Raw genomic sequence first — 71,184 nt, forward strand, 5'->3', positions numbered from 1 at the left:
CCACACCCACTTTTATCCCCTGGCTTTGTCTTCCATTTTGACCTTTCTCCAGTTGACAGTCATTGACCGAGCCAGGTGTGGGCTGATCTTCCTTCCTGACTTCCCTGGAGTTAGAAATGATCCTGAGCTCCAGCACTCACCTGGAACCTGTGAATGTGACCTTATTTGGAAAAAGCATCTTTGCAAAGGTAATTAAGGATCTCCAGATGAAATCATCCTGGATTAAGGTGGCCCTAATTCCAATGACAGGTGTCTTTAAGACAGAGAGAGGGGGAGAAGACACAGAAAGCCAGTGAAGATGGAAGCAGAGACTCGAGTGACACAGCCACAAGCCAAGGATACCTGGAGCCTCAGGAAGCTGGAAGAGGCCAGGCAACCCCCACCCGCACCCCCCAGCGCCTCTTGGGGAATAGAAACCTGCCCGCACCTCGATTCTGGACTTCTGGCCCTTGGAACTGTAAGGATTGTTTCAAACATCTAGCCTGTGGTGATTTGTTACCACACACATAGGGAACAGATACAGGAACCGTGAGTGGCCACAATTATTATCCTTCCAGCTGCCTGTCATTCAACAAAATGCACATCCCTGGCCCAGGCAGGCAAAGCAGTGTGGGCTGTGGGTAAATTCTCAGGGGCTGTAGCTGCACAGTGATGATTCTTCCTGCACTCATGGGCCTCCTGCTCTGCCTGATGCCTGTCATGGGGTCACAGCCCCGTGGGGGTGGTGCCCTCCTCCCTCCTCCCCTTGCTACATGATTTTTGAGGAAATGTTTCCGACATCCCGCAATCTGACTTAACCAATTTCCTTGCTGAGACCAGACCTCACCACAATCACGGAGGAACCACGGCTGCTGGCTTTGGCTTTCCGGAGGTCGTCCCTGCCCACCTGCTGGGCAGGTTCGGGTGGGGGAGGCGGAGGCTCGGGGCTGTCCTGGAACTAAGTGCTGGGACTTCCCTAGAGACAGCCCCTGTTTTCATAGGTGGGAGGAACTGAGAGTACAAGAGAAAGTTTAGCTTCTTTTGAGGGGAGTTTGGCTACAAGTGAGTGAGTGAGTCCTCAGGGGAGAGGCCGTGTGGGGAAAAGGGGGGAGTGAAGAACTTGCTCTGAGTACAACCGAGCTGGGCACGAATCCTCACCACTGAGACCTGCCGGTCACTGAGGAAGTCCCAGCTCCTTTCTGAGCCTCACTCTACTTGTCTGCAAGGGGGTCCTGATGGAGCTGGCAGGCGGGGTGTTGGGGGGGCAGCTGAGCTAACGCCCACCCACATTCTGTGGACACCGAGCATTTGCACCTTTGTGCTACCTCAGCAGTTGTGGGATCACTGCTCTGGACACGGAGAGGGTTAGGTTCAGGTAAGCGTGCCCCAGCCAGCTTTGGGTGACTGGCTCCATTACAGGGGCCACCGTGCGGCCTAGGACCACCTTTGGAGAAGTTTGGGGGATAATCTCCTGGAAGAATCTGCAGCTTTCTAATCCAGAGAACAAAGTAGCAGAGCCACACTCCCCCTTGCTGCCACCAGAGCCTGCACGGTGTCCTTCGGGTTCTAAAACCTGGGATTTCCGAAGTTGGCCCCCACTGGCTCCGTGTCTCCCCTGCATCCATCACCAAATCCCCTGCTTTGACTTTTGATTGGGTTCTTGCATCCAGGCCAGCCTGGTCTGTGCCTTCCTCCCTGAAGGCTGGACCCTGGTACTGCTGGTCCTCACCTCCAAGGTGGCTCCAGCGTCAGCTGTAATGGGGATCATGTATGGAAGGTCCTTTGCTTGCATGGGGTGGCACTGGGGAAGGTGCTGCTGGTGTGAGGACGTCCCTGCCCCACTGGTCTGCCTTGCTGAACATGGTCCCTGGCCTCAGCGGTTCCTTCTCCTACACCTTCTGCCTGAATGTCCTCCTGGATTTCCCGTCCATCCTTCTCACTCTCCTCGAACCCATTTCAGGATTCACCTTCCGAGACCCAGCCTGGTCCCTGGCAGCGTTTCCCTGCCCGGGGGCATTGATTTGAGCTTGCTTTTGCTTCCCAGGCAACAATAACCAGTCGTTTTAAGCCCTCCAAGAAGCTGCTATGTATATTATCTCATGTAATTCCCACGATGCCCCTGCCAGTTAGTAGCACGAGTGTCACTGTTCTCATGTCACAGGACAAACTGAAGGCTTCACAACTCAGGCCACTGCTCAGAGCCACAGAGCCAGCAGGGGGCGGAAGTGGGTTTCAGGGCAGAGCAGTTGTTTGGGGGCCTGGATGGTTCCACGTGGCCACACAGCCTTTTTAGAGTCCCCTGACCATGGCCGGGGCCAGGTGAGGTAAGGTGAGTAAGGCACTTCCTACAGGCACAGACAAGTCGGTCATCAAGATAAACAGTATTTTTTTTTTTTTTTGCAGTTTTTTTTGGCTGGGGCTGGGTTTGAACCTTCCACCTCCGGCACATGTGGCTGGCACTCTACTCCTTTGAGCCACCGGCACCGCCCAAGATAAACAGTATTTTAAAGAAAGATCTACTCAAAACATCCATTATGCACAAAAGGTTAAAGGCAGGACGCTACTGTGCTTGCAGGACCCCCCTGCCTCCCTTTCCCAGGCCTCCCAGCCCCGGCTCCAACACTGGACCGCCAGCCTGCCGGCCACGTCCAGTGATTTGATTGTTCAAATAGGAAGTTTCAGGTATGCGCTCCTTCTCCCAAGTCACACCCCTAGTTTTTATTATGACAACTTTCAGGTGTGCAGAAAAGGAGAAAGAAGAGTAAAATAAACCCCTGTCTGTACGGGTCCGTCCTCTGTCTCTCCCACCGTGGTCCTAGGCGCCTCAGGTGGACGATGATTACAAGCGCTGGACAGTCTGCTGGGTCTTTCACACACATATTTCACTGAATTCTCGTAGCAACCTCACTGGCTTCTCCATTGGTGATTTTGCTCCCCAGGGGACACTTGGCAACGTCTGGAGAGTTTTGGTCATCAGGGCTGGGAGAGGCTAGGGAGGCAGCTAAATCCCACACGGTACATGGGACAGCCCCACAGCAAAGAGTCATCCTGCCCAAGAGTCAGCGTGCTGAGGCTGAGGAACCCTGCGCCGCCTCCTGAGCTAGGCACTTTTATTATCCCAGCTTTGCAGAGAAGGAAACTGACGCTGAAGGAGGGGGAGGTTGCAGAGCCACCACTACGTGGCCCATCATGACAGCCCCTTTAGCGGGTTACTGTAAGAATCCGACAGGTCCTTCAGTCAACGGATGTTTTATGAAGCACCTGCTCTGTGTTAAATGCCAGGATTACGCAGGCAGGTTCCGGCACCCAGTAGGCCTTCAATAAACACTGGTTGTAACAGACATACATGACACTGTTGAGCACTCAGGAAGTATTTGCGACCGTTACCCATTATCCACTAGGCTCCAATGACCCTGCTCCAGCTCTTGTGCATTCCCATTTTGTGTTTTCATTTGAACACAGGGATGTCCCCATAGACAGCTGGTGGGAGCTTTCCCAATCCCCATAAAAACTTCTGAGTCTTGGTGCCAAGCCAGGCTGCCCTGGCGGCTCCTGGAGCCCTTGGGTTCACCAGGCTGTACCCCCAGCTGGCCTTTCTGCTGCTCCACAGGGATTCGCATCTGAAGTGCTGTTTGCCGACCTCCGCCCTTGAGAGCACAAAATGGGATGGAGGGGGAAGCCCCCTTCCTAGGGTCGGGCCCACATTCCTGAGGCCTGGCTCCCAGTGACACACCTGGCTGGTCCAGCCATATTAGAGACACACTTATACTAAAAAAAATGATTCATTGTTTATCTGAAATTCAAATTAAACTTGGTGCCCTGTATTTTATCAGCAACTCTATTTCCTGGACCACCCTCCCCCATCTCCTTTTCTTTGCCTTCTAAATGCTGTTTACGGAAGTGCAAAATATACAAACAGAAAAGTGCACAACATTTAAGTAACCCGATGACTAAATATTCACACAGTGAACATCCTCCCTGGGTAAGCAGCACCTAGATCAGGAAAGAGAACGTGACCCCAGAAGCCTGGCCGTGCCCTGCCAGTCACCACTCCCCCACTCAAAGGCAACCAGGATCCTTTTTCAACTCCACATGCTGACTCCTGCATTGGCTCGTTTCAAGGCCTGGAGTGTGCAGTGTGTGCTGGTTGGTGCTCTGGCTTCTTGTGCTCTCACTGTGTGTGGAGATGCAGCCCTCCGGCTAGGAGCCTCATCCATTCTCATCGGTCTAGAATATTCCAATATCTGATTTGCAGCCATTTGTTTCTGCAAAGCCTGTGGGTGGGTATTTGGATTATTTCTAGTTTGAGGCTGTTATAAATAAGCTGCTGAGAACATTCTTGCATGATTCTGCTTTAAACCTCATCTCAGCACTTAACATCACCAGTTAACGTATTAGACACTGCTCTGATTTCTGTGTCATTGCCCTATTCAAGTGTGCCCCCTAAGGACACTCCCCTCCCACCCAACCCCCTCTCTCGCCTGCACACACAGTAGGAGCACACGTTTGTCTAGGGAATGAAAGAACATCAACCCCCTTTCTCCTAGGGCCATCTCTGTTTGGGGCTAGCCAAGACAGTGCCTCTCAAGAGTTAAGCCAGGGGCACAGAACTTGAATTTGCATGCATTTTGACTAAGGACCCCCGGCAAAGGCCAGGCAAATATTAGGAAAATGGGCCCCGTAGGCTCTGGGAGAGGAGCAGCTCAGACCAGGGTTTGGAGGGGGGACCCTGTCCCTGCAGGCTGCCTGCTTACTGGTTCCCACCTGTCGATGTCCTATTTATAGCTGACCATGGGATGCCCTGGCTCTCCCCAGACAGTCGCCAGTGGGAGCATTCCTGGGGCTTCTCCGATGCCTGCACTCCCTCGGGCCCAGGCTGAGGGCTGGGTGGTGAAGGATGATAAAGGATTCCAGTCCCTGCACCACCGACTTAGCCCAGCCGCCCCTCAGCCCTCACTATTGGAGTCCTATAAAAATAGCTGACTTCTGGTTATCTGGGGTCGTGGAGAGCCACAGGGAAACATGCTATTCTGAGGACAAGAAGGGACCCAGAGCAGCTAACCCAGAGGGAAGTGGAGGCCACAAGCAGATCCAGCAGCAAACGGCTGTCCCAGCAAAAGGAATGTTTCTCAAAATCGCAAATTAGCCACATATAAGAGTGCTGATGCTGGTCCCACCACCCCCTCCTGTGCCCCACTGGGGCCACCTACCTGTGCCCTTGCCCATCTGGCCCTGAGGTCATTTGAGGGGCTCCCTGCAGGGCTGGGCTTTTTGAAGAGGGTCTTGGGGGTGACTGAAGGGCAGCTGGATTTCAGTGTAAAAGCAGGTCTGAGGTTGGCAAAAGGCCCTGTCTCATCTAAGTGACAGGCCCTTCCTTGGAATTTAACTCCGTCTCTCAAGACCTCTCTTTGCTAGAAGTTAAAGCTTTTTAGTAAACAGAGGGTGCTAGAATCTCACTGCCTAGCCCAACGGTGTTTGTTTCATATTCCCTTCTGTTCCACCTGCTGCCACACCCCTCCAGTCTGTCCTTGTCCTGTTGAGAGTCCTACAAGCGCCAGGAAGAGAAATCAGCGTTGTCAGCCTATGTGCCCATTTGGCTGCCACCACCGTCGGATGAGCAGCAGGTGTTTCAGGGAGTGCGGAGGTGGAGGTGATGGGCATCCTGGGGTCACAGGCTGCTTCCTTGGCTGGTGAGCCTGTTATCTCATCTGTAAAGTGGGCTGGGTCCTGCCTCACAGGTGGTTGTGTGGATTTGACCACACGATGCCCAGAAGCGATGGGTACTGGGATAAAGGAGCCCATCCTCCAGGTAACATCTCTAGAGTTAACTAGGTCACTTTAAGTGTTATTTTGTTACCCAGAAGAGCTCTGCAATTCTACACACACAACCTCTCTCCCCTGCTCCCGTTCATCCTCTCTCTCTCCTGTGAGTGCCCGGAATGTGTGTGTTGCTGGCCTTGCTGGCTTGGCTCTGAGGTCTGGCAGCCAGCCTCAATCAGGGACAGGATAAGTCTGAGGACAAACAGCTCAATGAAGGCTGTGATTTCCATGGCAGGGGTGGAGGCTGAAGACCTGTGCACTCCCCCCAACATCCCCAACATCTGCCTGGTCCTAGCCTGGCCTCCCCTCTGGGCAGGGAGCCTTTTTGCATATGCAAAGAAGCTTCTCAGTCTCAGCCTGTGGCAGGCCTATTCCAGCTACCTGTTCAGGAAGGGAAGGCTATCGCCATGCCACTGGGGTCCTCCAAGGGACTGGATTAGTACCCCCCAACTGCCCCTGTCTCCCTGGACAGAGCTGGCTTCCTTCCATTCTTTATAATTTTTTTTTTTTTTTGCAGTTTTTGGCCAGGGCCGGGTTTCTCATTTCTCATTCCGTCCTCTCATCTCTCTCTTTCTCTTTCCTTTCCTCTTTCTCTCTTCCCCTCTTGTTCCCACCCCCCATCTCCAGGACAACCACAGGCTGGCCGAGTGCCCATTGAGGGTTGGGAGTGAGGTCCATTTAGCTCTTCTGACCCTGGACTCTAAATTTCAGGAAAGTGGCAGTTGGGTGACAAGGATTTACATTTCTGGGGTGACTTCACCCTCCACTTCCTTTAACAAATGAGTCAGGGATGGCGATGCTGGCCAGCGGAGGTGGCAGGGGCTGCATTTGCCCAGGTCTCCTCACGTCTCTGGAGAGCTCTCTGGTGGGTAAAGATGGGAGATGGGCTCAGAGCCTTCCCAGCATCCCCATAAAGCCACTGGTTCAGAACTCTGAGGCCGTCCGGTGTCTGCCTTCTTCGTGGGCTGGAGAAGCCCAGGCTGGGTACCCCTATCCTGAGCAGCCCATGGAGGTGGGACCTGCCCCCAGGATCACAAAGACATCCTGGCTTGGAGAGCTTCTGGAGTAAAAAGCTGGGATTCGCTTCTCTGGGAGGTTTGGCCAGAAGGAGGAAGAAACCTCTTGTCTGGGAGGTGACGCCATGTGACCCTGACACGTCTCCTCTCTTTCGGATGGAGTAATGAAGGAAGAGCTGTCAGCCCAGGCTGTGCTTTCTGAAGGATACTCCCAGATGGAAAAACCCAGGAACATGCTGGATGAGGGGATAAGAGTAAGGCCCACCAGCTGCCACTGTGTCCCAGCAGGTGTCTCTGCTGCTCCCCTGCAGAAGCCCAGGGAGCAGAGCCTGGGCTGAGGGGTTAGGTGAGCCCAGGGGGGAGTCCTGGCTAACACCCGCTCCGTGAGAAGACTTACTGCTCAGACCCTTCCACACCCACCTCAGGACTGTGGCTCTGCCCTCCCTGGCATCCCTTGCTCAGTCATCAAATTCTCCAACTACTCTTTTAGAAATGTATCAAATCCCACATCCCCTTGTGGGAAGTCTCCACCTACGTTGCCACCTTATCCTCTGTGGCAGGGACACCCTCTGCCCCACCAAGCATTTCACTGAGTCCTCTCCCGTCTGGTTCTGCCTGTAGACTGTAAGCTCCACCAGGGTGCGGGGCTCTTTCCTACCTAGCACTTAGAAGAGCACCAGGCAGGTGGCAGGAGTTCCATAAATATTTGGTGAATCGATCAATACATTTAATAGATGGTACGGCTTCTTGTTCATCACTAAAATTGAAACCATGTTTTGACCTTGCATCTGAGATGCCAGCTCTTCCAGGTGTCTGTGCAGCCGTGCTGTCTCATCACGGAAGGGCAGTGCCTCCAGGGGCAGCTGGAGGGACCTCACAGAGCATCAGGAGTCCACAGCTTTGGGCTCCTAGTCCAGGTGTCTGCAGGTAGGAGGACAGGCAGCTATGGAGTCCGCCCCATGTCCAGGGAGCCCACACCAGTGGCTGGGAAGGACTGGCTGAGCACTGGAAGCCTCTGGAAGTATCTGGGCAGTCCGTTTGTCCTTTTCCCCTCTGTTTGTGGCAGACGTGGGGAAGGGAAGGATGGCTGGTGTCTGTGGACTTCAACCTTGTCTCTGTCTCAAGCCCCAAGGAAAGCTCCAGGTAGCCTGAGCTCTGACTTCCAGGGAACGTCTGAAGATGCCCTGGGGAGCTGTGGATGCCCTGAGCTGGGTCCCACCCCAGAGGGTCTGGTGTAACTGGTCTGGGTGCTGCCTGGACCCAGGACTTTCACAAGTCCCCCAGGGAACTCTAATGCACAGGCAGACTTGAGAATCGCTGAGTCTGTGGATCTTAGTGACTAGCAAGACCATGAACTATCCCATATGAAACATTTTCTGTGTGCTGGACGCTTCTTAGTAAATATCACAAACAGCGCTCCCTTGGGGCCAGGCGGGGTGTGCATGTGGAGGGAGCAGACTGAGAGAGACAGTGGAGCGATGGGGGCTGCCTTGTGCTGGGGAGCCACGGACCACCCTCCAGGGACAGGTGCTCAGAGCCCCAGGAAGTAAGCTCAGGGGGTGAGATCTTCTGATGAGCCAAGAGAAACGGGAAATTTGAGTTCTAACGTGAAATCTGTCTGTTAAAAAGACTAGCAACTGGGTGGCGCCTGTGGCTCAAAGGAGTGGGGCGCTGGCCCCGTGTGCTGGAGGTGGTGGGTTCAGACCCAGCCCCGGCCAAAAACTGCAAAAAAAAAAAAAAAAATACTAGCAACTAATTCAGATTAAAGAAGGCGGGGTTGGGGGAGACTGATGGTGCTCAGTGAGTAGCTGTAGCCTGCAGGTGCCTCTGTGCGGCCTTCTTTTCCCCGCGCATTGTATTTCTTCCTTGGCAATTAGACATTTCTCAGCGACGAGAAGCAGACTCAGAGAGATAAAGTGAAGGCAGGCAGAATAATGGTCCCCCCGAAGATGTCCACATCCTAACCCTGCAGCTGGTGATGTGATATGTTACACCCACACGCTGGGGGACTGAGCTGCTGCCTGGGTGACTTTAAAAGCGGGTAGATCATCCCAGATGGGTGGGGGAGGGAGGTAGGAGAGTCCAAGTCTGAGACAGACACCATCCGCCTTTCCTGGCCTTGATGGTGGAGGAAGAGGCCTCTAGAAACTTCTAGAGAGGGGAGAGAGCAGACAATGGATTCTTTAGACCCCACAGAGGGAGCGCAGCCCTGCCCACACTGCCGTTTTAGCCCATCATGGACTTCTGTCAGAGAATACATTTGGGTCATATTCCCTAAGCCTCAGAAGTCGTGGCAACTTGTTACAGTGGCCATAGGAAACTAACCTCTTTGCCCAGTTAAATAAGGGACAAGGCTGGGATTTGAGCCCATGAAACCTGTCCTCTGAGCTAGTCCTGGTGTATCTGAAAGTGTGGACATGTCAGAGTGCCTGGATTTTCTGGGACAACCTGATTTCACTATCTGTCTCTATATGGCAGGGTGAGTTGGGGGATTACAGCCCTCTGCCTATGGAACATGAAAAGGATTTACTTGTCAAATGTATTTCTCCCTGAGATTTGCTGAGCCCCTGTGTGGCCAGGTATTCCCCAAAGTCCTTTCTCCCCATTGGAGCAGGCCTCCGATTTTGAGCAGGTGACTGCCCAGAATAACTATACTCTCCACCTTCCTTGTGGTTAGGTACAGTCATGTGTCCAAAATCAGGCCCCTTGGGAGGTGCTTGTAGAGTCAGGGGGTGGGCCAGAATTGGGGGTGAGCCTGCTGGGACCAGGCAGACAGGGCAGTCTTAGAGAAGGTGAGACAGCAGGGGAGGTGAGGACGACATGAACTAGCCGGTGTAAGCTGCTCGGCTAGGGCAGGGCTGGAACATCACACGTGGGTTCCTACAATCACCATCACAAGTGTTATGTGGCAGTAAAATGCCTGCACAGGGCTCGGGCCACACTCCAGCTGTGGGCTGGGGGAGGTTTTTGCATGGCTGTGGGTGCCACAGGGGCTGTGTGTGGGTGGGGGCAAGGGGCTTCTCCAGGGCTAGCACCCTCATCGCCTTCCTCTGGATTCTCTTTTCCTCTCACGGTCCTTCTGAGGGACTGCACTGTGGCATTTCAGCAGCCCCCACCCCTGACCCCGGGACTGTGGATGCCTGTGTGAGGCTGGGCACAAATTTCTACAGGTGCTTCTGGTGGGCCGGTGATGCCGGGTGTTATTCCATGTGATCCCCAGATCACTTGGCACCCACAGTGGCCTTATCCCCATTCTAGAGACAGAAATACTAACATTGTTGTTAATAATGAAGATGGTGGCCAGGCACGGTGGCACGGTGGCATGGTGGCACGGTGGCACGGTGGCTCACGCCTATAATCCCAGCAGTCTGGGAGGCCAAGGTGGGTGGATTGCTTGAGCTCAGGAGTTTGAAACCAGCCTGAGCAAAGAGAGACCCTGTCTCTTCTAAAAATAGAAAACTAGCCGGGCGCTGTGGCTCTTAAGCCCAAGAGTTTGAGGTTGCTGTGAGCTATGACACTGCCACACTCAACCCCAGGGCAACTGAGTAAGATTCTGCCTCAAGAAATAAATGAATAATGATGATGATCTTGGGAAACATTTGCTAAGCACCAGTACTAGTACTACTAAGTGCCAGTACTAAGCAGATTTCCCTGTATTATCTCATTTCAAGATCCCAAGAGCTGGGCGGTGCCTGTGGCTCAAGGAGTAGGGCACTAGCCCCATATGCTGGAGGTGGTAGGTTCAAACCCAACCACAGCCAAAAAAAAAAAAAAAAAATCTCAAGAGCCTAAGAGGCTGCCTCTTTCACAGAGAGAGAAACTGAGGCACAGGGCAGCGACATAACCCAGCTCTCGGATGAGAAGATGACACTGAGTGGTAATGACCAGTTCCTTACGAGGGGAAGGACGGGGTTGGGGCCTGACACCAGGATGGCCTTACTCAGAGCCCAGGTTCTTTCTTCTGTCACCCCATTAAACAATAATTCTGGATTCTGCATTTCTCTCCAACCACCCACATCTTCATTGACACTGTAATATTCACGAGTGCTGAACACATTTGGAGGTAGAGAGATGAGGAGGAAAAATGAAAATTGGGGGGCTGGGTAGTCTGGATGGATGTTTTTGCAAAGCCGCCTTGCTTTGCTAGGAGAAACTTCAGTCATGAAAGATGGATGTTGGGCCCGTCTAAATCAGATTTAGAGTCCCATGCTGTGAGTTGTGCTACTTAGAAATACTGCTCCCTATTAGCTGCTCTTGCCATTTGGTGAGGAATTTAAATCCCCCATCAAGTAAATGAATTGCTATTAGTTGAAAAGAATGGTTTTGGATTTCCACGCCTTTCTAAATAAAGCCTCAGGAAGACAAAAAGGACATGTGGAAATTACAGGTTGATTTTTTGTGTGCTTGTAAAATTCCGGGAAGCGTGCAAATGAGGATGGAGAGATCATACTGATAACTTCAACTCACCGAGGGCGTTCCACTTAACTCACCTTAAAACTCACTTTGAAAAGTCAAGTAAGTTAAAAAAATAAACTTTACGACCCTGCTGTGGGGAATGGAAAACACTAGCACTTGACGACTACAGTAATAAAAAGCATTATCAGGTGGTGCCTGTGGCTCAAAGGAGTAGGGCACTGGCCCCAGATACCGGAGGTGGCAGGCTTAAACCTAGCCCCAGCCAAAAAAAAAAAATAGCATCATTACGATTAGTAACACATTTTTATTTTTTTGAGACAGAGTTTCATTTTGTCACCCTCGGTAGAGTGCTGTGGTGTCACAGCTCACAGCAACCTCCAACTCTTTTAGGGTTAAGGAATTCTCTTGCTTCAGCCTCCCGAGTAGCTGAGACTACAGGCACCTGCCACAACACCTGGCTACTTTTTGTTGTAGTTGCCACTGCTGTTTTAGCTGGCTGGGCCTGGGTTTGAACCCACCACCCTTGGTATATGGGGCTGGCGCCCTACCCGCTAAGCCACAGGCACCAACCAATTAGTAACACATTTTTGGTGCTTATATTTTGACAAGCACTGCTGCAATGCTTTACAAACTGAGGCTATCCTGCGTCTCTGGTACCACAATTCCTTTACAGATGAGGAAACCAAGGTTATTTACTCATCTTCTTAATGTACCTGGATTTCCATGTCCCTCTTCCCTACTCCCTTATTTCACCTATTTTCATCCCTAAAGGTTTAGAAACTTGGTCCAGCATCACCCTCCAGGCCTAGGCTGGTGAACATGGCACTGCTCCCTGCCTGCTGCTTAATGCCTCCCTCCTTCTCCACTCCCAGAGCCGTCCCGGGACAGCACCAGACTCACACCCCCTTCCCCAGAGTGGGGCACACAGTAGGGCAATGATTTTTCAAGCAGTGTGCCACGGGTGTGCCATGAGAGGATCTTAGGTGTGCCTCAAAAAATTTTAAAGGTTATTAATTAAATTGTTTTTGAAAAAAGTTCAAAGCACAGTATGTATATTCTTCTTCTTTTCTTTTTTTTAAGAACATAATTTAAGTGTGCCCTGGAAGTTTAACTATAGGTTCAAATGTGCCGTGAGATAAAAAGGCTAAAACGCTGCGGTAGAGACTTGCTGGAAAAATGAATGAGGGAACAAAGGAATGAATGAGTGAATAAATGAATGAAGCAAATGCAGAAAGCAAATTTAGACTCCAAGTGCACCACGACATCAAGGTGGTCCCTGCCTTTGGTTTTAGTAGAGAGAGTCTTCTAGAAGCTGCTGCCCCAAGCTGCTCCCTCAGCTGCAGAGTGGGGCTGTTAGTGGGAAGGGGACAAGGTTACACCTCCCTCAGGCACTGCTGCCAGGGCTGAACAAGTTAATATTGAAGAGTAGTTAGGACACTGCCTGGGGCAGACCACACTCTAGAATGTTCAGGATAATAATATGATTTGTTATGATATATTATATATATATATGTATATATATATGATCTATCTATCATGTAGCTGTTGTTGGAGGAGGGCTGAACTTTGCACTTTGCACTTGAACTTTGCACTGTGCACTTCCGTTGGCAGCTCTGTACAAACTCGGTAAGGTTTCATAACCTTGGTACGTCAGGGTCTCACAGCCGTGTTCTGGTGGACCTGTGGTGGTGTCTTGCAGAGTGGCATTTACTGTTACTGTTGTGTGTGTTTGTGTGCGGTAGGATACAGCTCTGATGGCCATGCCACAGAGAGTTCCAGAATTGCTTTGAAGGATGGAGTAGGCGCTGGCATCACTGTATAACTTCCCAAGGGGAGTACCTCACAGGTGACCTTAGTGATTGCAGCAATGAGGTATGGAGCACTTTTTCTAAAATGAGTTCTCCAATTTAATTGTCAGACCTTCATATATAATGCCCATATCAATCTATCCTTACTATTTATGACAAGTGATAGGGGCTTTCCATTTACCATAGTGTTGTGAAATATTATTTTAAAGTAAACATGATTTTTAAAAGTAAGTTGAAAATAAGTATCAGTGCAGGTGCCACTCAGATATCCAAATCTTTAGGTGGTATTCAACCACGGGATAGACAACCACAGGCAAAGGTGACTCAATTTGGAGCAGCTTCCCTAATCTGCATGCTGGTCTCCTAGGGGCAAATGGGAGCCTCCCATCCACACGGCCTGGCAGCCGGCGCCGAGGGTGCTGTGCCGAGGGTGCTGTGCCGGGTCCTCCCCACTGCCCCTGCCTTGAGTGCACAGCCTCCACCCCAGACCCCGACGGGTATTTTTAGCACACAGGCACCCTGCACAGTCCTGTATGCTCTGACCAAATTTAGAAATCTCAAGAGGTCTGTGCGCTTCCACCCTCTCGGAAGAAGCAATGAATGAAAGGCTCAGCCCCCAGTGTAGTTAGAGCAAACTCTAAAGCTCCAAGGGCCCTCGGGACTGACTGGCAGGGGACCCCAAGGTTTATGGAGCAGGGAGAAGCAGCCAAGTGCACAGTCACGTGCGGGGCCTGGTCTACTTTAGCAAAGCAAGTAACCCTCCCATACGCCTGCGTGTCTGAGTCGGCACAGCCAGGAGAGGGCGTGGGAAGGGCCCCAGCAGGCCGTTCACTGTGGGAATAGGGCATGGTGGTGGTGGGGAGGCTGCGAACGGATGGAGGAAGGGGCTGGGGAGGTGATTAATTCTGCCCTTATGCAAAGCTTTATAGTTACCACATCCCTTGTTAAAACAAGTGTGTCTTACTTCTGAAATTTGATAACCAAAAAGCTTGAAGCACCAGAAGTTAAAAATATCCCAAGATTGAAAAGCCTCAGATGGAATGCTTCTATGGGGTTTCACAGCTGACCAAGTGACCTGAGGCCGTGTGTGTGGGTCCTGCTGGCCAACCAATAGCCCCCTCTCCCCCAGTGCCACCAGACGTTCCTGGGACACTTGCTCCGGCTCTGCTCGGCTGGACTCTGCCTCCACCTCTGGTCTGGGGGAGGGGCGTGGCCAGGGCTGGCCAATCAGAGGCCAATCAGAGGTCCCTGAGGGGATGGGCACGGCCTGGAACTGCCCCACCAGGACTGCAGTGACACAGGAAAGCCCCGCCCGAGCAGCGGAGTCCCGGGCATTGCCGGGCCCTGCCGGTCCCTGCCTTGGGCTGCCTCGCGGGATCCACTGTGGAAGTTTCTGTCACAAGAGCCAACGCATTCCCAGGTGGCCCGAGCCAGTCTGCGACTAGACTGGGTTCCCGCCAGCCCCGGAGGCAGCTGCAGCCTACTGACACTGCTGCCTAAGGGAGCAGGAATTTTGCATATCAATTGTTAAACTTGACCAATTCTAAAATTAAATTATCTAAACTTATAATTAATTTTTCAAAACCAAAGTAACTGAAGCTTTACCTGACTCAGCCAGCCATGACCCAGAGTCAGTGGTGGTCCAGCCCTGCCCCAGCAGGACGGGGGACCTACGGGCAGGTCCGGGACATTCTCAAACCTGGGCCCCTGGACGACCTGCGGTTCACTTTCTCCTCGTCAATAGGACTCCAGAGACCAAACTGGCAGGTAGCTGTTTTCAGCAGCAGCAGAAGGGGGCGTACTGCAAAGGTTTCCGCTTGCCTTCTGACATTTAGCGGCTTCTCAACAGTGCGACTTGTCTGGCAACTATACCACTAATGGCAGAAGTAATCCTATTTCTACAGAAACTCTTCTAAAAAACGAGAGGAAGGAACGCTTCGCAACTCATTTGATGGGGCTGGTATTTCTCTAACAGCAGAGGCATTCCAAGAAAAGAAAACCATAGGTCAATACTACTCATGAATACAGATGATGGAATCCTCAACTGAAGATTATCAAGCAATATATTAAAAAGATCATACATCATGACCAAGTGAGGTTTATCCTCCAATGCAAGGCATCAGAAAACCAGTTAAGGTAATTCATCGTATCAGATTACAGAAAAAACTCAGAAGCAGATAATCATCTAAATTAAAAAAGAATTGGACAAAAAATGCAACATGCATTCACGATAAACTCTCAGCAAATTGAAAGAAGCAAATAGAAATATCTAGACAAGTAAATAGAAAAGAAAAATAGAAATACGAAGAAAGACACAGAACAGAAAAACATGTCTTTGGCTGGGTGAGGGGCTCATGCCTGTAATCCTAGCACTCTGGGAGGCTGAGGCGGAATGAGACCAGCCTGAGCCAGAATGAGATCTCATCTCTAAAAATAGCTGGGCATGTGGCAGGCTCCTGTAGTCTCAGCTACTTGGGAGGCTGAGGCAAGAGAATCGCCTGAGCCCAAGAGTTTGAGGTTGCTGTGAGCTGTGACTCCACAGCACTCTAACAAGGGTGACAAAGTGAGATTCCGTCTAAAAAAAAAATTCTTCAATCCAATAAAAGGTACCTACAAAGACCCACAGCTAGCATCATGATGGCAGAAGACTCAATAATCTTCCTCTAAATTAGAAACAAAGCAAAGATGTACACTCTCTCCACTCCTGTTCATCCTCAGACTGGACATCCTAGCCAGTGCCAGACATACAAATTGGAAAAATAGAATATCTCTATTTGCAGAGGGCATGATCGTCTCCATAGAAAACCCTGTGAAATCTATCAACTACCAGAACTAATCATTGAGCTCAGCAAGGTTATAGGATTCAAGACCCTTATCTGACCATTTCTCCATGCTAGCACCTAACAACCGGAAATGGAAATCTCACAAATAGTAAAATGTGTTAAGAGGAGACCTCTCCCCTCTTAAAAAAAAAAAAAAAAACCATGAGAAGCGTTACTATAAATCTAACATTGGTGCAAGATTTCTATGCTGAAAACTATGAACAAGGATGAAAGAGATGTAAGAAAACACAAACAAATGGCAAGACAAACTCCTGTGTTCACGGACTGGGAGACAACATGGCAAACGTATAAAATGCTTCCCTCATCTATAAATTTATCCCCTCCAAAGATCCCAGCAACATTTTTTTTTTGCACAAATTAACAAACGGATTTGAAAATGCACATGGAAAGGCAAAGAATCCAGAATCACAAAAACAGTTCCAGAGAACAAGGGCCAGGTTGGAGGCCTCACATTATCTGATTTTGATGCTTACTGCGGAGCTACAGGGGGCAGGGAAGTGTGGTTCTGTTGGGGACCAGCTCAAGGGGACAGAATGGAACCACAACGAAGCCACATACGTGGATCTTTAATCCTTTAATCCTTTAATACAACTGCAAAGGGAATTAGGCAAGAAGGATAGAAAAGATAGTATTTTTCAATAAATGGTGCTGAAACAATAGGTCATCCATATGCAGAAAAATGATCTGCCTATGAGATCATAACCTTGATCCCCACCTTCCATCATAATCAAAATTTGGCTCTAAACGGATCATAGACTTAAACATAAAACATAAAATTATAGGGCTGCAGCTGTGGCTCAATAGGGTAGGGCACCGGTCCCATATGCCAGAGGTGGTGGGTTCAAACCCAGCCCCAGCCAAAAATGGCAAAAAACAAAAAAACCCCATAAAATTATAAAACTTCTAGAAGTAAACATAGGAAAAGACCTTTGTGACTTTGGGTCATGTTAAAATTTCTTAGATATGAGAATTCTTTGATATTTCTTAGATGTAAAAAGAATGATTTATTGAATAAAAATGGATAAATTAGACCATCAAAATTGAAAAAAATCCTGCTCTTTACAAGCTATTGTTATGGCTGGGCACGGTGGCTTAGCTGTAACCCTAGCACTCTGGGAGGCCACAGTGAGTGACTTGCTTGGGCTCAGGAGTTGAGACCAACCTGAGCAAGAGTGAGACCCCCTCCCCCGGTCTCTGCTAAAAATACAAAAAACTAGCCAGATATGGTAGATAAAACTAGCTGGGTGTGTGGAGGCTGAGGCAAAAAGATTGATTAAGCCCAGGAGTTCGAGGTTGCTGGGAGCTATGATGCCATGGCACTCTACCCAGACCAACTGAATGAGACTCTGTCCCCCAAAAAATGCAAATAAAAAAGTTAGAATTAAAAAAAAATACTGTTATGTAGATGAAATGAAAAGGCACACTAGGAGAAAATAGTTACAAATACATATCCAATAAAGAACTTATGTCGAGGATATATAAATAATTCTCAAACAACCCAATGTAAAAAATGGTCAAACCGGTGGAACAGACATTTTGGGGATGGCAAATAAGCACACGAAAAGGTTTTCCAAATCATTAGCTTATAGTAAAATTCAAATTGAAACTGCAGGGAGATGTCACTACATACCTACTAGCATGGCTGACGGTACCAAGTGGGGCCACTGCAGATGGGCGGCTGGCAGGTTCACACATTTCGGGTAGGAATAAAGAATGACACATTCACTTTGGGAAACAGTTCAACAGTGTCTTATAAAGTTAAACATACATCTACTTTATGACCCAGAAATCTCACCCCTGGGTATTTGTCCAAAAAAAAATAAAAACATATGTTGACAAAAAACCTGTATGCAGGCTCAGAGCCCGGAGCTCAGTGGCGCCAGGCCACATATACTGAGGCTGGCAGGTTCGAACCTGGCTGAACAATAATAACAACTACAACCAAAAAATAGCCAGGCGCTGTGGTGGGCACCTATAGTCCCAGCTACTTGGGAGGCTGAGGCAAGAGAATTGCTTAAGCCCCAGAGTTGGAGGTTGCTGTGAGCTGTGACACCATAGCACTCTACCCAGGGCGACATAGTGAGACTCTTGTCTCAAACAAGCAAACAAACAAAAAACCCGATATCAACTGTTTATTGTGCCTTGATTTATACACCTCCACACACATGTCCTTGAGCTGGTGAATGATAAACAAATCATGGAATATCCCTACAGTGGGACATTGCCCAGCAAAAAAAAGGAAGAAGCGATCCACTAAACCACAGGGTCAATCTCAAAGCCATGTTGAATGAAAGAAGCCTCACTCAAATATATCATGTATGATTCAACTGTGTGACACTCTAGGAAAGACAAAAACTACAGGGGCAATAAACAGTGGTGTCTGGGGGCCGGAGAAGGGCAGCAGCTGACTCCCCAAGAGCACAGTGTGCTGGTCGGGGGGTGGAGGTGCCCTGTGGCTGGACCCCAGAGCTGGTTACAGGCTGCTCATTCGTCCAAACTCATAGACACTTTTAAGGGGGAATTTTATTGTATGTAAGTTCTACCTCAAACGTAGTTTTTAATTTTTTTTTTTTTTTTTTTGAGACGGAGCCTCAAGCTATCCTCCTGGGTAGAGAGAGTGCCATGGCATTACACTCACAGCAACCTCCAACTCCTGGGCTCAAGCGAGTCTCCTGCCTCAGCCTCCCAAGTAGCTGGGACCACAGGCGCCCGCCACAACGCCCGGCCATTTTTTGGTTGCAGCCGTCATTTTTGTTTGGCGGGCCTGGGCTGGGGATTCGAACCCGCCACCTTAGGTGTACATGGCTGGCGCCTTAGCCGCTTGAGCCACAGGCATTGAGCCCGTAGTTTATAATTTAAAGATTTAAAAATATGTAAGAAAAAAATGCATCATTGGTAAGTAGCACTAAGAATTATTCTGGTATCTGTTTCACATTTCACTTAGATAAAAAGCTGTTTTAATAAACTAATTTCCATTTGGCTAACATTTAAAGGCCTACATTCTCATGACCAATTTCTGATTTTTTTTTCTTTTTTTGCAACAATGTCTGGCTCTGGTGCTCAGGTTAGAGTGCTGTGGCATCAGCATAGCTTACAGCAACCTCAAACTCCTGAGCTCAAGTGATCCTCCTGCCTCAGCCTCCCAAGTAGCCTATCACATCCAGCTAGTTTTTCTTTATTTGTAGTAGAAATGGGGTCTCTCTCTTGCTCAGACTGGACTCAAACTCCTGAGCTTGAGCAATGCTCTCGCCTCAGCCTCCCAGAGTGCTGGGGTTACAGGCACGAGCCACTGCCCATGGCCATTATCTGATTCTTTATACAATTTTTCTAAAACAACATTAAAAAAAAAATAACAGCAAGCATCTACACACATCTGTCCACATCCATCCATGCAGACATTTGAAGTTATCTTTTCTGTTGCAATAAGTAGTTAAGAATAATTTTTAAGAAGCACCAGCCGTCTTGTTTGAAAATTGGTCTAGGCTACTCAGAGTGAAATGTCATCCTGATACAGGACAAAACAAGTTCAAAAAGTCAGACAAAGGGACTTTTACGTGGTCAGTTAACCCCGTTCATGCTTCATGTGACCCCACCTGCCGTCCAGATCCCGAATCTTCTCACTGTCCTCCTCCCCTGCCCATGGGCCACGTTTGTCACTGTGAAGTAGCAGCGTCATCTGCTTTGCCCCCCTCTGAGTGCGACTGTGGTGGGCGCAGCATTAGGAGGCCTGGTCAATTCCACAACACGGATCATGTGTCTCTCCCGGAGGCTCTGCCTTCTTCTGTTCCCTCTGGAACAAAACCCAGTTGACAGGTCACGGGAGCCATGCCGAGTTGCTCTTTTGGGTTGACTCACTCAGAATAAAGGCTGCAGGCAGGGCCTGGCTATTGAAAGACTCTTCGGTTTTTCCAGTCTGTGAGAGCAGGAAAGACACCCAGACTGGACAGCAGGTGGCTCTGGGGCTGGTTCTGGTGGGTTGAACCCCAAATTCTAACTCTGGGGCCTGGAGGTATGGGAGGGGAGCATCCGAGAGTTTTACATTTCACAAGCTCCCTAGAAATTTCTGGCAGGGAGATTTCTGAGCCAGCACTCTGAGGGCCTTGAATGCCAGGCTAAGGAGCTAGGTACCTGCCCCAGGATGATGGGATCAGAGGAAGATCAGCGGTGTCACATGGCAAGTCTAAGCAGGGCCACGCCTCCAGGGGAGGGACCATGTTGCCTGAGGCAGATGGGGTGACCAGTGACACAGCAGAAAATACACACGCAAGAGAGAGGACCCAGGGGCTTTGCCTGGGCAGGAAGTAGCCCAGGGCCCAGGGCCTCCTGGTTACACATGGAAAGTGCCCCCGGTGCCCCTCCTGAAGCTGGGCACTCTATCCCCAGGACACCTCAGCCCAACTTCCATCCTCCTCTCAGCAATCGCACCAGGTCCAACCCAGCAGCTCCTGAGCCCTACTGTGCTTCTAATAATTTCTTTAAAAATCACTTGCGTTTCGTTTCAGCACATGGGAGGGAATCTGACTGTCAGGAAGTAAATACAGCAGATTCACAGCTGCGGCACTGTGTGTGTGTCAGCGTCCTTGGCATTGTGTTCTAAAGTCGCAGGCACTTCTAAAAGTCAGAATAGTGTAGTCAGTAATCATGGCCATTTCCAGGGGACGCTGCCCAGCTTTGAAGCCATGCAGAGCCGACCCCTTTGGCCTCTAATCTGTCCTGGAAGTTGTTGTGCCAGGGAGCTTCCAACTAAATGGGCACACCGTGGATGAATGAGTTGGCATCAAGAGGCTGTGGATGACTCAATGGTGCTCCCCAGCAGAGACGGAGCTGGGCGGAGCTGTTCCCATCTTTCATTTTCAATCAATTTTTGAACTCTAGGAGCAGCTGGATTTAAATCCTTCTCCGTGAGCAGCAAACTCTGGAGCACCTAGTACAAAAAAAAAGATTTTTGTTTTTGTCTTCAGTAAGACAAATTATTTTACTGAAAAATGCCTGTATTTATCTCATAGAAAAATCTTTGGATCCCTCTTTAAAATTGTTTTGTCAGAATTCACAGATCATTTCAGCTCATAAGCATGTTGTGTTCATTGTGGGGGAGACACTGGTTCTTGTGCTGTGAAATATGAAGTGACCGTCTTTCCACCAAGAGTACGTGTCCCAGTAACAGCCACTAAGGGAAGCAGACGCCTTGGAAAAGCAAGAGACAGCAGCACTTTTCCTAGAGAATATAGGGACCTATGCTGATGGACTTAAAGTATTGTATGGGATGTGATTTGCTGTTATTTCTCTGCTTTTGGTCGTTCAGGCCTTAAGGTATGATTCTCGTAATCATCAGAATGGATTTTTTAATCAGCGACCTTTGGATGTGCAAACTGTCACACTTCATTAATGGGGAAGGAAGGTGGCATGCCGTTAAGCTCGGGTTGTTCCTAAGAGGAATATTTCACGATGATAGCTGCTTGCAGCCTTTCTGTGAGATCCCTGGTGGCCAGCCTCCACCCACAGTAGCTCAATTAAGAGTTTTTTAATGGTACTTTTTGTCAGGACCAGCACAGAGATCAGCCTGTAATTGTACTCTGTGTTGCACAGAAAAATAAGGGCATGGCTCTTGAGATGCTAAACTCTTCATACTTCAAAAGACAATGATTTATAGGCACCAAGTTCATGATCGTAGCTGTACCTTGGAAATGATACAAAAGTTCCTAAAAATAGCATCATAAATGAGGTTGCCACTTAAAATCTGTGTTTATCTGACACACTCAATTAAAAATAAGCAACAATGGCAGGATGGGGAAATGTAGAAAGAGTCGATTCGGTGAGCCAGATGTCCTCAGGCTTTAACTGAACACTGTTTAAGTACAAATAACAATGTCCACTAATGAGTAATAGTTATAAAGGATGCACTTACAGGATCATTCAAGATTATCAACTGTTATCAGACAAAAGGAAACATTTATACTGGAGATAATATCTGGAAAATATCTTGCCATTTCCAAAAGGTAGACTGTCAAACTTTGTAATATAAAATGACTTCAGTTTCATCAGGACTAACCCTCCAGTATCCAGCCTTCTCGGTGACTGATCTCAAACAATAGAGGTTAACGTGCATCAGCCAGGCCTTAGGTTTGTTTAAAAGCCATCCTTTATATAGTAAAACTGTTGTCAAACAAGGTTGTAATTTAAACACCCCCTCCCGCAAAACACAGACGTTAAATTGTGCAAGAGGTGTACATTCCAGAATTAATTCCTGCTGGATCTCAAAACTATTTTAAGCTAAAGAGTTCTGAAGGTGTCACTTACCAAGCACTCTCAAACTCAGAGCCAACAAAAGTGCCCTCATTTCCAGGCTTTACAAAAGCCCCTTCTCTCTCCCTTTTTCTTTTTAGAGATGGAGGTCTTTCTCTACCACCCACCCTGGAGTGCAGTGATATAATCATAGCTCACTGCAGCTGACTCCTCAAACCATCTTCCTCCCTAAGCCTCCTGTGTAGTGAGAACTATAGGCTTGTGCCACTGAGCCTCGGTATGGCCCCTTGTCTTACTTAGAAACCTCAAATGCAAGAAATACTCTTGTTACTAGTAAAAACAAACTGCTTTTCCCCCCTCTTTCGGTATGGTACAAAATTAATAAAATTGCCAAGACTCTGGTGTGACTTTGTGTTCTTTTTAGGGGCTTGTTCAGGAAACCCAGCTCAAAGTTCCAAAGGAGAGAAACGACTGCCCTCTTGTGGGGACGGCTGTCACTGCTTCTATCAGAGACACTAACAAGCTAACAGCCCACAGGTGGAGTCTCAACCTCCGTCCAGGTGTCTGGTGAGGGTCCGGGTACCTAATGGAATCAGCATCAACCACCCCGTCTGAGTTTGGTTCAACGTAACAGCTCACCAGGTATCACATACAAAGCACTGAAATTGCTTATAAAAGTCTATCTACTGGGTGGCACCTGTGGCTCAAAGGAGTAGGGTGCCAGCCTCATATGCCGGAGGCGGCGGGTTCAAACCCAGCCTCAACCAAAAACTGCAAAAAAAAAAAAAAAGTCTATCTACTTACAAGTTTTAAACTGTGTTTAGATACAAGCTGGCTTTGCATTTTCCCTTTTTAAAATATTATCTGTTCTTTACATTTAAAAGTTTTTCATTTTAGTAAAGTAGACATAACAAATTTATTCATTTCAACAATTCGTAATTTCGGTGGTATTAGATATATTTCTATTGTTGTGCGACCTTCACTACCATCCGTCCCCACTCTTCATCTCGAGAAACTGAAACTCTGTACCCGTTAAACACTAGCTCCCCATCCCCTTCTCCCCCCAGCCCCTGGAAACTACCATTCTTCTTTCTGTCTCTATGAATCTATTAATAACTACTGCTTAAGATAAATGGAATCGCACAGGGTTTGTCCCTTAGGGACCAGCTCACTTCACCCAGGCTGCAGCCTGTATTTTAAGGCTGAATCACATTCCACTGTATGTATATACCACGTCTCGTTTGTCCTTTCACCCTTCGCTGGTGCGTGGGTTGTTCCCACCCTTCAGCTCAGGGGTCCTCAAACTTTTTAAACAGGGGGCCAGTTCACTGTCCCTCAGACCCTTGGAGGGCCGGACTGCGGGCCCAGGATGAGTCAGCTGCTAAGCAGGACAGGCAGTGCCGGCAAAAACACCCGGCGGGCTGGATAAATGTCCTCGGCTGGCCGCCTGTGGCCCGCAGGCCATAGTTAGAGGACCCCTGGTTTAGCTGCTTTGAATGCTGCTGCTCTAAACACAGGTGTGGAAATACTCCTTGGAGACCCGACTTTCAGTCCTGGGTGTGCAGCATATCCAGAAACGATGGATTGATGGATCGTATAATAATTCCAGTTCACATTTTTGGAGGAACTGCCGTCCTGTTTTCCACACTCCCTGTTTCACATTCCCACCAGCAGCGCACAGGGGTTCCAGTTCTCCACATTGTCTCCAGACACAGAAGACCTTTTTAAGGACCGTTACTGACACATAACAAAGATGGCGATTTCAAATCATTTCATTTTATTAAGTAACATAAAACATCTTTAAACAACAGTTGAAAAAAGAAGAAACTATCACGAAAGTTCAAACAGTTACAAAGACAGCAGAGGACAGACCATTGTTTAAGTCTCATGACATGAACTGAATTAATGTGCAGGCACAGAGAGCGCCCAGCGCCTCTCCCGCCGGCCCCTTCTGCTGGGAAGTCAGCGCCACATGGTCACACTGTTTGGGGCCTCTGAGCTTGGGATGTTTTAATAACAGATCAACATTTTGAGAATTTGCATTTAGGGCCTATCAATGACTGTGAACCATGAGGGTACAGGGAGGTTCTCAGCAAAAGCAGCTGCTGAGCCAACAGAGGAAAAATCTGGTTCCGTGTAAAGATAAGGACTAACCTTTAGCGCTAACGAGGTATTTCTGATGCAGCTCGAGGGCGCGGAAAATCTCCTCGGTTGGCAAAAGAGAAATAGTCACTCATCCCTGGTGTTATGAAAAAGTACAAATTCTTTACCGGTCCACATTTTTATTACCCAAATTTTATTTCTTCTTACTCTGCCAATTATTTTAGCAAACTATAAACAAAGAAAAGGTTTTAGCAGAAAAGGGTTATGAACTGAAATAAGTGGTAATAGAATGTCACGGGAACAATTTCCAAACCCATCAAGGGACATAAATGAAGAGACAGTATGAAATCCAGGGACAGTGAACACCGCTCAGGAGATGGGTACACGGACAGCCCTGGCTGAAGTATTACAAAAGCTAGCCACACAACGAAAACATTTGCATGCCCTTAATATTTTGAAATAAATTTTAAAAAGAAATAGAGGGGGTGGTGCCTGTGGCTCAGAGGAGTAGGGTGCTGGCCCCATATGCCGGAGGTGGTGGGTTCAAACCAAGCCCCGGCCAAAAACTGCAAAAAAAAAAAGAAAGAAAGAAAGAAAGAAAAGAAATAGAGAACACAAAATTAAAAAAAAATTTTTTTTTGAGACAGGAGCCTCAAGCTGTCCCCCTGGGTAGAGTGCAGTGGCATCTCAGCTCACAGCAACCTCCAACTCCTGGGCCCAAGCGAGTCTCCTGCCTCTGCCTCCCAAGTAGCTGGGACCACAGGCGCCCTCCACAACGCCTGGCTATTTTTTGGTTGCAGCTGTCATTGTTGTTTGGCGGGCCCGGGCTGGATTCGAACCCGCCACCTTGGGTGTACATGGCTGGCGCCTTAGCCACTTGAGCCACAGGCACCGAGCCAAAATTTAAAAATTTAAAGGGGAACCTTGCTCCCATACTAAAGTAAGATAGATTACTCAAAAAACAAAACCAAAACAAAGTAGATTACTCATCATGCTCTAGTCTAATCTAGTATTTCATTTTCAACTCAGTTTTATAATGTTTATATCTTTTTGGTTGAATCTGCAACTAATTAAAAGCATTACAGTAACTCTAAATTTTTATGAACAATTCATTTGTATGAAAAAGAATATAAAATCAGTCTTTCATGTCAAAACAGCGTAACATTAAAAACGTCACAGGTGTAATTCAACATGAAAATTTCCACCCTTGCTGGCTGGAGCACTCCCTGGCCCAAACTGCTATTGAAATAACTATTATCCAAAAATCATTACTTTTTCATTGTGGGCCACCTTGCTAATATCAAGTGAATGAATTCATAGGTTTGAGGGGCTACCCTCTGACTCAAGTTTTAAGTTTTTTTTAAATAAAAAACAGACAATGTATTTCGAAGTATTCAGTTAAAAAATAAGTAAACAATTTTAGGCATTAAGAACTTTGAAAACATTTTGATCATCTATTGTCATGAACTTCACTGGTTCAAAAGAAAGTGCTCAAAATTTTGAACTTGCATCAAGAGTTAGAGGCCATGAAAACGGGGTCACGTTGTCACTTATCCATCAGGTTCAGGATCATCTCACAGGTCATGTCCTCATCCATGTCCTCGCTACCAGCTGTGGCTTCTCTGAAGCTGACGAGAGCCATCTCGTCTGGGAACTGTCCTCCGCTCATGGTGGACACCTCCTCAATGGCAGTTTCTTGGGAAAAAGGCAAGAGTGAGAACATTTAACAGAAAGGCAAGAAGTTGTAATTGACAAATGGTGCAAAAATATTTTAGAAAGAATCCCTTTAAATTTTAGCCCAGCGGCAAGGCACGTTCGAAGACAAATCTCTAATTCAGTGACTTTCAACCATTCTGCCACGAGAGGATCTTAGGTGTGCCATGCTCTTTTTAAAGATCATTAAATTATTTTCAAAAGAAGTTCAAAATACAGTAAGTACATGCTTTTAAAAAAATCTTTTCTTTGATCAACATAATTGAATTTTAACTATTGGTTCAACTGTGCCATGGGGAAAAAACTTTGAAAAGCACAGCTCTAATTGGTAGGACAGTGCAAATATTCTGATCTCCACTCTCTGCCTCAGGTCAGGGCCTCTCAGCCCAGCACTACAGACATGTGGAGCCACAGAGCTCTGCTGGTGGGGTGTCCTGGGCACTGCAGATGTCAGCCGGGACCCCGCCTTTCCCCATTAGATGTCAGTGGCGCCCTCTTCTGGTGTAATCACCAAAAAAAAAAAAGTCTCCAGGTGTTCCCACATGTCCCTCAAGGGAGGGTTTGGTGCAGGCAGGGAACAAAACCATGCCCCAGTGGGAACCTGGAATTGCTGAGAGCTGAACATGGATCTTACAGACCGAAACTGTGTGCCCGAGGAATGACAACGCCAGAATGAAAAATGCCAGCTGCTGGCAGGGCACGTGTCCCTTCAGCCATCACCATATACCAAGTACTGATTCTGGGGCAAGTGAGCCACCCCCAGGATGAAACGAGGTCATAACCTGTGCACCCTCCAACAGCTTATGAGCTGTGAGCCCGACTTTGAGAGTTTGAAACAGATCCCCACAAACCAAGCCAGATCCAACCCTCTACTCATTTTCCAAATGAATTCCACACACACCGCAGAATGTCACCCTTAAGGACCCTATTGCCTCCTATTGGCTCTAAGTTGTCTGAAGATATTTTTGCCTGTGCTTCCTTTTTGTATTTTTTGAGGGGATGCAGGACGGCAGTATGGCCCAGTTCTCATGTATGAAAATAAAAACTGACATTGAAATCACAAAACCGGTACGGTCAGACGGTAAGCTGTGGAGATCGAGTTAAGAACGGTGAGGCAGCAGTGCTGTCTCTCCAGCACGCAGAAGGGAAACCACAGCCTGGACACCCCAGGTTACAAAAGCTTGAGTGCAAATTACATCACTGTTTTCTAACAGACTTCGGGTTACATGCCCTTACTCATGCTTTGCCTCGGAGACAGCACCCGACTGCTGAAACGATGAAAAAAATTGAGTGTCCAACTTCATCAGCATCAGATTTTAAATCTGCAAGGGCGGTCTCACTGCTGCCTACCTGGAATGTGGACAAGCAGCGTCCCCAGGTGGCCCTCTCATGATTTCCTCTAAATCAGTGGTTCTCAACCTGTGGGTCGTGACCCCTTTTTTCCATTTGTAACAACACGGCAATTAGAAGGTTGAGAACCACTGATCTAAATGATGCGCCCGTCCCAGAAACGATCATAAGTGACAGGAGAGGAGAGAGACATCAGAGAGACATGGGACACCTTTCATCTCTGCTTATTTCAATAAACGTCCAGGAAGCCTGGTTAGGAGCTTTCAGCTCAGGACTGACAGGGCAAGCTGCTCCTTCCAACAGCTGCTGGGAGCCCGGGGTGGAAGCCAGTGTGTTTTCCTGTCCCCAGCTCTTCCCCACAGAAAAAAGCTGCTGACAGAGGGTGACATTTTCATAAGTCATCCAAAACATTTGGTCTTCTAGGGGTTTTGTTTAACAGATAATTTTAAAAAATTCTACATTTAGGTGTCAAGAGGGGGAGAACTACAAAAGTGCCCTTCAGACGCCTAATTAGGTTCACATTTTTCTATGAACATTCCAGGATCTGTCCTAAACTTAGAGCCTGGGGTCCCAGTGACAGGCCTTGTGATCTACAATGATGGTTGAAGGACTGTCAGATTTCACCAGTCTGTCTCCTCCAATAAAGGACTGTGCTTAATACTCACTGGTTTATTCAATCAGTGGCAAATTGATGAATACCAGTTAATGACAGGTGCTGAGGGCCTGTCCTGTAGGAGAGACCCAGGTGGGCCTGCTCAGAGGAGAGAACAGTCTCCTGGGAGACCAGCACTTGGGAGCACCTGTGAGTGGGCTGAGTGGGACAGAGTCAGAGCTCCTGGGACCTCTGGTGAGTGCCTTTCACCAGGAGTTCCAGGCACAGAAAGGGTGAGCCTGGCCTGGCCTGGGGACAGAGCAGGCCCAGCAGGGCCAGGTGCAGAATGGGTGGGGCAGGCTGGCCATTTTTGGTGTCCTGGTTTTTAGAGTACTGGGTGGCCATGAAAGGGGCTGTTGCAGGAGGTCAGAGCGGAGAGGCTCCGTGGGCACACCTGAAAGGTCCCTTGGTGGCTCAGGAAAGGCGCCGAGAGACAGTGCCCTGGACTCTGGTGGAGACAGGGGTGGACTTAGGATGGCAGAAGTTGACATCGCAGGTGAGGTGACTTTCAGATATCACCAGGCAAAAGGGAGCATTCAGTGTGAGTGGTGGGCCTTCCAGGGCCAAACCGTGTGGGCCAAGTTTGCAGAGGAATAGGCTGAGGGTGGGAGGGCTGGTGGAGGGGTGACAGCTAGAGTTCAGTCTGGGACTGGGCAGCTGGTGGGGAGGAGCTCACCATGGCAGTGACCATCCATACCCTGTCCTCAGGTAGGCGGGGAAGGAGCCTCAGATCACCACAATCCGCCCATCGGAGAGCGTGACAGCTGAAACTACAGGAGGGGTCCGGGTGTTGGTGGGGGTGTGGGCTCAGGTGTGGGTGTGGGAGCAGGTGTGAGAGCGGTGTGGGCATGATACAAGGTGTGGGAGGGGGTGTGGGTGTGGGAGCTGATGCGGGAGCTATGCGGGCATCGGAGCCAGTGGGGGTGTGGGAACAGCTGTAGGCACATGTGGGGGGCATGGGAGTAGAGGAAGGCACCATTTGGGGCTCAGTATGGGCCTGGCCTTGGGTGCAGGTGCTGGTATGGGCTCAGGGATGGGTGGGGATTCTGGCATAGACTGGTCACCTATGGATACTGGGCCTCCTGCAGAGGCAGGAGTTGAGGAGCCAGAGCTGTGGTGGAGGCAGAGGGCAGCTGGCCAGGCCAGGAGACTCCAGGCCCGTGTGTGGGTGATGTGGAGGAGGACTTGGGAAGGAGGATGGTCAGTCATGTGTCGGGTGGCAGAGAGCAGGGAAAGGTCAGTGGATCGTAGTGACAAGGAGCCTCTGGTGACCTCAGGTGACTGACGGAGACAGAAGAGAAGTGACCCAGAGCACAGGTGAGGCTGGGGATGAGCCCTAGTGCCCGAGAGGTCAGCAGGTACCAGGCAGAATAGAGGCCTGGGAGGGCTTTTGTTTTTTCTGAAGACATGAACATATTTAAGGGTGGTGGGAAAGACAAGGCCAAGAGGGCAAAATTGGGGGTGTTGGGGAGAGAGGGAGGGCGAGGAGGAAGAGTCCAGAGTCTGATGGGGCCTCAGATGGGAAGGCCGGCTCTTTCTCCATTAAAAATATGAAAAATGTTATTTGATATCATTGGTATAAAATCAAATATAGGGCGGTGCCTGTGGCTCAAGGAGTAGGACTCCAGCCCCATATGCTGGAGGTGGTGGGTTCCAACCCAGCCCTGGCCAAAACTACAAAAACAAACAAACAAACGTAGTCCAGGCTGGAGTCATGATACCCATCACTGTACCAGGCTGGAGTCATGATGCCTGTCACTGTACCAGGCTGGAGTCCTCATGCCTGTCACTGTACCATACACTTTTCTTCTGCTCTGACCAGAGAGTGCTGTGGCTGGCTCTGGGGACACCTGGGCCCTGAGGGTGGGGTGCAGCAGGAGCTGGGAGTGTGGAGCAGAAGGTGCTGGAAACCAGCAGAAGGCACCATGCAGTTCAGCTCCCTCCCCAAGGGCTGCAGTCAGGTAAAGGGGACCTGTGTGGGCCAGGTGGTTCCCCAAGCGATGGTGCCCTGACGGGGGGACCTCCAGGGTCCTGGCTGCAAGGAGAGGTCCAGGACCCAGATGGGTGGGACATGGAGACAGGGAGGGTGTACAGCACACTGACAGTGATGGTGACTCTGCACCGTGGCCAGGGGAGGGAAGGACCGCAAGATGCTGCTTCCGTTAGAGGTTCAGACAACTGATGACCTTGTGTTTTAGTATAAGTACACCCCAAATAGTACGTGGGATACACTTACACTAAACAGTTATTCAATGTTTATCTGAAATTCGGATTTACTCGAGCACCCTGTTTGATCTGGCAGCTCTGAAGGAAGGCAGTGGGAAGGATGACAGCTGTCTGCGGGAACGTTCCCAAGTGCAGGGTGGAGGGTGGAATCATGGGACAGCCAGAGAGCCATGATGTGCTCTTGCTGTAAGGCGCTGGGCTCCCAATCATCTCGACAGCCCCCAGGTCCTCGCAGGGAAGGAACAGAGCAGAGCCATCGCAGGGCACACAGGGAGGGCAAATCTGCACCAGCGTGGGGGACCCTTGTTGGCTCCCTGAGGCCAGAAGATAAAGACCATGAAGCATTTTAGGATGGTGGCTCCAAAAAGGATGTGTCCCTGTCCTAACCCCCCCCACCTGCAAATGTGACCTTCTTTGAAAAAAGAGGAACTCTGCAGATACAATTAATAAGGTCATGCTGGACTTCCCAAAGAAGCTCCAAGTCCAGTGACGAGCATTTCTGTCAGAGACAGAAAAAAAAGACCCAGAAGAGAGGAGAAGGCCATGTGAAGATGGGGCCCAGGCTGGAGTGAAGTGGCCACAAGGCAGGAACACTGGGGCCACCATCGCTAAAAGCAGCCAGGACAGAGCCTCCCATGGAAGCCCTGAGGGAGTGTGGCCCTGCCCACACCCTGCCTGGGGACGGCCGGCCTCTAGAGCTATGAGATAATTCACTTCTGTTGCTCTAAGTCACCCAGTTGGTGGTCATTTACTGAGGCAGCCCCAGGCCAGTCCCTTAGGTGCAGGCAACAGTCCAGCCTGACGGAAGAGAGCTCTGAGGACAAGGACAGCAGGGTGCGTGTGCCGTGTGAACACGAGGAACCCACGGTACAGGGGTCAGCCCCAGCCCGGGCTTTCACGCTGACTTTCCACATTGTCCATCCTCCCTGCAGTCCTGAGGGGCAGCTGAGCAATCACGCCTACCTCACTGATCACCCAAACCCACCCACGTGGCAGGAAGCGGCTGCAGCGCTGGGCCTCGGGCTGGGCCTGTCCAGGGCTGGCACACGAGGCGCCTCGAGGGACTAACCAGCGAGGGTTTCTGGACGCAGCCCTGTGCAGTCCCTTCTAGCACCTGGACATTTGCAAACTAGACAAGCACCGTGAAGCTACAAAGGCATTTGTCTAACGAGGTACCTTCCTCCTTTACCGCCTCCTTCAGGACTGCGCTTCTCTTTGTTCTTCCTTTTCCTGAGGTGGACGACTTCTCCCCGGCATCACAGTTCCTTAAATGTCTGTGCATGTTATTCTGTTGAAGGGATGACACAGAACAAGCAAGTGTCAGTCTCACCAAACGCATTTTAAAATGCATGGCTCGGGAGACAGGCTTTGGGCAGGCGCAGGTGACAGGTCCCTTTTATAATCTCGTACAGAGAAAGACGACCTTTACAGGTGACCCGCTCTGTTCTGTTTGGGTCTAGCCCAAGGCAATGTTGCTTTACATTTTTTTTTTTATAACAGAGATCAGTGAGAAACAGAATTAATATTTTTAGAATGCTTCTCTCTAAAGGGAAAATTGATGTTGAACCTAGAAATTTAATACATCAGTCAATTTTATGATGGTTGACAATGTATCATAAAGATTTCCCTCCCCTGCCAGCGTCTCTCCCAAAGCTGCTGGGCAGAGGTCACGGGTGGCAGTTATTAAACTGTATATGACATTCAGGATGACAAGTTAAAGAGCTGCTAGTCAGGCCTACCAGTGACAGATCCTTACATAATGAACACTTAGGACAACTTAAGTTAGAGAGAGTTCACTACTTGGAAAGTTCACATGCGAAAGTAAAAAACTGGCGATGTGCCTTTAAATTTGCTGACTGTGTAAATGTCCTGTCTAATTTCCATCGGACTTAAGAGCTGTGCTTAACAGGACTGTCCTGGTTTATGGACGGAAGGAGGAAGAATTTACATACAAGGTTATTAAACTTCTATTTTTTTTTTTTTTTTTTTTGAGACGGAGCCTCAAGCTATCCCCCTGGGTAGAGTGCCATGACATCATGCTCACAGCAACCTCCAACTCCTGGGCTCAGGCGAGTCTCCTGCCTCAGCCTCCCAAGTAGCAGGGACCACAGGCGCCCGCCACAACGCCTGGCCATTTTTTGGTTGCCACCATCGTTGTTGTTTGGCGAGCCCGGGCTGGGGATTCAAACCCGCCACCTTAGGTGTATGTGGCTGGCGCCTTAGCCGCTTGAGCCACAGGCGCCGAGCCCTAATTTATGCTTATACATAAGGGGTGGCGAACTATGGTCAGAAGGTCAAATCTGGCCCTCCAACTGCTTCTGCAGACCAAGTCGGAGGGGACCACGGCCGTGCCTGTTCCTTACAGATGGTTCTCCCAGGCTACTTTTGTGGCACAACAGCAGATTTAAGAAGTTGTGGCAGAAACCATGGCCTGAGAAGCTGAAAATATTTACTATTGGCTCTTTACAGAAACAGCTTGCTGACCTCTGGGTCATTATGAAAGTTTTGAGATACACAAAAATCAAGAAACATAAAATCCACGCACTCAGAAACAAATGAAGCCCTCCCAGCAACACGGATAAACCGTGCAAGTTGAGACTTGCTCAGGGGAATCACCAAGGAAGGACGCTGCCACGGTGCTTCTTGGAAGTGAAATCACGGACCATAACACAGTCTGTCTCAAAACCTTCGTAATGACCCCACGTATAACTTCATAAGGGGAATACTTGGAAGGGGTCGGCAGTGATATTTAGCAATGAGGTATGCAGCACTTTTCCCAGAATGAGTTTGCAAATGTAACTGTCAGCCCTCCATATGTCTTTTTTGGAGACACGTCTGTTTAGATACGTGTGTTTTCAATTGGGTATTTATTACTGAGTTGTAAGAGTTCTTTATGTATTCTAGACACAAGTCCAAGTACGCTTGCTTTCTTAACTAGAAGGAAAGTCTCTATAATTTTATGTTCTGAGAGACGGCCCGAGGCCGACTTGTTCTTTTCTCTGCGTTCCTGTTTCTCACACCAGGGGGTGGTTTCTGCTCTGCAGAATTCTCCTCTTCAATCTTAACTCTTTTAACACAAGGTGATACTATTGTGTGAGCAGCGCATCCACTTTTATTTGAAAGTCTGAACCAACAGTGTTAACATTCCAGAACTCTCAAACAGTGGGCTACTCACAAAAACACAACTCCCCTATCATTTTCTTTTAAGGGAAAAAAAATAAAAATTTCCCCCACAAAAACAGTCAACTTTAGAACATTTAAATATAAAGTTGGGCCAGAGTATATACTGTCCAGGGGTCTAGTTAGCCATCTCTGGTGGTTTGAAAAGGTTTAAAATTTCTTTGATCCTATTCTTTTCAAAAGGTACTTCATTTCCCACCACTTGTGTGTAGGCTGGACTCAGGGATTCATTTCCAGTGAACAGAAGCACTGTGACCCCACTTTTTTTTTTTTGTAGAGACAGAATCTCACTTTATTGCCCTCAGTACAGTGCTGTGTCATCACAGCTCATAGCAACCTCCAACTCGTGGGTTTAGGCAATTTTCCTGCCTCAGCCTCCCAAGTAGCTGGGACTACAGGCACCACCACAACGCCCGGCTATTTTTTTGTTGTAGTTCAGCCAGGCCCAGGTTTGAACCCACCACCCTCGGTATATGGGGCTGGCACCCTACTCACTAAGCCACAGGTGCTGCCCCTGTGATGCCACTTTTAAGACTGGACTGCAGAAGGTACCATGCCTGTGCTCGCTCCCTTTCTCTGGGTCATGAGGCCACTCAAGCAGGTCCAGCGGAGAGGTCCCTGGGGCCAGGAGCTGAAGCCTCCTGCCAACAGCCACGTGGGGCGCTGCCCTTGGAAGTGGATCCTTCCCCCAGTCCAGCCTTCGGAAAATGCAGCCCCAGCTGACGTTCTGACCACAACCTGACACCAGAGCCACACATCTAAGCCTCTTCCAAATTCCTGACCCCCAGAAAGTGTGAGATGACAAATAACTTGTTTCAAGCTATCACTAAGTGAGTTAAGTTTATATGCAAAAATACATAACTAATACACCACCTAAAAGAATAAAATTGAAGACTACATCCACTGTTTAGCATGAAACCAAGAGCAGTGGTCTAGGCACATCTAAGAAACGTCTGAACATTATATTCTCTCTGTGAAGTAGCCTAAATCTGCTTCACAGGAACAATTTTAAAATGTTACACAAAAAGCCGGCATTCTTTGGCAGGTCTGAGAACTCCCTAAACTACTTGCAAGCTATTATGTGTCAGGCTGTTCTTTTTTAGGGAAGGGGGGAGATCACACTTTCATAAGATTCTACAAGAATTTCATGACTCAAAGAAACTAATAACCACTTCCATAAGGCATGACAGATGCTATCTTAAGCCCTGGCAAGTTTCTAGAACCAGGTTGAAACTCTCCTAGTGTGACACTGCCCTTCTGAGATAGAGGGATATTTCCACGGAGGATTTACTGTGACTTCAATAAGCTTACCCAGCGGGAAAAGCTTTTGCCACACTTGGGACATTCATGAACAGTCGGGATGAAAGTCGAATCGTGGTATTTCTTGAAGTGAACATTTAGCAGTTGCTTCTGTCGGAAACATTTATTGCAGGCAAGGCAGGTGAAGGGTTTCTCTCCAGTGTGGGTGCGGAGGTGAACTCTCATGTGTCGCTCCTGCGAGGGAGAAGCAAGGAAACAGCTTATGTAGTTACCGGATTTTTTTTAGTCTTAGACCCTATGGAGGGTACAATACTTTTTCTCTTCCAAAGATGAGTCCATTCTTAAGGAAAATCACTGCAAAGACGTTCTCAGCAAAGCCCCAATCTCTTAGTGGACAGCCACCTATGAAATGAATTTGTATTTAGTACCAGCAAGTGACAAAGTTCTCTCGATTGATTAATTCCTTGCTGGTTCTCTAGTCCTATGCGGGGAGGATGTGATAACACTGCCTTGGGGGTGGAGCAATGATCACTTTTCCTTTCCAAAAGAGGTCACGTATTTGCAGACCTACTTCTGTACAATCATTTACGATGATTTGAGTTTGCAAAAGGTAAACAGAACCTGCTTACTTAAAAATCTAATTTTACGGTTTAAACTCACCAGACGTTTGGGATGGGAAGTATGTTAAATGCCTGAATATTTTTTCTCCCATTTCCCAATAGTGTTACAACAAATCTTGACACGGATTGCAAAATGTTAATGGGGAAAATAATTGTTCTTAGCAAAGAAATGCCATAAATTTTTTTTTTGGCTGGGGCTGGGTCTGAACCCACCACCTCTGGCATATGGGGCTGGCGCCCTACTCCTCTGAGCCACAGGTGCCGCCCCAGAAATGCCATAAATTTTAACTAAGACTTACAGGAGTAAACAATTGGGAAACCAGCAACAAGAATGCTTGACTTTGTACTTATTTTATTTGTTTGATTTAAATGCTATGGTTACTCAGCCTAAGTACCTATTTGGTGACTTCTGCCTTAATGTGAATAACCTAATTGATGGTCTTTCTTCCAATCTTTCATCCAATTCACTGAACACCCTTTTCCTCCCACGTCTTTCATCTCCTCGCCTCCCCCAGGACAGCATTGCCTGGTCTCCCTGCTGGGAGCCTGGCTCTCCAGGGCAGAAGTCGGTGAGAGCACCCAGCAGAGTCCCGGAGTCTCCACCTGTAGCCAAGGCACACCTGGCTGCTCCCTGCTCCCCTAAACCTGGCATCTTGCCCTCTCCAGAGCCCCTTCCTCTTCTCTAAGTCTCATCCACCTTCCAGGAGGTGCCCTGGTTCATTTTAACAAATTTGAGCCAGGGCCCTTGGAATATTCTGTGTTTAACATCTAAAGGAAAGGGAGACTTCCCATTGGCTCTTCCCCTTTTCCAGAAGCTCTGGGTGCTTTTTACCCCTTCTGCAGTCCTTTCTAATAAAATCCTATCTTACCACTGAAACAAAAATCTAACAGAAAAGCCCCTTTCCCCTTTATTCAGAGCCTTCACTATTTATAGACCACATAATAAGTATCGATTTCCACCTTCGACAAGCAAGAGCACATGAGGCTTCAAGTAGTGGTTTGGTTTTCAAACTTCTGGTCTCAGGACCCGTTATACTCTTAAAAATTACTGTAACTTCCAAAGAGCTTTTGTTTACATGGGTGATATATGCCAATACTTGCTATATTAAAATCAACACTGAGAAATTTTACAATATTTTAAAAATTAAAAAAAATTTTAGCTTAAAAAACCAGCCACCTACCTGTGAGCATATTTCTGTAAACACATACCTGTTTTCAGAAAAATTCCCCCCAAACTAGTACCCGGCTTAGTAGATAAGGTTGCCAGTTAAAACATAAACTGCAATGTTTGGGACATACTTATACACAAAACTGTTTGCTGCTTAGCTGAAATTCAAACTTAACCAGGTGTCTGGTGTTTTTTACTTGCTAAGTCTGGCAATCCTATGAAAAGAATTCAGGTAGAATCCCCTCTCCCCTCAGTCAGCTGGGGTATGATAAAGAAAATCTGGGCCATGTGTGGTGGCTCACACCTGTAATCCCAGCACTCTGGGAGGCCGAGGTGGGTGGAGTGCTTGAGCTCAGGAGTTCAAGATCAGCCTGAGCAAGAGCGAGACCTCCTCCTCCCCCTGTCTCTAAACAATAACCAGGCATTGTGCAGGTGCCTGTAGTCCCAGCTACTTAGAAGACTGAGGCAAGAGGACCACTTGAGCCCAAGAGTTTGAGGTTGCTATGAGCTGTGACACCACAGCACTCTACCCAGGGACAAAGTGAGACTCTGTCTCAAAAAGAAAATCTGGTCTTTTATATATGTAGGCAAAAAAGGGAATAGAATTTTAATAGCTTTTCCAAATCATTGTGCAAATTCTTCTTTGCTATTACACAGGAACTCAACGAGTGGTAATTTCTTAAAGGTTGGTTGCGACATGGACTCTGAAACAACCAATGATCCCTGTGTCCTCTGTTTGGTTAAAAATCCACTGGTCTGTGTTTTACTTTGAATGTATCTATTACTCACACATTATTCTGTAACACATTACAGAGTTAACAACTTATACTGCTTCCTCAAGAACCTTTTTTTTTTTTTGAGACAGAGTCTCACCCTGTTGCCCTCTGTAGAGTACTGTGGCATCACAGCTCACAGCAACCTCAAACTCTTGGGCTTAGACAATTCTCTTGCCTCAGCCTCCCGAGTAGCTGGGACTACAGGCGCCCACCACAATACCTGGCTATGTTTTTTGTTGCAGTTTGGCCGGGGCCAGGTTTGAACCTGTTACCCTCAGTGTACGGGGCAGACACCCTACCCACAGGCACAGCCCCCTCAAGGACATTCTTGAGTGAAACGTCCCTTTATTTCTGCCGACCAGTCCTGCACGTGTCACGGCTTTGATCTGCACTACGGCGCCACCATTGCTTTGACCCCTCAAGAGCACATTTCAGTGGAGTGAAAGGGTGAATGACATCTTGGCATGATTATGAAAATGGTTTGAATCTTGTGGGCCCCCAGTTGATTATAAGGACCTCTTAGGGTCTGTGGTTAGCCATTAAGAACTTTGGCTTTAAACGACTGGCTCCCGGCTGCTCTCTGGTTATTCTGTACAGACCTGCCTTTCCCCTGTGTTTTCAGAGACACAATCCCACTCCAGCCCTCCTTCCTTCCAGGTACCACACTGCCTCCCCCAGTCCACTCACACGCAATACCTGCTTGCAGGCGTAACTGCAGTGTTCACACTTGAACCTTTTCTCGTCTTTATGGGTTTTCTGGTGCTGGATGAGGGCGTAGCGTTCGTGGAAGGCAGCAGAACAGTAGCGGCATTTCATCTCCGTGGCATTGTAAGTATGCAAGTTGCGCAGATGGACACCTAGAATGGTCACAGAACATGGTGTAGTTCAACAGCGCTGTTTCCGATAGGCCTGGCCTGTCCTCTCAGTCGGGGTTTCTCGGGCTTGGCAATGCTGACCCCCTGCGGCCTGCTGGCTCCTTCAGGGGTGGCGTGGGGGCATTGCCCCGTGTTTAGCAGCCCCCCTGGTCTCTCCCTACTAGATGCCAGCAGCCCCTCTTCCTCTCTAGTTGTGAAAACCCTAATACCTCCCGATACTGCCGAGTGTCCCCTGGGGTTACAATCACTCCCAGTTGAGGGCTACTGCTCTAAATGATCAGAAACATTCTTCTAACGTCCTTTCGACGTGCAGTTAAATGTTACATAAAGTAGGTCGTATGGGGACCCATATTTTTGCTTAACAAAGCACATTGAGGATCTTACTGTAGGGCAGGTAGATTTTAGGATGTAAAGGTGATTTTCCATAAAAAGACATAACCTCCATATTTTACCTTAAAAATTCTGCATGTGCTGTTAGAAGCCAATGTCCTGCAATTAATATTATTAATAAGTTGAAGCCAACCTGGGGCTTCAGGTATGACCGGGGGTGCTCTCGGGTAATTTCTGTTCATCTAGTTCAATGCTAGTTTGTGCACTTATCTTAAGAGCCCAACAGAGAGTGACAGCTGCGTGATGGAGGCGCCCCGTCCCCGTGGACTTGGACATACAGGAAGGGTGGGTTAGGGTAGTGACAAAGCCTCTACCAGGGGAGGGATGGGTGTGTCCCCTAGCGACATGGGATAGATATAAATTACACTACTTTGCCAGGGTGTCAAAAATGTCTCCTCCCAAATCCCACTGGGCTGTGTTTTGTGGCATGCTGGCATCTATGAACACTGAGAGAATGTTCCAGAAGAAAAGCAAAAGTTAAGACTTCATTGAACACCTTTAACCCTTTCAGAAATTTCTCTGGGAAAACTGGTAAATGTTTGTTTTTGCTAATACATTTTGAGTACCACAATGTCCTGTATTTTGGAAAGAGAGATTAGGTCATGGAAAAGGGGAGGCCCAGGAATCCTGACACAGGATTCACTCACGTCCCCTCCTGGTGAAGACCGGCTGGTTTCCCTGCAGGCAGGTCAAAACCCTACACGGCAGCCCGGCCCTGTGACCAGCAAGGGGGCTCACCCTGAGTTAGACTGCAGGCAGCGGGTCATGGCTCGCCGCCTTCACTGAAGTAAGATCCTCCAAGGGCCAGCTATGCCTGGATTCTTCCTTTTGTACCTCCAGCTCCCACAACTTTAGGTTCAAAGTTAGTGTTTAAGAAAAGCTGGTACAGGCAGTCCCCAAAGTTACAAACATCCAACTTACATAGAACTCGTACTTATGAATGGAAGGTATTACAGTAAGTCCCCGACTTACAAACGTGCGACTGATGTGCAATCCACACTTACAAATGGAGGCTATTAAGGTAATGATAGGCAAATGTATCTGTTCCAACTCCCACACAAATTCAACTTAAGAACAAACCTATAGAACCTATCTCGTTTGTAACCCAGGGACTGACTATATCAGCAGAGAAAGCATGAATGGAGTCAGAGCCTATAAGCAGATTCACCTGCTAGCACCCCAGTCACGTGACCTGGGCAGCTCACTGACTCAGGGCCTCAGTGCCCTCATCTGTAAGAACAAGCCCGGTATGGAGTCAAACGCTGTGAGCTCAGACCAAACCCCGCGCACCATAATGCTGCACTTGTGAGATCCTGTCACTAGATGGCGCCAGAGACCGACAGAAGAAAATTCATCCCAGGGCGCGTCCCCAGCACCCAGGCCCCGGCGCTGGCTGCAGGTTGAAGAGCCACGTTCCAAAGAACCAGCAAATACTGGAGTGAAAGAAAAACCAAACCAGACACTCACGCAGGTCGCTTTTCCTGGCAATGATAGTGGCACAGTGGGGACACTCGTATTTGGGAACGTTCTCGCTGTGCTTCTGCAGAACGTGTATCTTCATGGTCCCACTCTGGGTAAACCGGGCGTGGCAGATGTGGCACTCGTAGGGCTTCTCACCTGTGATGCAGATGCCAAAATGAACCCTGGGAAGTGGCTTCACCCCTCAGGCCCTCGATCCCCCCACCACAGGACAACGGGTGCTGAAAGCCTTTCTTCTGCAAACAGGCCTTCCTTTTCAACCCTTTCTCAAAGCTTTAACCCCAACTCCGAGACTCCCAAGCCAAGCATATGCTAAGTCCGGCTGTGTCCACAATGCCCAAGGTGCGACCTCCCACGTCAGGTGGCTGCCCATCAGCTCAAGGTGGTTTGTAGCCTCGGTGTTGTAGACAGAACCGAGGACACCCGTAAGCTTACTCTTTAGATAACAAAACATAAAGTACGTCTGATACGAAGCCAGGCCACTTCGTTTTATGTTTTGCCTCAGAATTGAACAATGAATTAGGGAGTTAACTTGTAAATACCCGACAACCCGATGGAAGCAAACGTTTCTCACTGCTTATCACAGTGTTTCTGTGGTCACCCTCCCTACAACCGCAAGGGTGTTGAAAAGGCACACAAGCATTGGCTCTTTGTTTTTGCCACTGAAGAGTAACTTTTCTTTTAATTTTTTGAGACAGAGTCTCAGTTGTCCGGGGTAGAGTGCCATGGTGCCATAGCTCACAGCAGCCTCAAACTCCTCGGCTCAAAAGATCCTCTTGCCTCCTGAGTAGCTGGGACTACAGGCGCCTGCCACCAGGCCTGGCTAATTATTCTATTTTTAGTAGAGACAGGGTCTCACTCCTGCTCAGGCTAGTCTCAAATTCCTAAGCTAGGGCGATCCACCTGCCTCGGCCCCAGAGTGCTAGGATTACAGGTGTGAATCACTGCACCTGGCCTGAAGAGCAATTTTAAAAATGAATGAGCCTCCACTCGGCAGGCCTTCCACGAGCCGCCGTTACCTGAGTGCGTCCGCATGTGCCGCTTCAGTTTGTAGGTGTCTTTGCTGGCGTAGCTGCACAGGCAGCACTGGAAGGGCCGCTCCCCGGTGTGTGAGCGGATGTGACGCTTCAGCTTGCTGGCCTGAGAAACAAGCGACATGTGGTCACTGGGACAGAAACTTAAAAGTTGCAGAGTCTTCCATCAATCGGCATTATAAAAGGGATTTTAATTAGTCAGATTTTAACATCAGAGCACCAGCGCACATTACACTCGTTAAAAGACACAAAAAGTCATGACTTTCTACATTCTATTGTAGACTTTTTTCTTAATACTTTTATATAAGTGAACTTGACTTTGTTCTGTTGATTTTTTTTTTTAATTTTTAAAAATCTATTGTTGGGGATTCATTGAGGGTACAAGAAACCAAGTTTCACTGATTGCATTTGTTAGGTAAAGTCCCTCTTATAATCGTGCAAGACACGATTACTGTAAACTTTTTTTTCATTTGCTATGTGTGTATGAGCTCTTTAGGGAGGATACACAGCACGTGGAAGAGATTTTCATTTTCTTTTTTTTTTTTTTTTTTTTTTGAGACAGAGCCTCAAGCTGTCCCCCTGGGTAGGAGATTTTCATTTTCAACCTTAAGTTTACAAAGGCCAAATTGAAATGCAGCTACTCAACGCCATATGAGACTTTATTTTTATTTCTAAGGCAACATGCACAAAGTGTCGACCGCACGGCTGAAGCACAAAGGCCAGAAAAATTCCTAAAATCCTGAAGCTGTAGCTCTTTGACAGAGGGTCATCCATAGGAAGCAGCTCACAGGTTCAAGTCCCGGGGACCCCACTCTGACCAGCCCAGAGTAGTGGCACATGAATGGCCGAAGGCCTCCCTGCCAGTCTGTGTAGGAACCACATATTAGAGGCTGCTTTATAAGAAAGTTTTAAGTAGAAGAAAGTACATTCTGTTTCATTCATTATGTAATCCAGGCAATTAAATAGCAAACAACATATAATACCTCTGCTTTGATCATTCTTCGCCTGTCACTGTCCCCTAGAACTGTTCTTCCTCTGTCCTTGCTTACTGCAGGAAGCAGGACAGCCAGCCACACTCGGACAACAGGGTTAGAAAGCCCATGCCAGTCCTGCTTGTGAGCTCACTGATCTGCGTCCACAGTGACAAGTGCACGGAGCCCTCAAAAATGACCAAGAACAAGGGAAGGCTTAACAGGAAAACGGAGATCTGGACTGAAAGATTTAGCTTAGGGTTTTAGAAGGAAAAGTGGACATCTTCAAGTATATGGAAAGCAAAATGAAAAGAAGTTTTAAAATCATGGTATCAAAGCTTTGAGTAGGGCTGTGGTGTGACTAATAAAAGGCCTGCTGGCAAGACTCGGGACCTGGAAAAACGGGGGCCATGTCGCACCGGGGGGCCCTGTCGCACCGGGGGGTCCTGTGCTATGTCCCACAGGGCTGCGTGCAGACTGCAATGCCGGGGAAGGGTCTCCTTGACCTGGGAAGCTCACGCGGGGAACCGGGAGGACACCAGCAAACGTCCACCTCAGACTTAGGGTTCTCAGGTGGCTTTTCTCTGGGCCCTGGACTTTATGTTTTTACTATAATCACAACCTTTAACTCAGATGAGAAATACTTTTTTAAAAATAGTAGTGATAGAAAAAAAAATTCTTGGAACCAAATTCTGACTGTGTTTGTGCAATTTCCTAATTTATGAAACTCAGTTGCATCATTACTGTAGTTAACCTTTAGCTATTCCCTCTAACTCGGTTCCATTCTAGTGGACTGTTTATCCTGCCCGTCCCCTACCCCCGGCTCAAAACCGGGATCTAGGCTCCTTCCAAGGACCCTCAAAATTAATGTAGAAAACTGGCTTTGAAAAGCAAATGCGGTATCCCACCTTTGCCTCACAGAGGGTACAAATAACACAACCTAGACAAAATGACGAGGACACAGCTGAAGCTTGTAAAGGGTAGTTTCTCTCTGTAGTTAAGAATAGAAATGGCTGTGCTGAAATCTTTAAGCAAATTGCTTTGCATCTGTCAAAATGGCATTGAGTTAAGGTTAAAAATTTCAGCAAAAATTCACATTGGATCTGGGTTCTATGTCGGAGCAAATACATGTTGATGGTGCGGCACTAAATGCCACATAAAATGCAAGGTAGAGCTTTGCCACAAAACTCAGAATGACGTCTTGACCACAAGTCATTTTATTCATGAATTTGTGTACCTTTAGATATTATTTTCAGTAACTAGTGATCAACGAAACAAACAAACAAAATCCAATTTTCTATTTTAACTTTAGAAAACAGAATGTTGTTTTATTACCTGAGTAAATTGCATATGACTAATATCTTTAGTAAAACCTATTTGGAACAGAATCTACCATAGCTACACTTAAGCATAACTTTCAAAACAACTTAAGACTTAATGACACCTCAAGTAGGAGAGAGGACTTACTTCTACACTGGCGTATTTACACATGGAACACTTAAAGGGCTTCTCGTGCGTGTGTTTATAACGCCGGTGTCTCACGAGCTCCCCGCTGGTGACAAATGCCATGTCACAGTCACCACACTTATAGGGCCTGGTTCCTGTAAGATCACATAGATTATACTTTCAAAGCACAAGATTTCACCGCAGAACTTCCAAGGCATTGTTAACTTTTAAGTTATACTCAGTCTCAAAATGCTTTAAAAATCAGGAAAAGGCTCTTTAAGCTATAAACACCATGGGCCTGTGTGAGGGACATCTCCATGGCATTTGGGACTTTTAATGGAAATTCAAGAAAAAAAGACAAGTCAAATCTACAACACTGTATGTGTCTGAAGTAGGAAGGGGCGGGCTCACGACCTCACACGCTCATCTCAGAGGGAGCTTCCCAGGTCGCTGGCTGGGGGCAGCCTCCGGGGTCCGGGGGTGCTACCTGTGTGGGTGTTGATGTGGTTCCTCAGCAGGGTGACAGTACGGAAGGTCTTCAGGCAGAGGTGGCACAGGTGAGGCTTATCATTGGTGTGTGTCTTCAAGTGACGATTGAAACTCGAAACTCTGGCAGAGGTGAACATACAGTGGTCGCAGCAAAAGGTTCTCTTTGCTTCTATGGAAAGGAGAGAGAGTTTATAGACATGTCAAGATCTTTCTTTAGAGGTTCAAGTTGCATTTATGTATAATTTTTTTTTTTTTTTTTTTGAGACAGAGGTCTCACTCTGTCACCCAGGCTAGTGTTGTGGCCTCAGCCTAGCTCACAACAGCCTCAAACTCCTGGGCTCAAGTGATCCTCTGCCTCAGCCTCCTGAGTAGCTGAGACTACAGGTACTCTCCACAACACTTAGCTAATTTTTCTATTTTTAGTACAGACAGTGTCTTGTTCTTGCTCAGGCTGGTCTTGAACTCCTGAGCTCAAGGGATCCTCCTGCCTCAGCCTCAGACTGCTGGGATTACAGGTGTGAGCTACTGTGCCTGGCCACGTCCTTCCTATTCTGGTCCTATCTCCCTCTCTGAGCACGCACCCACCCACCTGGCTCTCTCAGCACAGAGCTCTCTGCTCTCATGTATGAAGCATATACTTCTGAGTTCTGGGCACTGATCACTCCTAACTGCCTGGAGTCAGGATCCTCAACCTCCTTCTCAGCCTCACCCTAAATATATGGGTCACTACAAAAGTTTTGAGGTGGTCTATGTTATTTTACGTCCAAGAAACAGCCAACAGCGTCCTCTCTGATTCACTCCTGCAAGTTTCAACCTGCTCGGCTGATCAGTGTTGCTGGGCGGCTTCACTGGTTTCTATCCATGTAGATTTTACGTCTCTGATTTTCTTGTATCTCACAACTTTCAGAATGACCCATGTGTCACCTCCCTTAGACAGCAGTGCCCACTGACCCCTGAAGGAGGCGTCACTCCTCCTGGGGCTGAAGCACCTGCTTTTACCTCTACCACGGCTCCCCACCTTGTCCTCTTACTCGCCCCTCACCCCCCCCAATAGTCCCCTTGGGCTGCAAACTACAGAACAGAGACCAGGGCTCGGCCTCCAACTAATGTGCACAGTGCTTGGTGGGAACATTTCTCCTGTGCTTTAAAAATGTTTATGTGCAAAATGCACCAACCCCCCCCCCAAAAAAAAACCCCTTGGATTTGATTCCCCATACAGAACATCAGTTTAAAATTTCTCCCATCTCTTGACATTTCAAAAGCAACTAAAAGTCAACCACTTAAAGTCTCAATTACCATCCGTTCCCTGTAAAAAGCGACTGCCGCCCAGTCTCACAGTCCCTTACCCGGGATGAACAGCCTACCCTTTGTCTTTCTCTGAGTTTTTACAGAGTTGGCTTTTTCAACATTTGCTTGACCAGATGCAGATCTATCTTCGTGTTCTTCGAAGTTCACATTCGAAATTGTCAGAACAATTTCATGGCTTCCGTCCTCTCCGGGGCTTGCTTCCACAAAAAAGAACTGATCTTCTGCTCCTTCAGCCGATCCTCCTTCAGCCCGAAGCTGGTCCTCCTCCTCATTTTTCTCAGGCTAGTAAACAAAAATAAATATTCAAGCAAATACACTATTAATTACAATTGGACTAAACTTTTGCCTTGGTGAACCCTAGAATACATCAAGAAAAGCAAAAACTAAAGATTGCGCATTGCCACCAAAAGGTTTAAGCTGTAAATTATTTAGCATGAGGATGGTGGTAGTGAAATAATCCCCCTTAGGGCACCTGCCCCGTATAGAGGAGGTCGTGGGTTCAAACCCAGCCCTGGCCAAAAAAAAAAAAAAAAAAATATTATTTAGCATGAGGATGGTGGTGGTGAAATAATCCCTGTTTTTAAAAAAACACATGCATCCATGGTATTAGTGCGACTTCTAAAATTCTTGAACAACAAAAAAATAAGGTCTCTTAGGATTTTCCTGGGAAGTACAGTATTTTTACTGTGTTTAATTTTAAACTGCAAAATAGTTTGTCTATACAGAATACGATACAAAGGCCAACTTAAAAAAGTAAGCTTTTTTTTCTCATGTAAGAGGTCAGTTTATTAAACCCAGTTGTACCTTAATCAGTCCAGAATTTTCAGCCAGGCTCAGCACTAACTTACTGTCTTCACTGGCCACCAACACGTTCTCCTCCAGAACGTTGAACTCCATCACCTCCATCTCCTGGAGGGAGTACAGCTCTTCTTGGACACTAATGGCCACACACTGCTGCAGGCTCTGTGCAGACTCCTCGCCCAGCCACACCAGCGATGGCAGCTCAGAACTAGCCTGCTGTACCACCATCTGCATCTCTTCTGGGGGCTGTGCGCTCAGCCAGCTGGTCTCCTGCAACCCTGCTTCGTCAGAGACAAGGTGCACCGCCTGCAGGGTCAAGATGTGCTTGTCACCCTCCACCGAAGGGGCAGGCACCAGCTCCAGCTCGTCTTCCGGGATCCTGGCCTGGAGGGCCCCATAAGCACACTCTGCCTCCAGCTCCCTGGGCGTCCCACAATCTTTCAGGATGCACACTCCATCTTCCTCCTCCTCCTCCTCTTCCTCCTGTAGGCCGTTTTCCAGTATCAACTCTGGTTCTTTGATTTTGGTGAATTGCTCAGAAGGAACAGAGGGCTCGGTAGCCACCATGACCTGTTTCGAGAAAGAGGCAAGCAGTCTTCATATGGCCCACTGGGGTTGAGCCTGGCAGGCTTTGGGTTTGAGGGAGGCCTAACAAAGTCTGGCTTCTAAAGGTTCTGGGCCTAGAGGGTCAGGACAATGTTGACCTGGCCTGGGCTTAAATGGGGTGGAGTCTAAGCAGAATTTAGGTAAAAGTGGGATTTTGTTCAAGATTCTAGAACTAACAGGTTTGGGCTTAACAGAATCTTGGCCAGTGCACACTCTTTCCTCACAAGCTCAGGTCTGAGCAGGGTTGGGGCCAGTTCACACTCTTTCCTCACAAAGTTAGACTGAGGAGACTGGGGACGGTTCATACCTTTCCCTCACAAGGTTAGCCAGAGCAGGAATACAGCCAGTGCATAGCCTTTCCTCACAAAGTTAGCCTGAGTAGGTTGGGGCCAATGCATACCCTTTCTTCACAAGGTTACACTAAGCAGGGGTGAGGCTAGTGCACACACTTTCCTCACAAGGTTAACCTGAACAGGTTGGGACCAGTGCACACCCTTTTTTCACAAGGTTACACTGAATAGGGTGAGGCCAGTGCACACTCTTTCCTCACATGGTTAGCCTGGGCAGGTTGGGGCCAGGGCACATTCTTTCCTCACAAAGTTAGACTATGCAGGGGTGAGGCCAGTTCACACTCTTTCCTCACAAGGTTACACTGAGCAGGGTGAGGCCAGTCCACACTCTTTCCTCACATGGTTAGCCTGGGCAGATTGAGGCCAGTGTACACTCTTTCCTTACAAGATTAGCCTGGGCAGTTTGGGGCCAGAGCACACTCTTTCCTCACAAGGCTAGACTGAACAGGGATGAGGCCAGTGTACACTCTTTCCTCACAAGGTTGCCCTGGTGAGGCCAGTGCACACTCTTTCCTCTCAAGGTTAGCCTAGGCAGGTTAGGGCCAGTGCACACTCTTTCCTCACAAGGTTATTCTGAGCAGGGGTGAGGCCAGTTCACACTCTTTCCTCACAAGGTTAGCCTGGGCAGGTTGGGGCCAGTTCACACTCTTTCCTCACAAGGTTACCTTGTGCAGGGGTGAGACCAGTTCACACTCTTTCTTTACAAGGTTACCCTGAGGAGGGATGAGACCAGTGCATGATCTTTCCTCACAAGGTTAAACTGAGTAGGGATGAGGCCAATGCACACTCTTTCCCCACAAGGTTAGCCTGAGCAGTTTGGAGCCAATGCATACCCTTTCCTCATAGGGTTGCACTGAGAAGTTTGGGGCCAGTACACAGCCTTTCCTCACAAGGTTAGCCTGAGCAGTTTGGAGCCAGTGCACACCCTTCCCTCACAAGGTTACCCTGAGCAGGGGTGAGGTCAGTTCACACTCTTTCCTCACAAGGTTACCCTGAGGAGGGATGAGGCCAATGCATAATCTTTCCTCACAAGGTTAGACTGAGCTGGGATAAGGCCAATGCACACCCTTTCCTCACAAGATTAGCCTGAACAGTTTGGAGCCACTGCACACCCTTTCCTCACATGGTTACACTGAGCAGGAGTGAAGCCAATAAACACCCTTTCCTCACAAGATTATCCTGAGTAGGGGTGAGGCCAAGTGCACACTCTTTCCTCACAGGGTTGCACTGAGCAGTTTGGAGCCAGTGCACACCCTTTTCTCACAAGGTTAGCCTGAGCAGGGATGAGGCCAGTGCACACTCTTTCCTCACAAAGTTAGACTGAACAGGGGCAAGGCCAGTGCACACTCTACCCCAGCAAGGTCTGGGCCTGGGCAGCCTTCCCACCATTGCAAATTCTAGATCTAGGACCATTTGAGCCAGACATGCCTTGGGGCCTAGCCTCCTTTAGGCCTCCAAGACCTTGCCAAGTAGATCACCGGCAGTCAGGCACACTCTTTCTGAGGCCTTACAGCGTCCCCTCCTCCCACAGCCTCCTGGGTAGCCCATCCAGTGCCGCCATAGCCCCTACTCCTTTCCCGCCAGCTCCCCACCCCAACCCCCGCCCACGCTCTGCACAGCCTGTGCTGGGGGGAGGGTGGCCAGCATGCCCAGGGCGGGCCCCCTCACCGCAGGAGGCGTGGCCTGGGCACCCGTCCCGCCTCGTCCTGCGTGGACTCCACCTCATGCACCGTGCGCTGCAGCCCACGCCTGCCGCTGGCCTCTAGGTGTGGGTCGAGGGTGGCAGTGCGCAGGCGCAGGCCCAAGTAGCGTGAAAGGGGCGGAGCCAAGTCTGTGGCGGGGTGAGAGTAGGGTAGACGTGTGTAGCGTGAAGCAGAGGGCAGAGGGCCCTGCAGGGGGAACTGAGGGATCTAGGCGGGAAGGGATGGATAGGAGCGCAGGCGGGGAGGCCCTGAAGGGGGCGCTATGGGACCTGGGGGGAGGGGATGACCGGGAGAGGGGAGGGGAGCCCTGATGAGATGGGGTGAGGGTAGGGAGGGGATGACCGGGAGAGGGGAGGGGAGCCCTGATGAGATGGGGTGAGGGTAGGGAGGACGACTGAGGAAGCAGAGGGGTGCCCTGAAGGGAGTGCTGAGCGGAATAAGATGGAGGAGGAGAGGAAGTGGGAGAGAAGAAACGGGAGGCCCTAGAGACTTGGAGTGAGCCATGGATGAGGCAGGGGTGCAGTGGGAGGACTGGGGTGCGGGCAGGTGGACGAGGCGACGGTGGAAGGGGGAGGAGGAGCCATAGGAGGCCTTTGAGACCCGAGGACGAGAGGGCTGGGAGTGTGGGGGGAGGTAACATGGCGGGTAATGGAGTAGGGTAGGACTCCAAGGCTAGTGGGGATTGGGCTTGGAAAATGGGAAACAACAGGAGAAATAGTCAGGTGGTGGCACGGAGCGGGAGCTCTAAGAGGGACTGGTGTGGCGGGGAAGGGGCAGGCTGAAGGGCCCGGCGGTTCTGAGCATGATGGCGGAGAGAGCGCTGAGTTGGGCGGGGCGGCACCACCACGTGCAGCCTCCGAAGCTTCTCCCGCCCTTTTAAAAATTCTCTGGCTGCCCTCTGCTGGGCAGGGTGGAAGGGCCAGGGGGAAGGACAGCTGAGGGAGGAGTGTGGGGAGGACTTCCGGATCCAGAGAAACCACGTTGTTGGGACTGCATCGAAGGCCAGGTGCTCGTCCACTTTAAAATGGTTCATTTTATGTTTTGTGTATTTCAACTCAAATTATTTTTTAGTGAAAAGTGATGATTTTGATAGTCTGCTGAAGAAAGTGGGTGTATACCTCTGAAATACAAAATATGTGCAAATCTGGAAACAATGAATGAATAAAATAATTTGCAGTTCACTGATTTTTTTTTTTTTTTTAGGGCACAGTTATGAAATCCCAGGAAACTATTCTATTTTGTTTTGACTTTTTTCAAAGATAAATAGTGTATTTTTTAGAAATGGGGGCCTTGTTGCCCAGGCTGGAGAGCAGCAGAGTGTTCATAGCTCACTGCAGCCTCCAACTCCTGGGCTCAAGTGATCCTCCCAACTCAGCCTCTTGAGAAACTGAGACCACAGGCACCTACCCTCATGCTTGGCTAATTACACGAAATGTTTAGAGCTGGGGTCGGTCTTGCTGTGTTGCCCAGGCTGGTGTCAAACTCTTAGGTGCAAGTACTCCTCCTGCCCTGGCCTCCCAAAGTGCTGGGATTGCAGGTATGAGCCACAGTGCTTGGCCTTTTAATCAAATTTTTAATGGAATTTTTTTGTTTGCTGTGCAAATATTCTAGGGGGGAAAAAACTTCAAAGGAGAAGGCAGAGTCTTGGAGAAGAGACTGAGATAGGCCTGGAACATGACAGAGGTGATGAAAAACGACCTCCATGAATAAAAGGCTTTCATTTGGCATTCCTTTATTTAAACATGTCTTCCAAAACCAGTGAGAAATTTCCCCCATCCACAGCCAGAGAACTTTCTGTATCTGTAAAAGTGCTTTCCATATGTTTGCCCATTCTCCACAGCCCCTTCTTTGTATCTTATTTGCACACAGTGAGTCCTCAAATATTTCTTTTTTGTTTTCAGCAGTACAAAGGACTGAACTAAATTCAGTTTTAAAGGAAACTCATGTACCAGCAGCAATAGGTTTGTTAGTTAGATTCTTGGCTCACTAGTTTTAACATTGTGTCCGGGGGTTCTATTAGAGTATATGTACTATACAGAGAAGATGAATATTCGAAGGTCATGGGGAAAATAGTGTGTTATAATAACTTCTTTTAGATCATTTAAATGAGTTTTTCTGCTTGAACAATCAGCACCTATTTAGTGCCTTCTCGGGTAATTTTGTGTTATTGCTGTAACACTCATGCAGCTCGAAAGTTTTTCCAGTATTTATATTATAGAATCATGTTTAGAAATTTCAAATACCCATTAAAAGCACATTTTTAAAGGAGCTGTAAGGCCAGTGGGGCAAGGAACATGGAACAGGGACATTAGTTAGATTTGGAGGGGAAAAGACAACAAGACACAGGAGGAGCAGAGAGGGACCTCGGAGGGGAAAGAGAGGACACTGGTGAGGCAGGCCTGCAGGTTTCTAAACTTTGCTCCCTGCCTAAGCCTCCTTGTGCTTTCGGGTGATAACTGGGGGGGAGGCAACTGCTGGATTTCTGGCTCAGAGGACTGTGCAGCTCAGGTGACTTTCAAAAAATCAGAGATGTGGTCCCATTGGTGCCTTGAGAGTGTGGAGCAATTTCTACCAGGTAAACTTTCAATCTCCATGTTTTAGGGGATCCAGATAGATGATACATCACGTTGCTTGCATTTAGTCTCAGGTGCAAAGAAGCATGAACTCCTGGGCCCGCACCCTCCGTGTCCCGTGTGGACTCCTCAGCTTGGCTTCAGTTCCCACCTTATCTGCCCCACACACCTTTCTAGCCATTCCTCCTTCAACACCCTGCCCCTGCTTGGTCCAGACCCATCTCCTAATGATCCCCATTGGCTGTGCTAAATGTAAGGGGACCAAGTGTCTTTTGTTTCTTGTATCCAGAGCTTTGCATGGGGCTTCGCTTTGACCAAGGTAAATGTGACTTCTGAGTCCCAAAGATGGGAGAAATAATAGCACCGTGCAGGGTAGCCCGAGAGCTGGCACAAAGCTCTGCTGAGACCCAGGCGCTGCTCTCAGGATGTTGCTCTGTCTCCTGCAGGTGCTGGGTGAGGTGATGGGCTGGCCATGTACTCTTCCAGTGACCACAGCAGAGCTGCTGGTGGCTGGCCACCTCCGGGCAGCAGTGAGGTGTATTATGCCTTTGCACCATGATGCTGGGGGCCTTCCACGTGGTGGACAGGTGATCTTTACCTTCCTGGCCCCTTGGCTAATGGGTCCCTTGAGGTCCCAGCTACAGCACCGGGGTTGAGTGTCGCACTGCAGGTGGTAATGTTCCCTGGCAGGTGCATGTCGTCAGCTTGTCCTCAGCCAAGGGGGTTCAAAGGAAAGAAATGCCCTGTGAAGTGTATCGCACAGTCCAAGTTGGACCTTTATTCTTGTGCCCCACAAAGTTTGTATGTTGAAGTTTCAACCCCTAGTATCTCAGAATGTCACTGTATATAGAGGGAGAAAATCCTCCCTCTATAAAGAGGACCAGTAAAGGGGCCTCCAGAAAGGTGATTAAGTTAAAACGACACTAGGGGGATTCGGCTTGACTCCTACCTGCATGGTCTCCTTATAAGTAGAGAGACAGCAGGGACGTGCACACTGACCAGTGGCCATGTGGGACACAGGGAGAAGGCCGCCTTCTGCCGACCTGTGGGGGGTGCTCAGGAGAACCAAACCTGCCGTCTTGATCTTGCACTTTCAGCCTCCAGAATGGTGGGAAATAAATGTGTGTTCTTTTTTTTTTTTTTTTTTTTTTGAGACAGAGCCTCAAGCTGTCCCCCTGGGTAGAGTGCCGTGGCATTACAGCTCACAGCAACCTCCAACTCCTGGGCTCAAGCGAGTCTCCTGCCTCAGCCTCCCAAGTAGCTGGGACCACAGGCGCCGGCCACAACGCGTGGCTATTTTTTGGTTGCAGCCGTCATTGTTTGTTTGGCGGGTCCAGGCTGGGGATTTGAACCCGCCACCTTGGGTGTACGTGGCTGGCGCCTTAGCCGGTTGAGCTATAGGCGCCAAGCCTAAATGTGTGTTTTTAAAGCCACTCAGTCGGTGGCGTTTTGTTGCAGCAACTCTGGCTGCCAAACACAGGTGCACACCACGCTGGCGCTGAGCCGCTGAGGGCAGACGTTCCAGCACATTCTGCTGAAGTATTTGTGTTGAGAATCTCATCCCGACATGTGCTCCTGACAGTGGGAGATTTGCTGTACAAAGCTCTTTGGAACTGTGATAGAGTCATCTAGAGAGATACAAATGATAAATCAGAACAATATTTTGAGAAAAAAAGCCCATGGGTCAGCAGAGGAGGAGGGAGGCCAGGAAGTGCTGTGGGCATCTGTAGAAAACACTCTCAGCTGCTCACTGCTGCCAGCGTGTCAGGAGGTTTACCACTTAATTGTTCCCCGGCTGCCCTAACTTGAGCATAAAATCTTTACGAGGCACTTGGTGAGCACATAAGGATTTGAGGTGCCTGAGTGAAAAAACAGCCTGATGGTGAAACGTTGAGTGAAGGCTGGAATTGCCCTAGAGTCTCGGCAAGAAGGGGGGCCTTGAATGATCGTGCTGAGTGTGTGATGTGAGTTATCTCTCCGTCTTCCAGAAAAGCCCTACAAGGGGGCAGTTTCATAATCACCTTTGCACGGAGAAGGAAACAGAAAGGTTAAGAAACTTGCTCAAGTGGTAAGAATTGTGATTCAGAGTGTCTTTGTCTTAAATAGCATATAATTGGCTATTTATTATGTTCTTCGTTAATTGCCATGTGTATATAATTTTATACGTACACACACACACACAAACAACTCTGCGAGTTGACCACCCTAAGTGACTGTAACAAAACAAACTGGTCAGCATACAGAAGTGGTCAACATAAGGAACTAGGCCTACTGTGCTCATACATAAAAGAGGTGCATGCCTGGTCTATGCAAATCAGGTCAACTGAGAGAGATGGCCAGTGTCGGGAGTGGTCAACTACGAAAGTTCTACTGTGTGTCAAACCTCCATAGTTCTTTTTCTATTTATAAACACACCTATGCTTATATATTTCAATATATATCAAATATATATGTAAATACATGTTACTTATGGGTATATACACACAGAGATTCTCTGTTTTCTACTGGCTACATTTTCTGCACGTGCTGCGTGTACTGTATGGGGGAGAGCTCTGTGTGGGCAGGGTCTTCGGCAGGTTTGCTGACCGTTGCATCCAAAATGCACAGATAGTGCTGGGGACAGGCCATTAGTGGCTACCTGTGGAGTAGCCGAACGCTGGAGTTTGTTAGCTTTTGACCACTCTTTTTTTAAGGCCCCTCTGGTGTGCATGAAGGGCGAATCTTATTTTTATATGCTGTGGTCTTCCACAAATAAACGTCATGGTGAGTTTTGTCTTGGTGCTCTGCGGTGATATTTACCTGAACAACTTAATGATGTCTCTGACCTCTTCATCGTGAGAAACCTTTCAAGAGCTTTTTACTTCATCCGACAGTTGTTTCTTTGTGCCAGAGGGTGTTTATAATTAACTCTGATGTCTATATCACGGAGATGGAGCGCTCAGAAGGCTTGTTTAAAATGCAATTGGGCACCCAGAATTTCCCGCTTTGATATTGTCTGTGTCATTTCCCAAGACATACTAAAGAAGGAAACAGAATTTAACACATAACAGGCCAGGACGTAGCTCTCAGCCCTAATATTTCTTAGCCCTGCCTCAACTGTGTGTGTTCCTATAATCGGCTCAGGTCCAGGGGAAAAAGAGCCAGAATACAGATTTCCATACTGTGGACTGTCACAAGTGGAGAGTGGACTCCAAGTTTGTCTCTGATATGGTTTCTTGGCTCTGTGTTTATTTGTCATTACTCCGAGGCCTGACTAGCTCCTGATCTGTAAACTATTATCCTCTCTGACGTGGTAAGTTTGGCTCGAAGTGTTACACAGATCATTTGTACCATAAAAGTACATAAACAGTTCCGATCTCTTCTGTCTGATTTCAACCAATAGGTTGCAAAGGAGTGTCATTGCAAAGCATGTCAGTTACTCTGCTGGGCAAATATTGTTTGTGTACAGATAGGTGCACTTTGACCTTAGCTGTGCACACACAGAGAATGTGCTCTTATTTAACCAGCAATTCGGTGTGGTTTATGGACTTAGACACAGAGGTGTGGAGTGTGGGGGCAAAAGAGGTGTAAGAGAGAATTCTTCAAGCTGTTTGCAGTGTTTACAAGGGGGAAGAGGCAGAGTGCAAGAACGGGGACTTGGCAATTACATAAAGGTGTACCAGGTGTTCCAGAACTTTCCACGACTTTGTCACTAGAACCTCTTACCTCGTCCTGCTTCTCCATGAAGCATTTGGTAAATAGATAAATAAAAGCATTATTGTATTTAATCTAACTAAATGGAGTCTGAAAACAAGCATTATGGGGGGAAGATATGAAAAGACAGTCTTCCCGGGCAGCGCCTGTGGCTCAGTGGGTAGGGAGCCACGCCCATATACTGAGGGTGGAGGGTTCAAACCCAACCTCAGCCAAATTGCAACAAAAAATAGCTGGATGTTCTGGTGGGCGCCTGTAGTCCCAGCTACTCGGGAGGCTGAGGCAAGAGAATCGCCTAGGCCCAGGAGTTGGAGGTTGCTGTGAGCTGTGTGATGCCACGGCACTCTACCTAGGGCAATAAAGTGAGACTCTATTTCTACAAAAAAAAAAAAAAAAAAAAAGATGGTCTTCCCACTGAGAATGGTACCTTGGTGGTGGGTACTGACGGCGCCAGTGTGAAGGACTACTTTTCTCCTCTGCAGAATTTCTTTAAATGTTACATGTCAACAGCACACATGCAAAGAGTAAGGCTCTTGAGATGGGACAGCAACCCTGGATTATTCAAATGGCCAAATGTTGCCCCAAGGGGCCTTATAAGAGGCAGGCAGGAGGGTCAAAGTCAGAAGTGACAGGGAAGCAGAGAGACAGAGATTAGAGGACCCCGTGTCCCTGGCTTTGAAAATGCAGTAAAGGGTCCCAGCCGAGAAACAGGCAGCCTCCGGAAGCTGAGAAAGGCAGAGAAAGGGATTCCACCCCTAGAGCCTCGGGAAGGGACGTGGCTCTGCGGACCCATTTGAGACTTCTGACTTCCGGAATGGTGGGAGAATAGCTTTAAGCCCCTCAGTGGGTGGCTGTTGGATGCAGCAGCCAGGGGACGCTCACACAGCTGGCGTCAGAGCTACCGGCCCCTTGGGGCTGCACCTGGGACTCCAGCACTGCTTCTGGCTTCTCCTCCTAACCCCTCAAGAAGAGGGGTCCCCAGTCACAGTCCTTGGACCTTTGCTTTCTCTGCATCCTTTCCCCGGGAATCTCGTCCAGTTTTGATACTCTCAGTGTGCCGTGTGTGTGACGGCTTCCAGATGTTCCTGCCCCCTGTGGACTGCTCCACGGCCCCCCCAGGCTCTGGGTCCTGCCTGCCCCCTCCTGGGCCTGTCAGAGCATCTAATGGATAAGTGTAACTTGTCCGAAGCAGGATTCCTGTTCTATCTCTCCCCAGGGCCGTTAGCAGGAATCCTTTTAGATGCCCTGGCCAAATACCTTAGAGGCTCCTCTTTCTCCCACAGCCACGTCTATTCCATGAGCAAATGGATCTATTCAAAGTGTCTCCAGAATCTGGCCACCTGTCCTTACCTGCCCTGCCCTACCCTGACCCAGGACCCCCCAGTGTTGCACCACTACTAAAAGTCACCTCATGTAGCCTTCATTGCTGTGAGAGCTGCACCTCACACTTCCTTCTGCTCTTGGGCTTCAGGGCAGACCCCCCTCTCCCACCTGCTCCCACCTCGTGGCCCCTGCTGCGGCTCAGGCCCTCATGCCGGCTGTTGCTTTGAGACTTTGCATTTGATGTTCCTCCGTGGGATGCTTTTGTCCCAGAACAGAACTTTCTGCCAACCTTTGTTCACCTATCCCCTCTCTAAGGCCTTCCCAGATTCCCTATTTCCCTCCCTAACCCCAATTTCCCTTGTCTTCTTAATTTTCCTCAGAATTTAAAAGTTGCTGGCCTTGCTTCCCAAAATCAGACGCAAGTGCTCTGCTAAGGAAGTCGGTACTGTTTCTCCCCTAGGGCAAGGGTTCCTTCTGCACTGTTCCTTCCCTGGTCCCAGATCAATGCCGGGCACATGCGATGTAATTAACAAATGATGTCTGTTGAATGGATGGCCCTGAGCATATAGCTGTGCAATAAAATAATTTACCCAGTGCTGTGAGCGGAGCGTTCAAAGAAGTGGGTTGTGGATTTGTTTCATCTCAAGCTTAGTTGTCTGTATGAGTTGCACATAATATGCATCTTAGCACTTCTGCAGCTTCCTTATTTGTAGAAATTATAAAGGCTATATAGTATAATAAAACAATATAAAGTAGAACCCCCAATCTGATGCTGAAAATAAATTCGCAGTTCACCTTTACTGCTGAAAGTACTTCTGGCTTCTTATTGACTAAGAGTGTAAACAGTCAAGAGTGGCCCCAGAGATGAGGCCACAGAGGAAATGTTCAGGCCAGGTTTATTGAAAAGGGCGGGTGACCCACCCGGGCAGTGCAAAGATAGCACCTGTGCCCAGGGATCCAGGGGCTAGCTAGATCCTTTGTGTCTTTGTCTTAGAAGAAGAGGAGGAGAAGGAGGCGAAAACGGTTTGTATGTGGCTGCGTTAGGCCCCCCAACAACGGATACATGTTCTGAAATGTATTTCCTCCAGAATGACAACTCATAATCATTACCCTGGGCAGGGAACGAGACCACTTACATTTGGAACAAGAGATTTAGGTTTATAAACGGACTCAGGAGGGGAGAGGATATTGGTCCAGCTACCTGGTCATCGCTGATGACGGCAGAATGGTTCTGATTTTGGAAATCACCTGGACAAGTTACCTGAGGATGAGAGAGGAGACCCCTGAGCAAGATTCTAAGGGAGGCAGATGAACTGCTCTTCCTTTGAAGGGAGAATTCCTCTGTTCTGCTTATGTCTTTTGTGGTTGGAAGAAGTGGGCTGGGGAAGGAAAAGGCCAGAGGGGGGTGGGGAGAGAGGTAGGTATAATGGCTGGAGCATAGTTTCAAAGGTGCCTTGTTAAATACCAAGTTGCATGCGGCTCCCTCGTGCCCTGAGGAGTGGCTCCCTGGGCATTTGCCTGAGGTGTGGTGACCACTAAAGGGAATGGGCCCTGAGTCAGGCGGAGGGAGGCACCGCGGAGGGAGAGTGACCCGTAGACAAAATTCACCCTGAATGAGTAGCTTGGACAGAGTGTCCACTGTCAATATTTCCTTTGTGTTTATTTTTGAACTTTTTGTTTTGAAAATAATTATAGATTCACAGGATATTGCAAAAACACAAAAGGGCTCAGGGTGGTCCCCTGTACCCTGTGCCCCGTTCCTCTAAGGGACACATCTTACGTGTGCGTCTACGGCACAGTATCAAAACCAGGAAGTGGACGGCGGTGCGGTCCACAGTGTGGGTCTAGTTGTTCATCAGTTCTTGGTGCATTCAATTGTGTGTGTCTGTGTGTGGTTCTGGCACACGTGAGCTTGTGTAACCACCCCAGTCAAAATGCAGAACCATCTGTCTCCACAAGGATCCTTCAAGCGACCCCTTTACGGCCACATCCACCCTCCATCCCCAGGACTCTAAGAATTTAAACCCTTGGGAATTGGTAGAAATCTCAGGAAGAACACTGGGTTTTCCCACAAGATTCATCTGAGAGGTTCACACCTGTCTTATCAAGATATAAAGGGCCTTTGGGACTTCTGTCCCGTAAGCCTGGAAGCACACTGATGCTGATAATGACATTGAGTTTAATGCCAAATAGTCCACACCCCAAAGTCGTCTTGTTTCACAAAGTCAGCAGGGCCCAGCCCCTTTCTGCATCCACCGATGGCCTGTGATGGGGGCAAGCCCAGCCACGAGGTTGGGTCCTACGGCACAAGGGGTGTCCCTATGGAGAGGGTGCCAAGGCATCAGGAGGTGCCTGACGGGCCCAGCACCCCACTGCATCAGATTTTTCCTTTTCTGCAGCCCCAAATCCAACTCAGTGCACAATTGCTTAAGTGGACTCTCAGAAGGTGCCTACGTTACATATAAATGTTACATTCTAAAATCTAGGACCGAGGTTGCGAAGTGATGCGCCTTTAGGGACCAGGCGAGTCAATGAGTTCGGCAGCTGGAGCTGGCGGGGTGTCCTCTCCCCAGGGGGAGCTACTCCCAGGTCCAGCCAGCTACAACCAGAGGGAGCTGAGTGCTCGGCTTGTTTTTCTAGAGAAGGCAGATCTGAGTGTGTAACTAATGAAAAGAAATTTCGAGCCCTTTTGTCAACTGAACAAAAGATATGCATGAGCCAAGCCAGCTGGCGACCTCTATTCTGGGTGTTTCTTTACTGGGTCTCACTTCCTCTTCTTTTCTTTTCTTTTCTTTTTTCAAGAAAACACAGGAGGAGGAAGTCATTCTGACAGTACTTGAAAACACTTTATGAACGTATTAAGACATGACTGTTCTGAAATGAGAGATCTGTTAACAATTAGCACGTGTGTGGTGCTAAAAGGCTCACCAAAGCCATGCTCCCGTGCGCTTCCTCGATTTACCTGCCAATGGCATGTGGGCACGGATCACTCGCTGGGAGGTCCCAAGGCTGGGAGGTGGTTGGCAGTACCAGGACTTGGACTCCAAACGGACTTTAGAGTCTTGCCCCACTCTGACCACGTGTTTGTGTGCAAAAGCCTGCAATGCCCAGCCCTCCCTTCCTTTGGCCCCCTCTCCTCAGACTGCTGTGCACACAGAGTGGTCTGGGTTTCTGCACCAGGCACTCTTCACCCTCCTCTGTTGACTCAACCTGGTTGACTCTGTCCACCACCCCACAGGCCATGCCTACACCCCCTGGGAACGTGCATCTGGGGACGGAACCAGCAGTCCACCCTCTGTCCGTTTCAGTCCCGTGTTCTCTTAGGGGTGAGAATCTGAGGGGCTCAAGCACAGTCCACATGTCATAGCCCCCGTCTTAACTTGAGTTCTCCTGGAGGCAGGGCCAGGAGTCCAGGGCTGGGATGCAGGTGGTCTATTTGGAGAGGGTTCCTGAAAGAAGTGAGGGAGCAGAGAACAACACAGGGAAGAAGGAAAAGGCACTATGAGGGTGCAGTCCATGGAGGTGCCTGTTCTGGGGGACATGGAGGAGCTTCTGGAAGTGCCCCCCGATGGTCCCCCTAAAGGCCTGTGGGTGAGGAGGGTCCACCCACCAGCTCCTGTACTTCGTAAGGGAGGGCTTCTCTGGGGGTGTCCCCTACTTCCTGACTATGCTTGTGCATGGATTAAAGGGGACCTCCACTTGGAGGAAAGCCTGAGGTAGAGAAGGGTACTGTGAGCTCCCCTTCCATACCTGGGGGGTCTGAAGCACACACATTTCTGCCACCACAGGTCTGCACAAAATCAGGGTGGGAGGGAGTGTCCCGGGGCTCCTGCCAGAGCCCCCAGTGACATGACAGCTACCTCGGTGGCGGAAAGTGAAGAAGTGGTAGCCTTTCCAGCAGGGGAGGAGAAGCCAGCTGTGTTGGAACTAGTGAGTTCAACTAGGGAGGCTGTTGCAGCTTTCTGAGAGACTGTCACGTGTAATTGAAACGATCTGTAATTTTAACTGGAACATAACCCCTATTTCTCCCCAGAGGAGAGTTTTCCTTACCACCTTCGAACACACCTTATTGTACCCATCCGCCTTGGCACACACAGACGCACAGACACAGAGACAAAGGCGGCCGCACTCACGCACATGAGCCCTCCCCGTGTCGTCTTCTGACCTGCAGTTTGTTCTGAGTCCATCTCAGAAGCCCCTTTCATGATGCCTTCAAATCTCCATCTGCTGTGACTGCCTGGGCCCACGGGCCTCCTCCGAGTACCTGCTCCTCCCTCCTCTCTGCTTCCAGAGCCCTTATGAGGTTGGAGTAGAGACAGGGCCGGCTCCTGCAGGGTGTGGAAGGACCACGGTGAGGGGTCTGATTCTGTTTAAGTTGGACATGAATTGAAGCTACTGGTGGGGGTAAGCCAGGGCATAACATGACACTATATACATATAAATATATATATATAGAGAGAGAGTCTCACTTTGTGGCCCTGGATAGTGTCGTGGCATCACTGTTCATAGCAACCTCAGTCTCTTGGGCTCAAGCAATCCTCCTGCCTTAGCCTCCCAAGAAGCTGGGACTACAGGTGCCTGCCACAATGCCTGCCTAGTTTTCCTATTATTATTAGAAATGGGGTCTTGATCAGGCTTGTCTCGAAGTCCTGAGCTCAGGAGATCGACCCACCTCGGCCTCCCAACTAGGATTATAGGTGTGAGCCACAGCGCCTGGCTCCCATGACACAATTTATATTTTAGAAAGTTCTTTCTTGTCTTGTGTCAAGGCTCTGGTACCCTCCAGAGTACCTTGGATAGTGCTTTTTCCTTCACCATTAGAGGTGTGGGCTTTGATGGAGAGCCGGGCACTCTAGACGCTGTGTGCTGAGGGCTGGCTGGCGTGCATGTCACTGGTCGAACAGGGAAAGGACTGCATGGAGGGCAGGCAGGCCGCAATCTGCATTGGGAAGTTGCAATTATTTTTGTACAGCTATGGAGGTCACAGTCATGACCAAGCTTATCCTCATCTCTTGGCCTGAATAATAAGGACATTATTACAACCAGAACATTTTTCTTACCATGCTATCCTTCATGCAGAGACGCTCACCTGGGACCTGGTTAGTCTTTACTGTTTTAAACAATCTGAGCTAAAGCATAAGGGAATTGGTCTTTGCTTGGTTGACTTTGAAACTTTTATCTAGAAGGAGGCCAAGTTGCTGGCTCCTTCCTTTCATACAGCAGCTCCTTTGGTTTTGTGCTCCTTCCTCCCCTCCATGCGATTTCCATCACAAGCCCATGTTTTATGATCTCTTTTGTCTGTTTTCTTGTTGACGTGTTGCTCTGTTTATCGTTTGCTTCTCCGTGGGGTGCAGAACCCAGGCGGGCAGGGCCTGGTCAGTTTTGTCCTTTCCAGCCCCACAGAACCTTGCACGGTGCCTGGCCCTCATCTAGAGTCTTGAGTTCTCACAGGGAGCCTGAGCCAGGGTACTGCTGATGTGCCTGAGCTTGACAACCACCAGCACAACACACGGAGTCCCTCTGCTCAGCCCTCCTGTCATTTGCCCCGTGTGAGCATTCAGGCCTCAAGAATGGACTCTGTTTGACATTGAGCGTTCCCGAAGCTCGGGGCGCATCCTGGAGGTGGAGGCTCCAAGGTTAATGAGCACCGATGCCTTTTGCCCTCCCGGTTGCTTTCCCGCCCTAGGCCTGCTTTCTTCCTAAGAATTTGCCCTGGCCTCTTCCCAGCGATCTGTGACAAAGTTATAAACTAACCTACCCTTCAGCAATTAGACTGGACTTTAGTTGTTTTTGAAAGATGAATTTAGAGGTAATTTTCTAATTACAAGCAGTTGTCAAATAAACTGAGACAAAAGACCGCCGAATCTCTGCCTTGGCACAAAGGAGCTCTGGCGATAGCCGGCGCTGGTCGTGTGCGTTGGTGATGGATGCGAGGAGACAGCAGCTTAAAAACCAATTAGCTTTCTGCTTCGTTTGCTAATGTGCGGACAGTGCTGGGCAGAGTTTGGCTGCTTGGGAACAGAGTTCAAACAGGGCAAGCCAGGAAAGTTAAGCTAGCAGAACTGATGAAAGGAACACACCTCAAGGACGTCTGCGTTCTCAGCAATATCACAATGTTCATCTTCATTTGATGGAACACTTCTGAGTCTGAGTTGTCAGTACAAACGTTAAAGATGTAATAGCTATTGACGCCTGTTCTAGATAATAATTCCTAAAGATATCACTGGGACATTTTTTCAAAGGAGCTTTAATCTGTAAGTGGAATTTTTTCTGTACAATTGCTATCTGCAAAAAAATGTCAAACTCATACTTGGTAATATTTATTAGATGGCTTTAGTTATTTTTCCTGCAACTATTTGAGTGATATTTTGCTGTGTTAATTGTTGCCTCTTGTCACAGGTCAATGTCACAGGGCAAGCAGTGTCACAGAAGGTCTGGTGTCACCTTGGAGCTGCTGCTAGAGCTCAGGTCCCAGCCTTGGAGGTCCAGAAGCTCAATTCTCTTAGCACTCCAGATGGAATAAACGGGCTCAGAAAGCACTGGTACATCGACTAGGGTGCTGGATTCTTAGTTTACAACAAAAGCACTTCCCTTTGAGGGAGACACATCTTATATCTACCGCTCAGAGTACCCTGTTCCTTGCGGTGACAGTGATGATAGGTTAGAGATGGCCATGATCAGGATCAAGTAGGACAGCAGGCCTGTTGTGGGAGACATGTCCCAGCTCCTCTGATGATCTCCGAGAGTCCAAACCTCCCTGAGCCTCAGTTTCCTTGTTCATGAGATGGAGATCATACCTCTGATGAGTAGGCTTGTTGAGAAGATGGAAGGAGGAGACATATGTAAACTTCTGGGTCTAAGGATAAGCACTGATCATTCAAATGGGATGCCTGTAAGGGCAGTGGTTACAAGTGTCTCCTGGAGACAGTTTGTGGATCCTCAAACTGCGTGACCTGAAGTAAGCTGCTTAATATTTCTGAGATTCAGGATCTGAAAAGGAAATTGAGATTAAAACGTCATTGACCTCGAGGGTTTGAAGTTGCTGTTGTGAGTATTGAGTGCCATCCCATAGGGAAAGCACATGGTGTGATGGCCATGGCACCCAGGCACAGCGAGGGCACCAGTGCATGGGAGCTGCCATCGTTTCTGGGAATATCAGTAGTCACAGGGGTAGAAAAAGTAGCATCCGTTGTGGCAACACCAGCAACAAAAGCAAACAGCCAGGAGGTGAAGGCCTTTCAGTGAGGGTAAGATCGGAGTGGAGAGGCAGGCTGGGCAGGGCTGCTGAGGCTTGGGGTGGACAATTAAGCGTTACAGGGTGGTAGCAGCGTCTCTGGCCTCTGTTACTAGATACCAGAAAGGACTTTCCAGTTGTGACAACCAAAGATGTCTCTGGACACTGCCATTGTCCCTAAGCAGGAAGCAGAATCCCCAGTCAAGAACCCCCAATCTAGGAGAATACTTCACCCAGACCACAAACCATGGCCATTGCCCACACCTGTACAGACTCCTACCTGCCCGATGTTTTGCTTTGATTCTCCCCTTCTGAGGCTTACTCCACGCTATCTTTTGTCCAGTGGCTGACAAAGAACAAGTGGTTGCTATAAACAAGTATTGGGGGCATAATCTACTGGGGAGCAGGCACAGCCCGGGGGCACACCCCAGACCTTCTCCCTTCACCCCTTCCTTGGCCCTAGCCTTCCAAGGCTGTTGGCTAGATTACAGCCTTCTGAACCAGGCTGCAGTCGGAGCAGGGCACTGCCCGGCCCCACGTGGGCAAACCTTCCCTACAGCAAGTTACTTCCTCCAAGAGCTCTCGTTCTTCCTTGTGCAAGCGCCCAGTGCATGATAACCATGGGTGAGTGAATCGACCACCCCACCTGGACCTCAGGGTCCTGTGCAAAGGGGGGACGCTGTTACATTCCCTTCAGTGGTGCTGCCGGGAGCTTCACGGAGCTTCCCTGGGCTCTCAATACTTTTCTCTCCTTTCACATGATCATGTTTTTCTAAATTCCAGAGACCCCACCATTAGCTCTTTAAAGACAGAGCTAGGCTTAAGATTTTGGTCCTATTCTCCCAAGGCCAATATTTGTCTGCATTATTGTCCAATCTCAAATGTTCATTACAGCAGAACTCAGTGGTCTGGAAATCTGTACATCATAAGAATAGGTTGTCCCATCCTAATTTGGACTAATGTCTGAGTAGGCCTGGCTGAGTGAGTGAAAGTTCAAATTATTTTCCAATTAAAAAAAGATACTTTATTACTTTGAAACTCAGTAAGAACGGAACTAGGGGAGTATGACAATAAAATTCTTTAGGGAAATACTAAGTAAGCAGAGAAGGGTGATTTGGAACTCTGTTTCCTAAGCTCTGTATTGGTGGCTTTCTTTATGTCTGTTCAGTACCTGTGGAGAGCTCTGTGCATTTACAATCTCGGCCACGCTTACTCTGTTTAAAAACAGTCTGTGCTTTTAAGTAGTTTCGACAGTCCCTGGAAACCAAGTTGACACTGTTAATTTGCTTAGCAAAGTCTTTTTTTTTTTTTCTAAAGGTCTTAAAAGGTAAACTTTAACCCAACCTCTGTCAGAATTACTACGGATTAGAGGCATTCCGAATTGATGAAGTTTACTTAGCTTGTAAGTACTTTCTAAAAATGTAAGAACATTCTACATTTCTGACATATACAATGTTGATATCACGATACTAGTTTTGTAGATGACTGGCATCATTTAATCTGAGGCACCCAATTTTAATGCTGTCTTGTTTAACTTATTGATTTTTATTGTCAAATAAGTAATATTGAAAGAATATTCTAGTTCATTTTTACATACACTCTCTCTCCTGGAAAGCTGATAAGACTAGACATCAACAGACCTGGCCAGATTCTGATTTTGTCTCTAACAAGTTATGTTAATTTCTTTGATACTGAGTTTGATTTAAAAAAATTCTCACTGGCTTGGCGCCTGTGGCTCAAGCAGCTAAGGCACCAGCCACATACACCTAAGGTGGCAGGTTCGAATCCCCAGCCCCGGCCTGCCAAACAACAATGATGGCTGCAACCAAAAAATGGCCGGGCGTTGTGGCTGGCACCTGTAGTCTCAGCTACTTGGGAGGCTGAGGCTGGAGACTCGCTTGAGCCCAGGAGTTGGAGGTTGCTGTGAGCGGTGATGCCATGGCACTCTACCCAGGGGGATAGCTTGAGGCTTTGTCTAAAATAATAATAATAATAATAAAAATTCTCACTATGCCTACCTCTCAGAGTTGTGAAGACTGAATTTGGGAAGGTGGCGAGGCCAAAGACAGAAAACACAAGTGCTTCATGTGAAAACTTGTCCACAGCTCTCTCAGTTTTGTAAAATGGAAATTGATAGATGAGATGGCAGAATTCTGAGGGTCTGTAATGGAGTGCAGAGGAATGTGGAAATGTCACGAGGGCCATTTTACATGACCTGCGGCCATGTAGGCAGGGCCCTTGCTGAATCAGATCCACAAGACTCCATCCAGCTGCAGTTGGTCTCTAGTTTGTCCATTGCAAGATCTAGGGCCAGACAGGCAAGATGAGGAGAAAGTCTGGCCAGCAGCAGCTGCCACGTAAGTTTGGGTAGCACTGTTAGAAGATCCAGGAGCGTTATGTATGGTAACCCCAAAATGGAAACAGCCAAGTGCCCATCGCTGAGGAGTGGATATGCAAAATGTGGCATAGCTGCCCAACGGATTATTATTCAGTCATGAAAGGGAATTAAGGTGAGATACACGTTACAAGGTGGATGACAGTTGAAAATATTACATTGAGTCAGTCACAAAAGACCACATCTTGTGTGATTCCGTTTATATGAAATTTCCAGAATAGGACAATCTGTAGAGATGGAAAGTAGATTGGTGGTTGCCGGGGCCTAAAGGGAAGGTAGAGATGGAGAGTGAAGGGCAACAGGTCTGTCATTTCTTTGGGCGGCATGAAATGTCCTGAAAGTAATAGGGGTGATGGTTGTACAATTCTGCCAGGGTACTAAAACCCAGTGAATCGTACGTTTCTGAGGGGTGGATTTTAGGGTTTGTGAATTATACCTCAACAAAACTGCTACAGAGAGAGAGAAAGAGACAGGAATGGACAAAAGGGGAGAGATAAAAGAAAGGGGAGGGACTAAGTGTATTAGGTTGTGGTTAATTTTTATGACTACTTAACAGGATGCCATTAAATCATTATCTCTATTAATAGAATAGAAATTCTGCTCCCGGGTGCTAACTGCCTGCCTGTGCCAAGCTCTAGGCTAGGCATATATATATATATTTTTTTCAATCACTGATTGAAGGTTTTGGAAATTATTCTGACTTAAGAAGAACAAATTATGAGTGTGGCTACCTCATCTGAGTGTCACCAGCTACACTCTGCGTGCACACACATTTTCAAAGACCTTTTCCTAATCTAAATCCCTAGTCTGAACCTCACATTTACGCAAAATGTGAGTGTTGGAAAGAATTTGGATTCTGGAGTCACAAGCCCAGGACCTCGTTCTTGGTCTGTTCTCCTGACCTCCCAGAGCTTCCTTTTCCTCATCTGAATATTTAGGAGTTGCATGAAATGGTTGGATGCTTTTTCTGTTCTTAATGTCCCACGATTCCAAGATTCTCCGCTGTTCTCTGTTCCCACCATCTCCCTAGAAGATCCACGCTAACGTGGCCCTTCTGGTCACTACGTGATTTTGCTATAATTTGTTGGGCTTCCTGGGAGTGGGACAACCACAAAACAAGGCGTTCCTGTTTTTTCTTAAAACTGTTCCTTAATGGTTCTGAAAATACCTGGAAACGCGTACATAGATAGTCTTGTTTGTAAACATTGACCCACATTTATATAATCTTTTGGTTACACAATCACATGGTAAAGTTCAGGTTAGACAGAGGAGTGGTTAGACTTTCATCTTGGGTCCAGGATCTGCCCCTGGGGATCCATTTATCACTTTAAGTCCTTTCTTGATACCTGTTTATCTCTCCTGTTCTTATTCACAGGAGCCCGAGAATGTCACATAGAGCAGCACTTCCTAAGACAAAACTGATTGCCCCACAAGGCTGTCCCCTTGGTGCTGCACAAACACCAGGTTTGACCAGACGCTGACTTCTGGAAGTTAAGGGTTGAGGAAGCTGGAATGCAGGACAGAAAGGATGGTAGCTGAGTTGTGTTACCGCTGGTAAAGGTTAGACATGAATCACAAGATCAGGGCAGGAAACCGAGTAATAAAATAAGTGCATAATAGTGGGTTGCCAGGCAGACAGTGGGCTAGCACCGAAGTGACAACTGAATGCAGCGAGGAGGCTGAGCGGCAGAAACGCGTGGGTGAGATGGAGAAATAAAGGAAGGAGAATAAAAGCCAACACAGAGGGGGAGAGCAGAGGAGTCTGTCACTTTGTCTTGGGAAAGATTAAGAAGCCAGACAAATTATAAGTGTACTTTCATCGGGAAACATGATCAGACAGTCTGAGCTGGGTGCTCCTGGGTGGGGTGATTGTCACTGGAGGGTCCTGCAGGTGGCTCGCTCTGACTCGGTGGGTGGGGAGTGGTCAGGACTTGCCAGAGTTGGCAGGTGTCAGTGAAGTGTGGGACTGAGGTGATGCTTGGGGTTATGCTGGCTCTTTTGGAGAACAGCAGATGAAGACAGGTAGCACTGGGGAGGGCCCTGGCTGGCAGGGAGGAGCTCCCTAAATTCTCCCCATGGCCCAGTGCAGCAGGGACTATTCTTAGCCTATAGCACATATGTTACTTCGGATGAGGAAACCGAGGCCGGCAGCTCGCTCAGGAACACACTTGGCAGGGATTCTTGCCTCCAGCCTCCCTGCTGACTTCCTCCCCGGGGCCGCCTTCTGAAGTCACTGGGAGATAGTTAAGGTGCCTCTCCCCAGGGGGCCAGGCCCGTGGTTCACAGCTGCAGGAAGGGGTCTTCATGGACCACCTAGAGTTGGAGGACATTGATTTCATTTGTCCTCTTACCCAAAAGGAAGCCGACGGGCCATGCTGAGCGTTTTAGCCTCTCTGGCATCTGGTTTTTTTTCCTTCTTTGCCCTTGGCAACAGCTCCATCAGGCTCTCAGTCAAAATAAGGCATTGCTCAAGCGGAGGGCGAGCCTTGTCGTCTCGTGGGAACAAACTGCACGGAGAACCGTGCAGCGCTCGGGCACTGGTGGTGCCTCACCAGCCCTGCTGGATCTGACCAAGACCTGAAGTCCAGAGCAGTTTCAAGTTCACGAAGCTTCCTTAGCTCCGGGGTTGTGGCAGGAATGGGGGCTAGCTGGTGGGGGATGCCTTCCCCACTCCTGCTCTGAGGCCTTGGCGGAAGTGGCCTTAGCAGGTTGAGGAGAGATTCATTGTCATTCCAGAAGGTTCTCTCGAGTTCTCAAATGTCAGGACCAAGTGAAGGAAGGAATGCTTCCTTGGAAATCAATGGCACCCTCGGAGCCAGCACACTCAGAGTGTGAGCAGTGTTTCCCGGGCAGGAGCCATCTCTGGGCTTCCCGTCTGTTCAGCAGCCAGACCCCCAAGCGTGCTTGTGGATGGAGCAGTTTCTGGGCAGGTGACCACTAAAAGAAGCACTCATGAAACAAAAAAATTTCTAGTGTACTGTCTGGGCCTAGCTAATGTTTCATGAAGACAATGGAAGGCATAATTTGTTCTCAGAGTGTAATTTTATTACATCTTAATGCAAAAAAAGATAAGATAAATTCTCTATTATTTTATAATAACCATATCATTTTTGTAATGCCCCATTATTATAATAACCATATTACTGCAAGTGATGATATGTAATTGCTTTTCTTATGTATTAGCACATTGTAATTTACCACCACACGTTTTTCCCCTTTAATTTTTGTACTTTCAATATTGAAAAACTTTTTAAATATTTTCTAAAGCGACTCACTCAGGCTTGTATTGTAGACATTTTGCAACAAGCCCACATTTCTGTCATCATCTCTCTTTTCCTACTGTAAATTACAGGTCTGATGAATCAATGAATAAATTAATTAATGACCAGAGAACGTTCCTCTTAAAGCAATGTGCGTTTGGGAACTCAGCCCACATTTGGTGAACGGTGACTGACTGTTTTATGATAAAAGGTGAACTTAAGCCCTCCAACTCTCTCCTTTCTGACTCATGAGAGTTTTTACCGGTACGGTTATATAAATGAGAAGAGCATGAGGAATGTTATTGTTTAATTTCAAGAAGATGAAAGAATCACTGATATGAAGCATACCCAGGGCATGGTACAGTGTTTGGACAGAGGTGGAACTCGGAACAGCTTTGCCACCTGATGGAGGTCACCCCATGTGCCAGGTGGATGCAGGGTCCTCCACAAAGACCCTGCCTAGGGTGCTCTGGCTTTGGGGGGCAAGACCAAGTCACGGTCCCATCCAGCACTCTGTAAGACCACCCTAAAAGCCTCTGCACATTTCATTGTAGCCTTACCATTTTTATAATACCCTACCGCCCTCCCCCGAGGCAGGGGGAGCTGAGGGCTCTGTGCTGGTTGAGTATGCTTAGAAAGCAAATTCTGCCAAGCTCTAAAAGGCTCCGTGTGCCCGCACAGCCACACGCTCACCTGTCTCTCATGTCAGTCACTCGGCCAACTAGTTTAGTGCTGGTATTAAACCTGGCAAGACACGTTTGAAAATTTTTGTTTTCAAAATGAGTAATTATTACAGAAAGAAGTGAAGTACTCAGTAAAAATAAAACCCAGATTCTCCTCCATGATCTGTTTAAATAAGACACAGCAGGGGCTAGGCCAGAGTCTGAGCCTAAGCAAAGCCTGCGAGGCCGACTCCCCAGGGCATCGGGGGAAGGTTGTACCTGGCTGGTCTCTCCACATCCCAATGTCTCGGGCTCCAGCTGTTCACAGTTTGGGATGGGATCATTCTCAAGGTATGCTTATCGGAATCAAACTCACAGCATGATGCCTAGACCTAGGCCATGTTGATCTGTGGAGAAGCCAGGGCTGTGCTGGCACCGAGAGCCCCTAGTCTCTGTGACTTACATGGCCTTCGGAGACCAAAGCCCAGTCCCAGGTGCTGGAGGCCAGAGAATCAAGCAAAAGTGTTGGGTAGGAAAACTAAAGTCGGGCTCTCCTTCAGCAAATATTATTTTTTTTAAATTTTCTTATCGTTGGGGATTCATGGAGGGTACAAGAACCAGGTTACACTGATTGCATTTGTTAGAGCACTTCCTCTGGCCTAGTGAATGTTTTCTGGGGCTGAGGGGACAGTGGTGACCAAGACAGACAAGGTCTTTGTCCAGCATGGAGCTCACGTTCTAGTCAGGAATTCTGGAATTTAACATGTAGACAAGTGAGGATGCTAAAGTCAAATAGTAAAAAATGTATCTACACCAAGGAGTAATATTCACCCATTAAAAAGATGGAGACTTTACATCTTTTGTGTTAACCCAGATGGAGCTGAAACACATTCTTCTTAGTAAAACATCATAAGAATGGAGAACTAAGAGTCCAATGTACATATGACGCCAATAGACGATCTAATACACGCCCACATAAGAGAAAAACTCAATTCAAGGTGGGTGCAGGGAACAAGGCGGGGGGGGGGGGAGAGAGGAGGAGGGAGGGGGATGGGTGTGTTCCCACTTAATGGGCACAGTGTTAGGGGGTGTAGCACACTTCTCAGGGGTGGGACACAACCTGAGGAGGGACTCAACCTAACAAATCCCAACATGGTAACCTAATTCTTTGTACCCTCAAATTAATCTGTAATAATAATAATAATAAATAGTAAACAAGTTTCAGGGTGGAGACATTCTGTTGGCAGGTGCTGGGAAATGCTGTGACCTGAAAGACCAGAGGGCCCAATAAACCAGGAGGGGTGTCCCAGGCTAAAGGCATAATAGGTACAAAGGTCCTGGGGTGGGAATGAAGGTGCGTTATGTGAACAAACTTCACTCACAAAAGGGAAGCTGATTTTTATGGGCTGACCACACTGT

At 48.3% G+C, this 71,184-nt stretch overlaps 1 protein-coding gene across 2 annotated transcripts; it reads right to left on the reverse strand.

Annotated features, from left to right (window-relative positions):
• Positions 1-25,774: 25,774 nt before the first annotated feature.
• On the reverse strand, positions 25,775-46,533 carry CTCFL (CCCTC-binding factor like). 2 transcript variants are annotated; one of them, XM_023512018.1, is made up of 11 exons: positions 45,970-46,533; positions 45,222-45,447; positions 44,397-44,399; positions 43,856-44,023; positions 43,390-43,523; positions 40,937-41,057; positions 39,906-40,055; positions 37,870-38,030; positions 34,661-34,843; positions 31,346-31,457; positions 25,775-25,923 (listed from the first exon to the last, which is right to left on the reverse strand). In XM_023512018.1, the coding sequence occupies exons 1-11, from the start codon at positions 46,531-46,533 to the stop codon at positions 25,775-25,777; spliced, it is 1,971 nt and encodes a 656-aa protein (XP_023367786.1). The 2 variants fall into 2 exon arrangements, with proteins under 2 accessions (XP_023367786.1, XP_023367787.1); XM_023512019.1 differs by lacking the exons at positions 25,775-25,923; positions 31,346-31,457; positions 37,870-38,030; positions 39,906-40,055; positions 44,397-44,399 and having other exon boundaries at positions 34,695-34,759; positions 43,856-44,026.
• Between the last annotated feature and the right edge of the window lie 24,651 nt (positions 46,534-71,184).

This window comes from Otolemur garnettii, unplaced genomic scaffold (genome assembly GCF_000181295.1).
Source record: "Otolemur garnettii isolate 467f Iridium unplaced genomic scaffold, OtoGar3 scaffold00023, whole genome shotgun sequence".
Taxonomy (NCBI): Eukaryota; Metazoa; Chordata; class Mammalia; order Primates; family Galagidae; genus Otolemur; species Otolemur garnettii.

Bases quoted from the DNA above. Each gene is read 5' to 3' on its own strand.
- CTCFL (XM_023512018.1), bottom strand. From the start codon at position 46,533: ATGGTGGCTACCGAGCCCTCTGTTCCTTCTGAGCAATTCACCAAAATC. The intron at 41,058-43,389 runs GTAAGTCCTCTC...CTTGTTTCTCAG, and splicing joins GTAAATACGCCAGTGTAGAA to GCCAGCAAGCTGAAGCGTCA. The intron at 25,924-31,345 runs GTACCTCGTTAG...CTTTTTCCCAAG, and splicing joins GGAGGCGGTAAAGGAGGAAG to AAACTGCCATTGAGGAGGTG.